The following is a 72,089-nucleotide window of genomic DNA, read 5'->3' on the forward strand; positions in this document are numbered from 1 at the left end:
TGTACTGCCCGTCAAGGTCAGGGGCCACCACTTCCAGCTTCGTAAAGGCCAAGTAACTCGATGACACGGAGCTTCCTGCTTGTCTGCGCGCTGCCCACTGCATCTCACGTCTGGCCTTCCATGAGCAAAAGTTTCACTACTGAAATCAGTGGGCGACCTTTCTCGTTTTTTGTATACCCGGAGGAAGAGACGGTTTGCTATCGAGTAGGTTTGCTACAGAGTTTAGTACTTCGGTCAGACGGGAGAGAATCTAGCCGTGGACGCCTGAATGAGGAGCCCTTCTGGTGCCTCTGCCTTTTCACTGTTCGCTGCTGGATGAGGTGTTTATTTTGGGAATGGGTTCAGTATCTTTGGAACTCACCGAAGAGGTGGACTCACAAAATACCCAGACGTGGTCAGGCAACTGATACTTTCTCCCTACTTCTATTCCAAAGGTGTTGGCACCCTAGAAAGCGAGTAGGAGAATCCAAAGTGTAGTGGCCAAGGTACCGGCTTCTCCCCATCGCAGCCATGTGCTGCCTCTTGCCCACATTTCAAGGAGTGGGAGCTGAATATAATCATCATCTGGAGAAGCTTAGTGGGAGAAAGAGAAGAACAGACACAAGGCAAAAGGCAAAGAAAAAGCTGGAGGCAGAAGGGGGCAGCTGTGAGTCTTGGCGCGGCCGGCTCTGGCCTCTTCTCCCCATCCTTGGCCTCACCTGCAAGGCTTCCTCCTGCCCTTGGCTCCAAACCTCCCTAGCAACACCGAGGAAGCTCCGATATCCCTGGCAACCAGGGCAGGTGCTCTGATCCAAACCGCTGCCCAAGGCTAATCTTGCATTCGAATTATTCTAGTGAGGAATGAGCAAACTCAGTCACTCCCCTACCCACCCACCCGGCCACTCTTCCCTTAAGGGAATTCGGTCCAGGGGCTCCCAGGGGAAAATCATGAAATTAAATTTTGATGTAATAAATTCCACTTTAGGAAGTAGTAATTTTACTAGCAGAAAATGCAATTCTATTGTATGTGTATATACTATTTCATAATAGTAAAAAAAAAACAGCCTGAGTATATCAAATAATTAGATATATTTATTATAATACTTTGTTATGAATTATTTATTTTGTTCAGATAGTAGTAGGAGGGATCTTTAAAAATTTTAAAAATATTGTGAAAGAAACAAATAAAAATGATCAAAGCCTACCCACTGTCTTTTAGTCCCCCACTTTTAGACCACTGTTATCCTAATTTAGTGGCAAATCACCTCAGCTCCACTTCTGAAGCAAAGTTTGAGAACTTCTCGTGTAATGGATAAACTGTTGGACTCTGAGAGAAACCACCCGCTGCTCAAGTTGAGATTCCGGTTGGTGTTCTGTTCCTGACCAATCTCGTGGCTTTGACAAAGACTCAGCCTGGTCCTCGTGGAAGCATAATGCTCGCCCTGCTGGTCCTTCCAACATGCTGGAACTCTGAGAGTCAAGCTAAGGTGTCAGTGGCCTGGGAGAGAGGGGAGAGGTTTAATTCTAAAGCAAATTGCCCAGCAAACATTATGTGATGACAGCAGAACGGAAAGCAGGAGGTAGGAAGGCAAACTGTGTGCTGCCCAAGAGACAGAGCCGTTGTCCCCCGGAGTGATTTTTCACTGAAGCACCTGAGGAAAGAGCCGGAATTTCAGGCTCGAAGGGGAAGAGGCAGAATTGGGAGGACCCTGTACCTGAGGTGAACAAAACTTGAGTGGCGAGAGAGGGAAGAGCTAGGGCAGAGGAGGAAGTTCCCTGTCCTCTGTCACTTTTAATTACTTCCCCTACCGAGACCCCAGGAGGCAAGAAGGGGGCCCAGCCAGCATGGGAAAGGCGAGTCCTGCAGCTGGGGAAGGGCAGAGGAGCACAAGAGCGAGACGCGGAGCCAGACGCCATTGAAGGGGAGAGAGAACAGAGCCCCATGTAGAAATATTGGGATCAGTTAATTCACTAGAAGGTTCTTCAGTGAAATGCCTGAAATTAAAATGACATAACACTGGGTTAAAGGTGAAGATGCTGTGGTGGGAAGAGCTTGGATGGGGTCCACGACAGACCTGGGTTTCAGCCCCAACTTCGGCGTTTAGTAACTGAGAGAGAGAGAAGGACTCATTGAGGGAGACAACTCAGCTTCCTCATCAGCAGGATGGTGAGAATAATAATATCTCACAGGTCTCTCATGAAGTTTGCCATGATGTACGCAAAGGGCCTGTCGAGATTCCTGCCACAGAGAGAGTGTTGAATAAACAGCAGTTGCTGTCATCTGGTTTGGAGTGAAATCAAGACCATGAAGGCAACTCTGTGGCTGAACATCCCTGTAGGGAGGAGATCGGGGTCACGCGATGTGGAACCATCTGGGTTTGTGAGGTAGGAGCCCGGGCAGTGGACGTTAAGATAGTCACTCAGTTGCTCTACCCAGGTGTTCGGGGGCCCACTGGTGATGTACAGAATGCAGCCCATGGGGTCTTTGCTGGCCACCAGCAGGGACCCCGCGGTAGCACCCAGCCCTCCCGCTACTTCGTGGACAAGTGAGAAGGGACATGTGAGACTGAAACCCCAGAGGCAAGCCAGGAAAACGTGGCTGGGAAGAAGCAGGTGCACTGGCCCAGACCTCACAAGAGTTGGTTGCAAAAAATTAAAAAAAAGATAAATGGAGAGGACAGCGAAAGAATAATCCAGGAGAAAGATCAGTGTCTGGATCTTTCTAGAGATGGGACAGAAAAGAAGTACGGAAATAGGCATGGGGGAGAGGTGAAGTCAGCAACTTGTCATCTATCACCTGTTAAAGGGTGGTGTCTGGGCTCAGGGAGTGAGGGCTGAAGAGGGTCTGTGGAAACCTCAGCTGTGCCCATCTCTCGAGGAGTCCAGGAGGCGGTCTGAGGAAGAGACCTCGGGGTGACAGCCAGGTGCTGCCTTCAACATGGGGTGGGAACAGCTGTGGTGAGATCCAAGGACACCAGGTCTGGGTCCTAGTTTCCCCCGGCCTTTAGCCCAGTGACCCCCCTATAAGTCATTTCACCCCACTAGGCCTCAGCCTCCTGGCTATGCAGTGAAGGAGTGGGGCCAGCATATCAATTTTAAACCTCTTAAAAATCCACATCTCCTATTTTGTTTTCTTCTTTTTTTTTTTTTTTTTTTGCAGTACGCGGGCCTCTCACTGTTGTGGCCTCTCCCGTTGCGGAGCACAGGCTCTGGACGCGCAGGCTCAGCGGCCATGGCTCACGGGCCCAGCTGCTCCACGGCATGTGGGATCTTCCCGGACCGGGGCACGAACCCGTGTCCCCTGCATCGGCAGGCGGACTCTCAACCACTGCGCCACCAGGGAAGCCCCCACATCTCCTTTTGAACAGTGCCAGAATCTCCTCTGCTCCTCTCCCCCAGCTAGACCATCACCCAGCCCCTTCCAAGGCTGACGTTTGCTTGTTCTATGATGGAGAAGGACAAGGTGTGTTCCCAAGACGAAAATAAAAGAAAGATGGAGTGAAAAGAGATGCATAGGGCCTCCGCGTGGGTTCTGATATGGCTGCTGCTCTGGGAGAAACTGTTGACCAAAGCTCAAGTCTGGGTGGGAATCGTTACGCTCAGGTCTCCCCTTGCAGCTCGGAGCTGAAGGAGGGCAGCTTGGGAACCTGGAGCTGGAAGCACCTCCTTACATGCAGCTTGCTCCACAGGGAGACTCTCTGGGGAGGCTCCAAGCCACGCTCCGGCTTCAAAAAAGTAAGACCTTAGGGCTTCCCTGGTGGCGCAGTGGTTGAGAGTCCGCCTGCCGATGCAGGGGACACGGGATCGTGCTCCAGTTCGGGGCACGCTGAGCCTGCGCCATGGCCGCTGAGCCTGCGCGTCCGGAGCCTGCGCTCCGCAACAGGAGAGGCCACAACAGTGAGAGGCCCGCATACCGCAAAAAAAAAAAAAAAAAAAAAAGTAAGACCTTAGAAGCTCTGCCTCCAGGGTTCCCTAAATATTCCCAATCAGGTTTGTTTCCAGACTCTTTAAATGGGAAACCCGGACAATCTGTGAGCAGCCCCTTTGCCCTTCAGCTGGTGGTGGTCCCTCCCTCAGCCCCGCCCTGTTTTAACTTCCTATGAACAACCCTGCTCAGCCTCCCCTTCATCCTACTATGCATAGGCAGCTCCGTAAGCTCTTGCCAAATGGGGGTTAAAGTGTAAAGAGGTCATGCTGCCTCACGGTTAAAAAACAAAACAAACTAAAACAGATTCTGGAGCTGCCCTGCCTCACTTCAAATATAAGCTTAATAGCTGTGTGTCCTTGGTAAGCTCCTTAACCTCTCTGTGCCTCATCTCCTCGCCTGTGAAATGTGGTTAATAGTGTACTCAACCTCACAGATATAAGTACATTAATAAATATAAAATTCTTAGAAGAGTGTCTGGCACAGAGTAAGCACTACACAATGTATTAGTGGTTATTATTTTCCAGTTTCTCACATTTATTTTTTTTACCAAAGTTAGTTCCTTTCTCAGTATATATATATATATTTTTTTTTTGCAAAAGGGAAAAGCCAAGAGCACACAATAAAGCAACTGTAGAGAGTCAGTAGTAACAAAACTGAGGAATTTCCATCCTCCCTCTTGCCTTTTACTCCTGCCCTAATTCGGAAAGGACTGTTGGTCATTATTTTCTATAAATCTGTCACCTGTAATTAACTAATTTTTTTTTCAAAAAGGAGCGTTAGTGAACTTCATAACAGAAGCAAGATTGGGGAGAAGACTGGGGGCGGGGGAAGGTGGATTCACCTCCTCCCCCAGGTCTCTGTCTCCCTCCAGCCTTACCTTCACTTCTAGAGAGAATTTCAAACCACAAATACTTTCCTTTGAATTTTCAAGTTCAGGTTTAAATTTGAAGCTAATTTTCAGATTTAATTTTTAAATTACTCAATTAAAATCTGAGGGGAAAGGAAAGCAGTGTTTGATTATTCTAAGCAGAAGGAGAAACCGTAGCAAAGGAAACCACGTTACAGAGTTTAAGAACCTTTATCTGTGTAGAATTGGAAGATCTGGAGCCCAAAGCTCAGGAGGAGAATGGAACAAACATGTCGATATTCATAGGCCTTTGTTTAACAATGGGGTCGTCTAGAGTCTAGATTGGAAAGGAGGTGAGGGAGTAAAGCAACATGTTATCTTCCGTTGTAATTGTGTTTTATACAATATCTGTTAATAAGAAAGTATTGGGAAATGCTTTCCCAATAAGATATCTTAAAACATAATCACAGGATTTAAAATGTAAGTCAATGAGCTAAAAATGTTTTCACCAAGTTTGTGTGTATTTTTTTTTTTTTTTTTAGTTTCGTAACATCAAGGGATTTTTTTTTCCCTATCAAATCGTAAATACTTCCTGGCTGGGTTCTTTCAACTTTACAATTGCACTTAACCTTATGCACCCAGACCCGAAAGTCCCTTAACCAGGGGAAAGTCACCTAACCACACCCCAGAAGAGGAAAAATAAAAGACATATTGTTGTGTGAGCCACTTTCTTTCAGGCAATGCGTCTGTTGCGATAAATTACTTCATTTATTCATCATGAGTTGGAGACAGTCATGGTGCCTTGTTTACAGGAAGTTCTTTTCACAGATGGGCTTTACTAGCTTAACTGAACTTACACCCCGAATTAGATCACTCAGAACCCCACCTATAATTATTTTCTTTCATTCTTACCTGACCAGATCAGGGGGTGTGGGGCGGGGACCCTCAGGAGACAACATGATCTCCTCGAGGATTTCTGCCAGTTAAAGAACAGCGCGAGAAATGGCGTACACACACCTTAGCAGTGCAGGAAATTTCTCGTGACTCCTACAGGCTCTTGCTTGCCTCCTGTAGACCTCTGACCTTGTGCTATCTATTTACCTGTCAGGCTCCTCACTAGATTGTGAGCCCCTGGAAACCTGGGGCCATGTGTTATTCAACTTTTACACCCTCAGTGCCAAGCATGCTGTTCAGGTGGACTAAATTATTATATTATGACTCTTGGCCAAAGAACTTAAGAGGTGCTCAATGGACATTATTGTTGAATTAATAAATGTTTTTGAATGCCACGGACTTTGATACTGAGAAGGCAGAAGTTAGACCAGGCACACCTTGATGCCATGGCAGAGATGGTTAATGTCCCAACGGGTGGCAGGGTGGGGCAGAGAGAGTATTTGTGAAGTCATAGGGTGATGAAGGCCTCCGCAGCAGGAGGGTTTACCGAGGTTTCCTCTTATCCCTGTTTGTGGAATTCCCCCTCTGACTTTGCGTGAACCCAGGCAGTTGTCTGGCATCATCTATGTCTGTTGCACAACCGGTATGTGTTTTCTTGCAAGCTTTTGATTTCCCTTAGCAAACAGGTTTTTGGCTTCCAGAACTTGGAAAAAGAAGTCTCATGGAAGGGCTATGTGCTTGTCTGTAGTGATAACCATCACCAAATGCCAGCATGGGGAGCCCCACTATGGAGATTAGGAAATGGGAGCCCTGAGATAGTTGTCCCGTCCCAGGTCAGACAGGATACCAGCCTCTGGGAGAGAATCGACTCTGCCCGCATCTGCCGTACCAGCTGTTGGCTTGGCCTACTGGACCTCGTTGTTTCTTGGAGAATGCTTTGCTATTGAACTAAAAATGTGGGATCTCCAGTGTCAGAAGGAACAGTTCACTCTAAATCCTTTTATTCCATCACTTGGCCCACAGGGAGACCGCTGGGTGGGATGCCACAGTTCTTTCTTGGAGCGTAAGTGTCTTCTTCAACAAAGGATGAATTTAAGGGTGACCACGAGAGAACAATACTTCCTTTGTTGTGGAAAACCTCCTCTAATTTTTCTCCTGGTTGTCGTTGCTGCTAAGGCTGTTTTGTTCGTGCAAGTGTTTATAGCATGCCTTTGCACTTTGTCAGGGGAAACTGGCCTTTCATCCTGCCATTTTGCAACATTGCTTCTGATTGTATCTCATTGATCCTAATAATAGACATCAAGGCAACCACCTGTACTTAAGGTCATTGCCTCATGGGTTTCACACTAATGCTAGCCTTCCTGGTGTCCTAGTCACAGATCTGAATAGGCACACCCCTTCCTAACTACTTGCAAATATGTCATTTAAGAAAACCAAAACAACTTGCTTCTCCGTGAAAAGCTGTGACTGACACTCCACGAAGTATAATGTTGACAGACCTGTTGTTCATCTTCCCTAACCATGAGTTTGGTGGATGTCCCCTACCTGAATCACCAGACAATCTGAAGGAAAGTATTTTTTGTTATTGTTTAGCTTATGTGTGAAACGTGCAGTGAGTGTATACTCACATCATGCCGAGTGGATTCAGTCACATAGACTGTAATTCGGGCCACCCAGCCCTACAGGTAATTGACACATATCTCTTTCAGGTCAGGTACCTATTTATATAGCTGATACGTGATTTGTAAAACTATGTTCTTGAATAACAGAAACTAAGATGGGGAAAGCCCCAAGCAACACAGCACCAGGAACACTCTGGGATGCTTGGCTGTGGGCACTACATTTCCCTCGCCCTTTATTCATTTCATGATTCAAGTTGCTTAATCTCTTTCGGTTTATGTTGGTTCATCTGTAAAATGGGGATTATAATAATACGTTACCTACCTCCAGACAGTCTGCTCGATGATGATCTTTTCAGGTTCCTTAAGTTCTCATTCTGAATCATAGTGTTGTATCACCAGTACAGAATTTCCCTGCAGGTTTGTTTTCGAACTGATTTGAATGAATGGATCTTTCATGGGCGCTGAGATTAAGTGCAGTTGGATGCAGCCAGCCTCTGTCTTTGTTATCCCCAGCTCGGTAACAGATCAGCTTTGGACGGTTACGTATCACACAAACAAGGAGTCACCAGATGAACACTCATGTCAAGATGGTCAGGTTTAGAATCCCGCCTAGTGATCTACGTTAGATGGGTTTAACCAATTCAGAGTGATCTTAGCAACATTGTCGTGTGGGTTAGGGGAAGTCACAGACATCCTCTCTGTGCTGAGTTCCAACTTTTAGGGAGTGAAGATCTTCAGTCCATACTGTCCCCCCTCCTTGTGTCAGTTTGGGATTAAATAGCTAACTGTAATTCGCTGTCAACCCAGATGGGTAAGTGGGTTGAAGAGGTTTTTTTTAGAGATGAAAATTTTGAAAACAATAACAACCATAAGAAATGATTGTTGGGGATATATTTTAATGATTACCTACAAATGGTTATTACACCATACTTGTCGTTAACAAACTGAATTACCCAACAGTCTTCCTGGCTAGATGTGCTGTATTTCCTGCATGTACTCTGTTTTTTTTTTTATGTCCTCTGTTTTTATCACAGCTTGGCATCATTTTTAAAACATCTGGGTCCTGATAAAGGGAATTGAATGCAAAAGAATTCTACATTAGGTAAAACAACAACTTTCTCCCCTCTTAATATTCTCTTCCCCTCCCTTGATAATTCCCAGACTGTGGGAGGAGAGACTTAACCCCAGACCCCTACACTCCATGCATCCTAACCCTAACCCCACCCCTGGCACACACACTCCTTTTGCTTGTCTATATCCTATCTGTCTGCTGAAGTTAAGTTTATGTCTTACTTCCTCTAGCTTTGAGTTTTTCCAAACTTTTTATCATGACCCAGTATACACACGCATACGCACACTTTGTATATCATGTTTAACAAATACTTTTATTATCTAGTATGTCCCAGGCACTGTTCTAAGTACCTTAAAGATACCAACCAACTAAATCCTCATAACCCTATGTGGTAGAAACTATTATTCTCACTTTACAGATGAGGAAACTGAGCAGTCAAAAGTTTAAGTAAGTTCCTCAAAGTCATTGCTAGTAAGTGGCAGAACTCATTATGAACTCAGTCATGGGTTGTACTCTGGTCTGGTCTATGCCGTTATTTCTTTACACCAGTGTTAGTGAGGATCTACTAAATTCCTTCAATGTCATGAAAAACACGAACATATCACTCTATCCCTCCCATCACTGTAGTCTGATAGCACAGAATAAGTTGTCTATATCACTGACTTGCCCTTGTCCATGCTCTTATTATCTTTGTGGCTATTTGACAAGGTGACTGTGGTAAAGACTGTGTAATCTAGACTTTGAGTAATATGTCAATGTCAGTTGTTAAGAGACTATCTTTTCCAGGCTTCAAGGCCAGAACACACGCTGTGGATGAGGGTGATGGTTATCTTAAGGGGAATGCTTATGTCCACTATCAGTCACTCTGAGGAGGGCTTAAAATCGAGGCCGAGGATGAAACCTCAGAGAGAAAGGTCTTAATTTGGGATGGAGGTGTGGATACTTCCTCTTTCTGAGCTAGGTATTGTATTTGATGTATTTGATCTTGACTCTGAGACATGAAGAAGTTTGGAGTGGGTCCTGGGGAGGAGACGGACTCTCCCTGGCTCTGTGGTGGCCATTGGAAGTAAAATAGGGAATCAGACGCTGAGAGACCAGGGCGTGAATCTGGGTTGTAGGCTGGCTAAGTAGGCTGAGTGGTATAAGGAGCAGCAGCGTCCTGGAGGCCTCTCTCCTGAGGTCATAGTGGGAGAATATTTGTATAATGGACACCCCAGCAGATTCTTTAAGATAGTGCTTGGTGGGTGTTCCAGGTTGGCAGAAAGAAGGCTGTGCTCTACCCAACCATTCAGGGACCTGGTTCCTTCCTGGAGATGATTCCATTGCCATTCCTCAAGGCAGTGGTTCTCAAAGTGTGGGATTCCACAGAGTCAAAGCTATTTACCTAACCATGCCAAGGCACTGTGTGCTTTCATCACTCTCACTCTCCCTTGAGTATAGAGTGGAGTTTTCCAGAGGCTGCCTGACAGGTGATATCACAGCAGACTGAATGCACAAGTGGATATGATAATCTTGCTGTCACTTATTAAGCCCTGCTTTAAAGAGAGTTGCCAAAAATGTGAAACAATGCCCCTCTCCTCACTAAGATAATTTTTGGGAAATAGAGTTGCCACTAATATTAACATGTAAAAGATTTGGAACATTAATTAAATATGTTATTAATACCAACGTAATAGTTTTATTGTTTTTAGTGAATTAACAAATATATATACTTTTAAATTCTCAGTTTTAATGTCTAATAAAGTAAATATCACTAGATATAACCCATACGAACAAACACATATGACATCATTAATAATTTTTAAGAATGCAAAGAAAGGGATCTTGAGGCTAAGAAGTTTCCAAACTGCTGGGTTGCAGCACTGATGTCTGCATGGTTAAATCTAGTTCACTTCCATGACTGGATTGAATCGCAGGAAGAGGGACAGGAGGGTTCTTTTGGACTCGTGTCTCTATGGGCAGCTTCTTGAGCTCCCCAACATCATAGTAGCTGGGTTCCCAAAAAAGGAAGCATCCCCAAAGGGAGCATATAATTTTACTTTTATATTAAGAGACTGGAATGTTCTGAATGATATGGATTATAAATCATATACTACACAATGTCATATATTACGTTTCCCTCATGAAAAATTGAACATACAATTGAATAAAGAAAAATTTTCCTGATATATCAATTCATTCATATGAAATACTACTAAAATAATAACAGTTAAGTTATTTAATCAGTCAGTTTTCTTACAAAGGGTAAAATGATGTGAAATTGGGTTCACCAAGAAAAGTCATGAATTCTGTCTCCCAGATTAGACAGTAGCAGGGACTTTGTCTCATACTTTTTGCGGTGAGACTCCATGAAAATTTGAAAACATTTTTAAGATAAGTTCACCTTCCAGATGATTGGCTTAAGAATATGTGGTGTGTGTGTGTGTGTGTGTGTGTGTGTGTGTGTGTGTGTATACATAATGGAATATTACTCATCAATAAAAAAGAATGAAATATTGCCATTTTCAGCAACATGGATGGACCTAGAAATTATCATACTAAGTGAAGTAAGTCAGACAGAGAAAGACAAAATATCATGATACCACTTATAGGTGAAATCAAAAAATAATGCAAATGAATCTTTATACAAAACAGAAACAGACTCACAATCATAGAAAACAAACATGGTTACTGGCAGCGAAAGGGCGGGGATTAGGAATATGGCGTTAACAGATACAAAGGACTATGCATAAAATAGATGAACAACAAGGACTTACTGTACAGCACAGGGAACTATGTTCAATATCTTGTAATAACCTATAATGGAAAAGAATCTGAAAAAAATATATATAACTGAGTGTCTTTGCTGTACACCTGAAACTAACACAATATTGTAAATCAACTATATTTCAGTTAAAAAAAAAAAAGGTAAGTTCACCTTCTGAAATAGAAACTGGCAAAGATCAATATGTAGGGGATGGGATCAGGCAAGTGGTTTGGTGTTTGTTGCTGATGATTAGAGTGTATCTCCTGAATCCCATCATGGAGACTAGAACATGTATCAAATACAATTCAAGTGAGCAGTCTATTTGTAAAATAAGATTAGAATATATGTGATTATAAAAATGCAAGTTGCAATTACATAATAGTATGATGACAAATATGATGGCAGCAGTGATGGTTTGTAAGATTGATTCTAAGGGAAACGAAGGATTAAAAAAATTGCTGTGGCAGTGTGTATATATCAGTTATTTATTCCTTCTTATTGCTGAGGGGTATTCTCCTGTACGGCTGCAACACAATTTTTTTATGCATTTACAAGTCAAAGGACCTTGAATTGTTTATGGTTTTTTGGTGATTATGAAAAAACTGCAATAAACCTTTGTTTTCATACGAACATGTGTTTTAATTTTTGAGGAGTAAATACGTAGGAGTGGGAACTGGCAAACTATTTTCCAAAGTGGTTGCACCGCTTTGCCTTCCTGCCAGAGGCGCATGGGAGTTCCAATTGCTCTTCATCTTCAATCCTAACCAGCATTTGGTTTTCTCAGTTTTACAAGCTTAAGCCATTCTAATTGGTGTGTAATGGTATCTCATTGTGGTTTTAGTTGGTATTTCCCTAATGATAAAGGATTTTGAACATTTTATGTGCTTATTCCCCATCCACATATTTTCTTTGATAAACTGTTCAAATCTTGTGCCCACTTTTAAAATTGGGTTGTTTGTTTTCTTATTATTGAGTTTTGGGAATTCTTTATAAATTCTAGATGCAAGTTCCTTATCAGATGTGTGTTGCAAATATTTTCATCCAGTCTGTGGCTTGTGTTTTAATTTTTGTTTTGTTTTGTTTTTGGCCACACGGCGTGTGGGATCTTAGTTCCCCGACCGGGGATCGAACCCGTGCCCCCTGCAGTGGAAGCACAGAGTGTTTTAATTTTTTAAGTAGTGTCTTTTAAACGTTGGTGAAGTCCGGTTTATTAATTTCCTTTTATAAATCATGCTTTTTGTGCTCCATGTAAGAAATTATTGTGGGTCCCAAGGTCACAGAAGTTTCTCCTATTTTTTCTTTCTAGAAGTTTGATAGTTTTGGATTTTAATTTAGGTCTATGATCTCTCATGAATTTCATTTTTGTTTATGGTACTAGGTGGGGGTTGGGGTTCTTTTTTGGCATATGGATGTTCTATCACCATTCGTTGAAAAGGCGAAACTTCTCCATTCGATTGCCTTGGCGCCTTTGTTGAAAATGAACTGATCCACTGTTTAGATCTATTTAAGGACTCTATCCTGTTCAGTTAATCTATATGCCTATCCTTTGGTGAGTAGCACACTGTCTTGATTACTGTAACTTATAGTAAATCTTGAAATCAGGTTGTGTGTGTCCTCTAGCTTGTTTTCAAGATTATTTTGGCTGTTCCAGATCTTTTTCTGCTGTTTATTGGTTAAGTTACAGCCTCTGATCCTCAAGTTTCTCACCTTTAAAAATGTAGATAATAATCACACCTACACCATAGAGTTATTGGAAAGGTTTCGTTTTGTAAATCATACAGTAAGGTGCCTGGCACATGTTAATCTGTCAATAACTGTTAGCTATTATTACTATTTTCATTCTCTAATTTGCAAGACAACTTTTCTATTATCTCACCTGAAACCTGAACTTTACTGTATCCTGAAACATATATACACCTGCTGCCATTTAAAAAAATTTTCGGTGGAGGTTCACTTACTATAAAATAATTTTTCAGAATAACACTTTGTCTAGTTGAGGAATTAAAACATAAATTTAAAAAGGAGTATCCTGGCATGGAAATATTTCTTACATAACTCAGTCTACTAAGTTTTTGTGGGGAACAATACTGGAAAACAATGAAGGTGAATAAAAGATGCAGCTGACATTCTGAGTGGAGGAAGCAAGAGCATAGAGATCAGGGGGAAGATTCAGGAGTCAGAATTCAGGAAACTCGCTTCTTGACTTGCAACTTCCTAGCTGTGCAATCTTGAACTCACTCTTGTAGTCTGTTTTCTCATCTACGTAGTGTCTCACAGTATTTGTGGTGAAGATAAGTGAGCTGATTATGCTGGGAAAGTGCTTTTTAACGTGTAAAATGTGGAACCCGTGGTTCCTCACACTATGTACCAAGATACCCTGGGATGTTGCAATGAAGTCGTAAGGGCGCTGTGGCTTATTTTAAATTTTCTTAGGAAACACAGTAACAGCTGTTGAGTGCTGCATGAGTTATTATCGTTTGGCCCTAACTATTTAACAAATAAAAATATGAGGTGTACATTTTGGTGTAGGATCCTGTGAGAAAAATTATTGAGTCATTAAGCATACTGTGAATGAGAAAGTTTGGGAATCTCACGGATACATATCCATTTGGGGAAAGCTTTGGAGGTGCTGGGCACTGGTGTCTGGCATAAATGGGAGTTATTTATTTTTGGTGGTTTTGTCACTTCATAACCTTTAATGTGCATTTTTGGTGCAAGGAGTTTTAAAACCCATTTCAGGAAACAATACCAGAAGTATCAGAACAAACTTGTAGCATCATCAGGGTATGTAAATAGCCTGGCCAACAGCCTCCATCATCCCTTTACCCTCCCCAGCAAACACAGAGTGATCTTACGTGCTAAGTGCTCTACATATATTAATTTACTTAGTCTCTGCCACTCTCTCAAGAGGCATTTTTAACACCTTGTTACAGATGAATAAAAAGGTTGCAGATGGTAAAGGACTGAACCAAGGCTACTTAGCTAAGCGACAGATGTTTGGCCCCGGTCTCTTGTGCCCTCACACGGTCTGCTAAGAAAGCCGAGGATTATAGGAGAGGGGATTCTAAATGACTGATGAAATCCTATATAGTTCCAAATTGATACTATTTTAAAAGTCTCACTTTGATCTTTTTTTAATTGTTTGAGGAAAAAAATGCTTGGTAAGGTTGGATGTAGCTTATCTCTCTATCATTTGTAATGATAATTAATAATAATCTATCGTTTTGAATTCTTAACAGCGTGATCGTGTGTTCCTACAGCCTAAACTTGATTCTACCAAAATCTGTATGTTGTAGACCCAAGAAACTATAAAAACCCAGTTTTTTAAGGGCAAAATATTAAACTGATTTTTAAAAATATAGTAAAAAAAAAAAAAAAGAAAGAAAAGAAAAGAAAGAGGGATAAGATGCCCAAATAAAAAATTCAATCTCCTTTTTTCAAGGAAAAGTAATGCTTTCATGATGCAGTAAGTTGCCATCATTACCAGAAGACATATGGTTTCATAAACACAATGGGTGAACTAAGGAGGCTTGCTGAAACGTTTTGGCCATGCAGGTTTCCCATGCTGCAGTGACTGGTTGATAATAAGAGGCAGAACCTGCCAAAACTCCAATCCTGCTACATTTTGTGATATCCGCCAAGGAACTTGGTCTGCCTGTGCTGGCCTGTGCCTCCCACCTCATCACCTGGGTACCCTCTCTGGATTCCCTGCCCTCCAGCTGTACTCAACCCACTGCAGTTATTCCCACCAGCATCCTCTGCTTAGGTCTCTATGCTTTCACTCTTCTTTTTGTTCAGAGCTTACACTCTCCAGTAGAACTTTCTGTAACGATGTCCATTATGGTAAACACCAGCTACGTGTAGATACTGAGCACGTCAAATGTGACTAGGGTGACTGAGAGGCTAAAATTTGTATTTTATTGGGTTTTCATTAACTTAAATGTCCACAAGTGGCTAGTGGCTGCAGTCTGGGACAGCACAGCTCAGATGGTCTTCTCCTTATAAATCGTCCTCCTCCACTTCTAGATCCTTATTGTCTCCTACTCGTTCTTGAAGATTTAAGAGCCAATCTCCTGGAAAGCCTTCCCTGTCCTTGCTGTACCTTCTCCCTCTAAAGCCACATGCAGATTTCTGTGGTCCCATCTTTGCACCCATAGCAACGCCTTCCCTTGGTCCCAGCAGCACTGTGATAAAGATTTTATCCACTAGGCTGGGAGCTCTGTGATGTTCTGGGACTGTGTCTTTTCATCTCCAAGTATCCAACATGTTGCCTTGTAGCTGATCAATGCCTCCCTGTGGATGGAATAGGATTGGAGTCGATGAGTCTCTCAGGCATAAGATTCTATGACTACGTAGGAGAGAGATTGTGGAATGTTGCACTGGAACCATCAATGAATAAAACAAGTTAATTCACTTGATCTAAGGGGACCTTCTGATCCACCCAGAGAACTGAGTGTCATTAGATGTCGCCCTTTAAAATGATCATGTTGGAGTATACAAATTCTCTTCATATTGTTGAGGAACTTAGCACAGCACTCTGCATTGGTCTGTCCACTTCCTGGCTCATTGTTGCCAGCTGTGGTCTCATTTTTATAGACCTAAAAGCAAATTTTCCAGGAAGTGGCAAACCAATATCTCAGGTTGGGAGAAATTGAAGAAACTACCTTAGAAAGTTTACCTGGGTATCCCAAGCTGCTCAACTCCTCTCCTCTCTGGAGGTGAAAATGTAACAATCTGAACATCTTCTGAAAGGCAAGGTCAAAAACTCACACAAAGGGGGCTTCCCTGGTGGCGCAGTGGTTGAGAGTCCGCCTGCCGATGCAGGGGACACGGGTTCGTGCCCCGGTCCGGGAAGATCCCACATGCCGCAGAGCGGCTGGGCCCATGAGCCATGGCCGCTGAGCCTGCGCGTCGGGAGCCTGTGCTCCACAACGGGAGAGGCCACAACAGTGAGAGGCCCGCATATCGGGGGGGAAGAAAAAAAAAAAACTCACACAAAGGAGTGGTTTGTGTGCAGTTTTTTACTATCACCCAAGGCTATCCAGACCTTTTTTTTTTAAACTTGGATATAACAACATAAGCCATTTACTTTCTCCTCTTTTTGTTTTCCTGATAATCTGTAGAAATACTCTGTCCCTTTTATCCAAAAGACTTACGCATAATCATTTAACACGAATATAGATTTATAAATCGATTGTGAAGATAGTACCAAAACTCACTAAAAATATTTTAAAAGTGTTTTTTCCAAAACAAATGATAATGATGATAATAAATAATAATAATAAAATCCTTAACACCTTCTTTATCAGCTTGCGTACCTCACTATTGTTCATCTCACTTTATGCAGTTGCAGTTGGCAGGACGGGGGAGGGAGTTTTCATGCCTTAGAAGCTTAGCATAGTTTGTTAATATGTGAGACACAAATTCAAAGAGCGTGCCACAATACTTAGCATTTGGTAAGATGTTCTTACACTTACAGGATATGTTTGGACTCCTGACAATTAAAATCGTGTATATTTAGTTCATGATTAGTAAGACTTAAGTTGCCTTTCCCCCCACAAAATATCATATCCAGACATTTGAAAGTCTTCAGATGGTTTTGTTTAGCATCAAAGTGTTTTCACTTAAAAATGTTAACATTCAAATCAGTCTCACAGCGAGTGGATGACAAAAGCCATGGCAGCAATCTTGTTCAAGGAACGAACATTTCCAGTTACCCACGTGGAGCAAGATGTACTTGAATGAAGCGGGCAGTTCATTCCAGGCTTCCAAGTGGAGTTGCTGGGACATAAAGCCGCCATTGTCACTGGCACTTTGAGTCATTCAGATCACCCAGGAGAAAAACTGGCCTAGCAGTTCATCTCCTGTGACTCAGCCTGGTGGTAGGTTTTAGTCAGGGGAGTGATTCTTTGATTGGAAATTTCAGCAATGAAAAAATCAGCTTCTAATTGTATCAGCTGGACAATTAACCAATTTCAATGATTTTTTTTTTTTTTTTTTTTTTTTTTGCGGTACGCGGGCCTCTCACCGCTGTGGCCTCTCCCGTTGCGGAGCACAGGCTCCGGACACGCAGGCTCAGCGGCCATGGCTCACGGGCCCAGCCGCTCTGCGGCATGTGGGATCTTCCCGGACCGGGGCACAAACCCGCGTCCCCTGCATCGGCAGGCGGACTCTCAACCACTGCGCCACCAGGGAAGCCCCTCAATGATTTTTTTTTTACTATCATTTTTTTCTAACTCACCCAAGTCTGACCTACTCCTTTAATTTTTAAAAAGTTTACCACAAATTGTGCATTGAGTGGAATGCCAATTCATTTATTTATTCATTTATTCACAGATTCATAGATTGATTCATCCATTCAGCAAATATTTCCTGAGCATTTACTGTTGGCCAGGCACATTTTTATGCACTGGACTAAACCAGTGATTAGAATTAAGTCCTTGCCTTTATGGAGTTTACCTTCCTGGGGGGACAGATAGACAGTAAACAAATAAACACATATAACATGTCTAGTGTTCCTATGTGCTAAAATGAAAAATACGGTGTGGTAGAGGATAGGAAGTGATTGGGGTAGAGATTGCTTTTTTTATTTAGGATGGTCAAGGACGGTCCCTCTGATTAGGTAATGTTTGAACAGAGACCCGAGGAGAAGAGGGTACAAGTCAAATGGATTATCTGAGGAAAGATTTTTCTAAGCAGAGAGAACAGCAAATGCAAGAGGCCTGTAGCAAAGGGTGGGTTAGAGTATCTGAGGAATAGAAAGGAGGCCAATGAGATTAGAGCAGGACTGAGGGGAGGGGGGCAAGATAGGAAGCAGAGAAACAGGAGGCTGTTGAAATGGTCCTGCTGAGACAGCCAAGAGAGCAGGATACTGGTAGGAGATAGACTTTGCAGAGGGAACCAGGGCCAGATCACTCCCTCTGGGTAGAATGGAAAGCCCCCGAAGTTTTTGGACAGAGGGTTGCTCTGACATGTTTAAACTGTTCCCTCTCACTACCATGAGAGAAGAGGATGCTGGGGCAAGGGTGGATGCAAAGAAAGCAGTTGGGAAGCTGTTGCAATGACCTAGACCCAATGGTGGCTTGGATCAGAGTTTAGTGGTAAGAGGTGAGAAGTGGTAGAATTCTGGGTATATTTTGAAGGTGAGGTCTTCAAGATTTGCTGAAGTATTAGGTATGAGATGTGCTAGAAAGAGTGACGGCAAGGACCACTTGAAGGCTTTGGCGTGAGCACCTGGAACGATAGTGACAGAGTTGCCATTGGCTGGGACGAAGGAGACTAAAGCAGGTAAAGGCTTTGCTTTATTGGGGGGAGGAGTGGGGAATCAAATGGTCATGTGAACGTTTTAAGTTTCAGACTTCTGTTAGATGACTGGATGGAGATGTCTAGTTGGAAGGTAGACATAAGAATGTGGACAGTACGTGCATGATCCATGTTGGAAATATAAAAATTGGGAGCCGTAAGTTATAGACGGTATATAAAGCCATGGGACTAGAAGATAAGACGGAAACAGTGACTGTAGATAGAAGACAAGGGAGCAGAGGACTGAACTCTGGGAAAGATGACAAAGGAGTTTGAGAAGGGCTGGCCAGTGAGGTGGGTGGAGACCAGAAGAGAGCGTGCCCTGAAAGCCAAGTGAAGAAGGTGAAGAAGGAAGGGATCAACCATGGCAAACGCTGCTGAGAGAACAAGTCAGAAGGTGGCTGAAGGTTAAACATTAGGTTTGGCAATGTGGAGGCTACAGCTGATTGTGGTGCATACTACTGCATTCGGTTTTTATGAAGGGTGCTGATGATAGAGCAATAAGAATGGGTTGCAGAGTGTGCAAGGGGAGGAAATGGAATTAGTGAACACAGAAGGTTGTTTTCGAGAGTTTCCTTGTCAAGGAGAGCAAAGAAATGGGGCAATAGGCGGGTACTGTATGTGCCACTGTATGGATACGTGTGTGTGTGTGTGTGTGTGTGTGGCGATCAAGATATGTCACAATCAAGGGAAGTTTTCATCCTGTCAGTTTCGATGCTTACAACAATGGGCAGCGGTCTTTTACAGAGAGATCACATTTGAGATTGAGAACATTGTTACTTGTGTTCTGTGAAAGAGGAAGGTGATGGGAGAAAAGTGTCTTCATGAATTACATAATTACTACTTTCTCTTTGCTCTAATTTTTGTTGAACAATTACAATAAACCATTACTTCCTTCTGCCTTTTATAATATAGCAGCAGCATCATTGTAAAAAATGGTTACTGTGTACAGGAAATATGTTCGTTTATTTTACTGAATTCCTACAATAATTGTATGGGGTATCTATTTTTTTTAATTAAAAACATTTTTTTTGATGTGGACCATTTTTAAAGTCTTTTACAATATTGCTTCTGTTTTATGTTTTTTTGGTTTCTTGGTCACGAGGCACGTGGGATCCCCAACCAGGGATCAAACCTGCACCCCCTGCATTGGAAGGCGAAATCTTATCCACTGGACCACCAGGGAAGTCCCATGGGGTATCTCTTCTTATTTTTCTATTTTATGGAAGAGGAAACTGAGGCTTGACGAGATTATTGGTTGTGCCCAATATCACACAACTGGGGTTTGTGCTCAGATGGTTTTGACCACAGAATTTGAACTCTTGACCACCACGTTTACTTCCTCCTTTATTTGTAACTGCGCTGAGATGGGACTTGGACCTTTGTGTATCATTTATACATTATGCGTCCGTGTTAGTATGTGCATTAAGTAGCTTCCTGTTTGTAAATCCACCTTGTATCCTTGCTGGCTTGCTCGTGGGGTGGATCACGTGTTTCTTGACTTATCTTAAGAGAAAGGTGGAACAGGTGGAGGGCAGTGACATAGGCTTCAGAAGCTCTCAGTAACCCCCAATGAACCTGGATTCTTCAACATCTTGATTACAGAAATAAATGCATATAGTGGGGAACGTCTTTTGTGTTTTTCAGAATAAATCAAAGAGACAAGATACACTAGTCTTGTCTATGCGCCAGTGATGTAAGAGATTGGAGGCAAATAGTGTAGGTTTATAAGGAGATAAGCAAAAATAAATCAAAACATGATGCAATAGTGTTAAAAATGTCCTGCTGATAGGAAACAATCTTTTCAATCTATTCAGTAGGTAAAATGTGTCTAGCTTCAGAAAGAAGTTCTGAAGGCACAATAAAGTAATGAAATTGGTTAAGTTGAACTCAGGTGTTCCTCTGAGCTCACCAAATACAGATAAGAGGCTTCACAACAGAGACAGAGAGAACCCCACTTCCCTTCAGCCACAGCTCTCAGCCCTGCAAAGGAGCTGATCCTAGAACATTCTCTCTTCAGTTAGTTTGATGACTCCTTCTTAAAGGTGTGGTCAGTACCAAAAACATGTCCATGTACATTTCATCTATAAAAAGGGAAAGAGTAGAAGAGCTGAAAATGGAGGATATGGTATTTGTCTTGGGTTCTTTCTACTCACTATGGTTTATGAGATTATACAAGGTTAAATAAAAGTTTTAGTCTAAAGACACTTCCAAATTAGAGCACCTAAGCAGTTTGAGTCTCTTGATTGAAAGTTATCAGAGCAGGGCACAGTGACTTAAAGTCTGATTGATGAGAAAATACGTTACCACTCGCAGATGCTTTGGGGTAGATGGGATTGCTGAGCAGTTTCTCAAATATTTATAAATTAATCACTGGATTACATGCACTGTCCTTGTCTCAGAGACTCATCGGGTCTTGCTTTGAATATGATGCTTTTTATTCTTTGTGAATTTGAGGCTGGACAGCTGATACTGTCTAGATTTTTAGAACAGTAAATGTCCCATGTTGTTAAAATTACTGAAAAGGGTATAGTTCTCTGATTTCTTGTGATATTTGATACTCTTAGTTATGAGTTTTAGTAGAATCTGAGTTAGCTGAGAAGACTGCATGCTTCGAGATTCTAAAGGTACTGTATCTGACTTCTTCAAAATCCTCAGCATTCTGGTGTGGTCTCTTCCTCCCCTCATTAGGAAGGAAGCCAGCACAAGATATCCGCAAGTTCTAGTTCCTGTTCGCTAGCCCCCTCCCCCAATCCCACCCCAAAGCACATGTACCCTTACTTGGAGCGTGACTACTGCTACTACAGCATCCTTTTCTCTTATAATTGAGGATGATCTGCATCAACAATTTTTTTTATCTGGGAGAGGCAGTGAAGGAGTCATTTGAGTATTTCTTAAGCACCTATATAATGATGGACATAAAACCAAGCTCCTCAGTTCTGTGAACTTCTATGACTAAGTGACCTAGCTACACATGCCTGGGGCAGTGTTATGCTGGAAACGTTGAAATTATATACAAGCTAGATTCATTTTTATCTTCCATATTGTTCTTTAAAAGGACATGCAAAGGGGCTTCCCTGGTGGCCCAGTGGTTGAGAGTCCGCCTGCTGATGCAGGGGACACGGGTTCGTGCCCCGGTCCGGGAAGATCCCACATGCCGCAGAGCGGCTGGGCCCGTGAGCCAGGGCCGCTGAGCCTGCGCGTCCGGAGCCCGTGCTCCGCAACGGGAGAGGCCACAACAGTGAGAGGCCCGCGTACCGCAAAAAAAAAAAAAAAAAAAAAAAAAAAAAACGCAAAAATAAAGTGTAAGGAAATGGCAAATGGGGCTTTTGCCACAAGGGAGACACCTGTAAGTTTACATGGCCCATAGTGGAAGAGCAGGTACCAGGAGGTTGGACCCTAGAGAACATGATTCTGCCTTAAGCTGAGGAATATCTGAGCCCAGCTCTCAGTCTGACCATGTGTTTGCAACTATTTTTCGGGAGCAAGTAATGTTTGAGATGAGTTTTCCATGACCAGAGATGTTGTGTTCTGGTAAGGAGAATTGGGGGCTTGTATTAGGAGTCAGTGAGCTGTGCAAGTGAAGGACACAAAGACAGGTAAGCATTGCTACCTGTGGGGATCACAGAAGATGTGGACGCAGAGGGCAGGATGGAGGGCAGATCAAGCAGTTGTGTTGAAGGTAATAGAAAGCTGTGAAGGGGATGCTGATTGGAAGAGCTATTTTGTGTTACTAGAAGCCAACTTACATAGAATTCATTGTTATCTGCTACTCAAATAGTAGGTTAGTTTTCCTAATTTTCTATGACCTTTCTCAACGGGTCTGCACTTGGATCCTAGAATTTGGAACTGCAACCCAGAGAGTGTCCTTAGTCTCCGTTGGGTAATGTCAGGGCGATGGTGAGATGGCCATGTCTGCACTAAGTTGTGTGTATGTGGAGACATAGAGCCAAAAGAGCCAGCTGTGGTGGGAAGAGAAAGAATGAGAGGGAGGGCGCGTGTGTGTGTGTGTGTGTGTGAGAGAGAGAGAGAGAGAGAGAGAGAGAGAGAGAGCGAGCGAGAGAGAGAGAGAGAGGAAGAGGGAATAGAGACAGAGGGTAGAGAAATCTGGGGCAGCCTGAGAAGGAACCACATTCCTCTGCATGGGGAAAAAGAGGCAGCAGATAATGAAGCCTTTCACCTACAGTGCCTCATAACACTGGCGGATTTAGAATGGATCCTTCTTGCATTAAAATGAACAGCTGACTCGGACAGCCTACAACTTTGTGGATGCAGGCCTATCTGTGAAGGTACCATGTGCCGATGCATCACGATTTGCAGAAGATTTTAAACTCATCTTCAAATTCTTTGATTCTCCTCCCATTGAGTAGGGAGGCCTGTGTTCTTCCTGCTTCAATCAGGACATGCTTGGCACTACTTCCACCTACAGAACGCGGTGAAAGTGATGCTGTGTGTTTTCTGAAGCCACAGAAGGATAAAAGACCGTGCACCTTCTGCCTGTTTCTTTTGGAATGCCCACCCTGAGGACAGCTGCCAGGAAAGAAGCCTGACTATCTGAGACTACCATGCTGGAGAGACCACATGTAGGTTTTCTAGTCAACAGCTCCAGCTGAGCTCTCAGCCGACAGCCAACACAAACTCCAGCCACAAGAATGAGCTGCCTTGCATGTCCGGTCTTCAGATGACAGCAGCCCCAGTCAGTATCTGTCTACATCTGCATGAGAAACTCCAAGCAAGAGCTTCTCAGCTCACCCTCCTCAAATTTCTGACCCACAAAACCATAAGCAAGAAAAAGGACAGGGGATGGCTATCAACCATGCAACCAAAACTCTCTGCCACAGACTGCTTGACTCAAGAAAACTTCTCTTTCTTGCTACCACTAAAAATGGTCCAGTAGGTAGATGGGCTGGACACCTCTCAACCTGTTTGGGTATAACATTGGCTAAGAAGGTCAAGGATATATTTTTTATAGTTTAATCTCTGTCTGGATTAGCTAACACTTCTCATTTCTGTGCCACAAATTGAACTCTGAATTCTCACTTGTCTTTTCACAAGTATATGTAGCATGAGTCACCCTGTGTGGAGGGCAGGGTGGGAGAACTGGGGAGAGCGCATGTGGGCCAGTGCAAAGTCATCACCGCTACTGGGAAAACTCAGACGAATGCCTCATGACCAGTTCTGGGAAGAGTCAAAAGAGTGGGGCAGGAGAAAGGGGGAAAAGGAATAATGTCAAGGGAGAGGCAGTGCTTGCTCGATTGCATGCCAACCACCTTGGTCTTCGGAGGAAGTGGGAATTCCAAAGCCTCTCAGACTTAAACACGTGACTTCTTTAAGACAATCGCTATCAGATGGCAGCTTCCAGCATGCTATTTCGTGAACTTTTTCTGAATCATGGAATCAATTATGTTGCCCTCTAATGTGCCATCTGAGAAATCAATGTTAAATTGACTGTTATCTAGATTTAGTGAACATGAAACAATTTATATTTGAGAGCTACAATCCAAAGAGTATGCTCTCTGTTCATTCTTCTAGATCGAGGCTCACATGTGCACAAGCGTCCAGGGGCCAGGCCACCGTGGCACAGGAAGGAAGCCTTCTAACTGAGATCACAGTGCACAGATGACCCTTCCCAGGAGTCATGGCTGCTTGAGGCCATCCAATGGCTATGAAAAAAGTGATTTAGTTTGCCAAATATAGCCGCATTTTAAAAGAAACTCCAAAGCTGGATTTTTATGTAAAATCTGATTTTTGAACGTTGGCGATGGATTAAAAATTTTCATAAAACACCCTGTGTGCCAAATTCAGCCTATGGCAGCCAGTTGAATCCTTTCTCGATTCTTTAAGTTTTATTCCTGCATCAAGCTAGCTCACCGGAAAGTAACATCCAAGGCTATGTTTGCTTGACTCCTTATAGAAATATTCATTGAGCTTTATTTTAATATGATGCCCTTGACTTCTATCAAACATCAATGTCTGTTTTGCTATGCAGCATTTCTTATAAAGATATACACAGCAAATTTCTACTAGAAATCCTTAGGAAAAAGAAGTCTGTCTTTCCAGATATATTTGTGTGCTTCCTTTCATCAGATAATTAGAACTGTGGAACTCATTATGTTTCCTCATTTTGGCTTGACTTCTAAGGAGCTCAGAGTTAAATATAGTGTGCATACACATATACTCCATGTTTCTGGTACTATGAACTTTCACTTTTATCTAATATTCCAAAGAGTTTCTAAGTTTCCTTTTATATATCTGTAACTTACCTGTTTCTCACACATCTTCTTATTATTAAGAGATCAAAATCTTTTATATATATCATATACACATATATTATATGACATATAACATATTTGTGAGCCTAATACTTTTTTACAACTTCATCCCACCCTTCTACTTTGCTTTTTAAAAAGTAAATACAATAAAATGTTAAAGAGTAATGCTTTGCCCAATTATATTTGGCTGTCCGGCTATCTGACTACCTTAGAGATATAACTTAGGACATATAAAGTGTGCTTTGTCTTAAAATAGGTTTCCCGCATCTCAAATGTTTAAAATTTGCAGATAGTTAAATATATATATAACTAATTTATAGTTTCATCAGCCAGTAACTACTACCATGAATAAATGTTACTTTCTCCCATATTTTTTCTATGTATAAATATTTACTATAGATAACATATACTATGTTTACTACATGGTTTATACTATGTAATGCTATATCATATTTACTACATAATATGTATTTAATATATGTATATATTATATAAATTATATATGAGATAATATTTCAAACACAACTTTGGAATTGGATTTTTCTTCTTAACGCTACATTCTTAGCGTTCTCCCATGACCCTAAACACTTTTGAAGAAATGCTTTTAAACATGTTTGTCATATTCGGTTATATGAGTAAACTTTAATTCATTTTACCCTTCTATTGTTAGACATTGGGTTATTTCCCATTTTCAATATTTAAACAGTGCTACCATGAATGTAAATATTTGTGTGCGGCTTATAATTTTCTTTAGGGTAAATTCCTAGAAGTAAGCTTAGCGAGGACAAAGGGCCACATTTTAAAAAAATACTGACAAAATGACTTTCCATAATGGTAGCATTAATTGGATCAGTATCCAAACGTCCCTGTCTCTTGACACACTGTCAAAGATGAGATTACCACATAAAAAATATTTTGATCATTTAATGGATAAAATGTAGGCTCTTATTACTTTATATTGCATCTCTTTGACTATAAACGAGGCCAGGGTTTTTTGTTCTTGTTTTTGCTTGTTTTGAGCCCGGCATTTGTATTTCTTCTTTTGCAAGCAGTATATTCACATCCTTTGCCCGTTCTTATATTTCAGTGTTAGTTTTTTTCTTGGGCCAAAAAAAAAAAAAAAGACGTGGGCTAGATTTTATTTCCGTGACTGTTCTACTTCTTTGGACCAGTATCTGAAACATCTCAAACTTCATACCAAATGTTTCCAGACTAAACTCTACTAGCCCTTTCCATCCAATGATATACAGATCTGTAGTTTACTGAAAGGGAAATTCGGCTGCTTTGTAACAACTCTCACTGTTGTTTGCCAAAGTGCAGTTCCACAAATTGGTAGACACCAAGATGCAGCCCATGCTTTTTTCCCACCCCTCTGAGACAATGAGGACTTTTATCTCCTTGTCCCAGGAGAGCTGAATGCTGCTACATGCAAGAAATCCCATTTGCCATCAATTCCGTTTTCCATGTGGGACTTTCCTGACGGGGCTTTCTTGATTCTTACTCATTCTTTTCTTTCCTGGCCACCCACCTCTCCCTTCTTCTAATAATTTAGAGCTCTCTTTCCAGAAATATCAACCAGGCGGGTACAACTTTTCAGTGCTTCCTACTCCAGTGACGTCAAACACCCACAAAAATTTTCTGCTAATCCTGAGTAAAACAAGCAACAGTCTGTCAGCAATGCTCTCGAGGCCAGATCGTGCAAGTTGACATGCAGAGCTACCAGCAGCAAACCCATCACTAGGGTGTGTGCATTCTCGAGAGGCAATGAGACAGCTTTGGCTCAAACCTCCTGTGTGTCATTATTTAAAGAAATCAAAGATATTTGTTTTGGTTTGGGGGCTGGAATTTGTGCCTCAAAATAGCTTCAGTTTTCTCAGAATTTAGCATTGCCAAAGAAGCAATTTGTAAGCTGTAGTAGTGAAACAGGGCACAGTTTCCTTCCAACTTCATTATGTGCATATTAGGTTGTGTTATTGTGTTTACATAAGGCATTTCTTTTGAAACACTGTATATTTGGTAGAAATAGGAAAAGCAAACACATTTAGGTCCCATCACTGTCTCTGTTTAGCTTTGGGAGAGACACGAAGGGGCACAGAGTTCGTCTTTGCTGGGCTAGCCTTCATGCTAGGAGAGTGGGTAAGGGCTCCAATAGGCAAATCCTCATGGGCTTTCTGGCCACAGGGAGGTCCTGTGAAGGATTCTACTTTATTGATTTGGGGCCCTGAAAGCAGCCAGAAAGAGTACAAACAAGTAAGATGAACAAAACCCACCCCTCTCCCTCTGATTCCACGAATATTGCCGTGTACGGCCCACAATAGCCGCACCTACACCTCCCTTCCACCTCCCAGAAACCCTTATCCCAGCCACTGACTTGATCCAGGGTGTGCCTTTTGGAGAATCCAAAACAGAGGAAGGAAGAAACCATTCTGGTTAGAGAAAGGCATGGAATAACCCCAGGCTGTAGGCTACCCACAGCATGGGTGAACCGTCACTGAGGGTGGGCCTGGGAGTGGAAAGTGAGGGTGGAGAACTGCGTAGCGTGTTCAGGAGGTCTTCTCTGAGCCACTCATGTTGTGATTTGGATTTTCTGTTGGGCATCAGTTGGTCTAGACCCTTGGTTGAAAGTGACCAAATCAAAACCCAAAAACGAACACAAAACACTGAAATGAGCTTAAGCAATAAAAATAATTTACTAGCTAATGTAACTGAACGGTCCAAGGGTAGGCTAGTTTCTGACATGGCTGGAATCAGAGACTTAAAAGTGATCAATTTCCAGATCCATCTCTTTGCAAGTCATTTCTCCTGGGTGAGGATGGCCAGTGGATGTTTAAGACCCTCAGCCTACCAGCTTCACAACCTCAGCAGGAAGAGAGCATCTTTCACCAAAAGTGAAAGATGGGGAGGACAGGGGAGAATGGAAGATGGGCCAGCTCAGATCAGCTGTCCATCTTTTAACCAAATGGAGGAGATCTACAACCTACATTCCATGTCCATTCCTAAGCTGGGGAGTAGGGCCCTCCAGGAATGAGAAGTTTCTATTGTCAGGAAGAGAGGATTCTGTTGCTAGAAGAATGAAAGACATCACAGTCCACTTCATCATGGTGTGGTAGCAAAGGCACTAGGCTTACAGCCAGACCTGTCCCACTCTGTGTCCATCATGCCGTCACCCTGGGTAAGCCGCGTCTAAGCCTCAGACCCCTCAGTTGTTCAATGGGGCCAAGAATTTGCACTTGATCATTTCAGTGAGACCACTGTGTGAAAGATACAGAAACAGTAAGAACGGAAGGGATTATTGCTATTGTCTCTTTCTGGCCCCTGGAGCTGGCTATTGCAGGTCACCTGTTTACTTGCATCTTTATTAGTTTGTAAGGTTCTAAAAGGGAAGGTCATGGCATAAGGTTCAAACTAAGAGCTGCCGTCAACCTACCCAGGTGTTCAGACAGTGCATCTGCCTCCCACCTGCTTCACCCAAGTGATTCAAAGAAGAGCGTGTTGGTTTCAGCTTCCTAATCATGATCAGCATGACATGGAGAGGCACCTCTCTGTGATGCAGCTTCACTCTGAAGTGTTGGGTTTCTATTTGCAGACTCTTCTGGAAACTGTCTTTGACTCCTGAGAACCAAAGCATTTGAAATATTCATCATTTTTATCCCTAAAAATGGAACAGGAGGCCTGGCACCTCTCCTGAAGCCCCAGCCACACCTGCTGTTTATTCTGCACTCATGCAACGATGACTCTCCTCTAGAGTTCATGGCATTTCCTTTGACACATCAAAGTGAAACTCCTAGAAGACAGAAACAACATGTCTATTGTTAGATGAAGAGTACTCCATTTCAAGGTGAAAACTAAAACACCAGGTTGAATGTTTTTGGAAGTCCTAATACCTTGAGTGTTTAGATTTGGGGGTTAGGGGCAACTGAATGGTTATTGGTGAAAGTGCAAGCTGTCATTCTTGTAAAGCCCATCCCCTTGGAAAAGAACAATGTTATAGAAATATTTCAAAGAGGAAAAAAAAGACCGACTGAATTCACAAGAGTTTTTCCCATATCCAAGTTGGTCACTAGACTCCCTATACCCTGGATTTTACACTGAAGTGTATCCTTTTTCTCCCTCACTCCCTTAGTTCTGCCGCATTCAGCTCCTACCTGAATAGCCCCTCCTAACTCATTTCTAATGCCTTCCCTTTTCTTTCTTTCTTTCTTTTTCTTTTTTTTTTAAACATAGGGAACAGGTTTGTTTATTTTTTGATCTGCTGCTCTCCCCAAAGAGCCAGAAATTGTGTTTTTAAAAAATTTTTATTGAAATATAGTTGATTTACAATGTTGTGTTGGTTTCAGATGTACAACAAAGTGATTCAATTATACATATATATATTCTTTTACATTCTCTTCTAAGTTATTACAATATATTAAGTATAGTTCCCTGTGTTATACAGAAGGTCCTTGTTGGTTATCTATTTTATATATAGTAGTGTGTATACTTTGATCCCAAACTTCTAATTTATCCCTCCCCTCCTTTTGGTAACCATAAGTTTGTTTTCTATGCCTGTGAGTCTATTTCTGTTTTGTAAATAAGTTCATTTGTATCATTTTTTTAGATTCCACATGCAAGTGATATCACATGATATTTGTCTTTTTCTAGCTTACTTCACTTAGTATGATAATCTCTAGGTCCATCCATGTTGCTGCAAATGGCATTATTTCATTCTTTTTATGGCTGAGTAATATTCCACTGTATATATGTGCCACATCTTCTTTATCCATTCATCTGTCAATGGACATTTAGGCAGGTTCCATGTCTTGGCTGTTGTAAATAGTGCTCTAATGAACATTAGGGTTGCCTTCTCTTTTCTAATCTGTCTTCTCTCCAAATGTCCTTCCTCTTAGTCTTATCCATCTAAGTACACATCTGAGGTCATTTAGTGTGATGTACTCTAGGCTAGCTCATTAACTATCTGTGGCTTAGTTCTCTTAGTAGTTAGTTCAAAGGGTTATGTGAGGCTTAAGTGAATTAATATATGTAACGTGCTTAAAGTAGCATCTGGCACATAGGAATTCTTTTTTTAAATTTATTTATTTATTTTTGTCTGCGTTGGGTCTTCATTGCTGCATGCAGGCTTTCTCTAGTTGCGGCGAGCGGGGGCTTCTGATTGCAGTGGCTCCTCTTTGTTTCAGAGCACGAGCTCTAGGCACGCAGCCTTCAGTAGTTGTGGCACGCAGACTCAGTAGTTGTGGCTCGCGGGCTCTAGAGTGCAGGCTCAGTAATTGTGGCGCATGGGCTTAGTTGCTTCGCGGCATGTGGGATCTTCCCGGACCAGGGCTCAAACCCGTGTCCCCCACGTTGGCAGGAGGATTCTTAACCACTGCACCACCAGGGAAGTCCCCACATAGGAATTCTAATTAAGTGTTGGCTGCATAAGTGTTGGCTATTATTACCAGATCCTTGTGGGCTCCAGCTTAAAGCCCTTCCCGGTCTTCCGGTGAGGGAAGCTGTAGCTCCTGTTCCTGGCCCGCATCCCCTAGTGGTGGCGTGGCTCCACCTCTCCTCTCACAGCTCTCCCTCATGTGCTCTGTCCTCTGTGCTCCCACCACACTGGTAGGCACTAGGCATGTTTCACCCAGGTGATTTCTTTTCCCTTCCCTCCATGACCACTCGGGGAACTCCTTATTGTTTTTCAAGACTGTGCACCAGTGAAACCTCGTCTAGATTTTCCTGGGGAAGACTTAAAGATGGCTTTTTTGTGCTTTCTTCTATTGTAGCCATTAGGCTACCACGCTTAAAGATAACAAAAATAACTACTGCTTGCTGGATATCTAGAATGTGCCAGAGACTTTATATACATCGTTTCATTTAATCCTCACGACAAAAACATTATTCCTATTATAGATAAGGAAACTGAGGTTCACAGAGCTGAAAGTTACTTGTCCAAGGAAGCAGTGGTACCAGGATTGACAGTCTGGTCTGATTCTGAAATCCGTTGTCCTTTGACTATACGCCATGCTCCTTTGCAGCATGGTTGATCGTTTTCTTGTCCTCTTGCCTTCCCCGGACCTTTGAGCTGCCTCAGTGCCATGAACAGCATCCTTAAGAGCTCCCTCACTGCTCATGGAGGAATCCGAGCCCAGTAAAAGGTCTGTGTACTAGGCACCCTTGACTCAGAGAGTCCTCCATATCCTCTTCCAGCCCAAGATGGAAACAATCACTTTCATTTGTTTTCTTACCTTTCTGATCACTAAATGGATTTTTCTTCTATGTCAGAGACTCTTCTCCCTGACTTCTGGCAATGATTCTCTAGAAGTAATAGTTTTCCAGTTCTTGTGTGGGTAGAGGAGTCGCGTGTTGAAGTACCGTGTACATGCAGCCTGAAGTGGCTCCCTGGGCGCCACTCTGCAGCTCTGGCCAGCATCCCTGCCTCCTGCTTCCTGGCGAGAAGGGAATTGGCAGCAGACTTCTTGAGGGCAGCCATTGTACCTTGGACGCACAGTATGTAGCCCAATATTTGGCACAGAGTAGACACTCAAAAGATAATGGTTGAATAAATGAATGATTGTTAGATGCAGTGATAACCAATCAACAGTATGCATTAGGTGGAAATTGAAGTCAAGGTATAGGTTGCTCAGAAAGGCCAAAGGATGACTGACCCTCCATTTTGCTTCTAATGAGAGACTCCTGCGAGGCACACGGTGGGGAGGGGAGGATGCAGAGGTTCTGGATAATCGTTGTTTGAAGAATGGATTGAGACGCCTACTAGGGCCATCATCGACCTACATGCTAATCAAGACAGTGGTGATTCCTCTATCCAGCCAGACTTGAGCTGAAGGACCTTCCCTCCTGATAAACCTTTCTCTCCATTATTCTTTATTCTTCAGCCCTTGGGAATTTAATAGCTCTTCTGATTTGTCTCAATTCTAACATTAACAGAAAATATCTTTCTTCAAAAAAATGAGACAATGAATGCAGAATACTTTAAAACAGAACCTGGCACGTGTAGAGTGCTCGATGTGTTTGCTTTGTTTTTTCACTCCTTTCTTTACTAAAATTATGTTGTTAATATCGTTATGTGTGATCCTTGAAACTACTTGTTGCAAAAATAGATTCTTCATGACGGCGAGTCAGTCTTCTAAGAGATTCTTCATGACGGCTAGTCAGTCTTCTAAGAAATAAAGTAGAACAAAAAGAAGGAGGAGTCAGGTGCCAGTTTTAAAGAACTACGTATAAACTATAATAAAATCAAACCTGTGCGAAAACCAAAGCTTTCACCAAGGAACATAATGTATTTCTGTCCCTATAACCATGTGTGGGAACCTTGGCATTCTCCAACTTTACTGAGGAAAACAGATTTTACTGGGACCGATTTCTCTGAGCTCCTCAGACATGTGCTCTTGTCTGCAAGAGGCGGGTGCTATTGCGGACGAAGATGTGCATTTGATCCCCCGTGCCTACGTCCCATGTCTCTGTGGTCCTGCAGACTGTTCTCAACCCTGTCCAGTTCCACCTAGAGCTCCTTCCAAGGGCAACATCCTTCGGGCCTAATTGTTCCCTCACAAAAGAAAGCCCACCTCCCCAATCTCGAAGCATTTCCCTTTCAGCCTGTGAGAGAATTAGTTCTCGTTGTTGTACCAGCCAGCCACTCTCTTGGATTAGCATTCCCAGGCCTTTCCAGGCTCAAGGAAACTTGGCAAGATTGTTTGGCAGCTCCCTAAGCTTACTAGAAATACCAGAAGCCCACAGTACATATCATGCTAATTAAGTTTTCAGCTCTGTCTCTAAACCCTCAGAGTGTTTGGAAGATTGAGTAACTTGGGAAATGTCCTGGTGGGGATTGACCAGAGAAGACACTAATCCCCAAAAGCTACTCAAAAATCAAGGCTGTGGGGTGCACACGTGCCCTTGGCCAGGGTGCCCCATCCCTTCAAAGAGTGGTCTTTTTCATTGTGTTTCCTCACTGGCAGTGAAAACCCTCTGGGAGCACCACATCATTTTCCAGTATCACTTCCTGAGGCGCCTCTATTGATTTCCCTCCTTCGCCTTTGGAAGTGTTTGCTTTTCGCTGAGCCGTCCCACTCAGAAGGTGTGACGATACTGTGGTGTGCTGCCGCACCTCAGGGGTGGGGCAAGACGGGTGCCCGTGCCAGGTGGCTTCCCCCGCACCCAAGGGGTGGTGATGTCACCTATTCTTACCACATCCTGGAGAATTTTATTAATCTCGCACTGCAGTCATCCCTAAAGGAAAACAGATGGGTCTGGTGCTTTAAGCCCCTCCTTTGACAACCTTCGAAATATTGGTCACTGCTGTGGGACTTATACTATATAGTAAGGATCAGGCTACTAATTTTCAAAATTTTATTCCTTTTTCTTTTTAATCCATGCCGGTGCGTCATGCGGGATCTTAGTTCCCCAACCAGGATCGAACATGCGTCCCCTGCAGTGGAAGGGCGGAGTCCTAACCACGGGACCACCAGGGAAGTCCCCTAATTTTCAAAATGTTATAGTGATTACTGCAATATCTTCTAAGAAAGAAAATGCCAAGTGAGGAGACTGAAGTGAAATGGGAGATGCTGGGCTTTCCCCTTTATTATAGAAATTCATATATTTCGAGAGGGTACAAGTGAGGCAATAAACTTGGTTCATGTTCTCTAAAACTTTGTGCTGGATGCAGACTATTATGTATAGGATGGATAAACAAGGTCCTACTGTATAGCACAGAGAACTATATTCAAGACCCTGTACAAACCATGATGGAATCACTTTGCTGTACAGCAGAAATTAAACACAACATTGTAATCAACTATACTTCAATAAAATTAAAAAAAAATCAGATCAGAGCAACTTTAAAAAAGTACAGTTTGCGTAAGACCTAAAAGGAGTATTTATACTATATTACTGTTCATTATAAAGTACCCATATGAGACTTAAAGAAAAAACCTTTGTGATGAAGAACATCTTTCAGTTATTAATATTTTTTCTAATTTATCAGTTTTGAGGTCAGTACCGATTCCTGGCTTCCAGCCATGGCTGGAGTGGTGGGGACCAGTTCCCTCCTTTGAGCTCTGGAGTTTTGGTGCCCACATGGATGGCATCACTGTTGATTCAGTGTAGTCAGGCCTTGATGAGAAGCTCTGGGCCAGAGAGGTGGGAGGACAGTGACCCAGCCTAGTCCGTAAAGGAGTACCAGAGCAGCAGCCGGTCCTGCCCGTCGGGGAACCCACAGCCTCTGATTGGGCTTAGCGTGGAGGTAATTAGTTTCCAAGGGAAAGAAAAATAAGCAGTTCCTTTCTTGGAGTGTTTCTGGTCTTATCGAAGAGTCAAAAGGAACATGAGAAAGCATCAAGGGTTAACTTGTAAATTATGTGGCATGGATTACGCATTCAGTGGGAAAGCAGAAAAGGTGGCCGTCAGGATGGACTGGAATAGCTGGAGGAGTGAGAGCTGGCAATCGGCTTAGAACAATGGGTACAGTTTGGGAAGGTCCCGTATGAGGATTTTTATAAGGTTCAATTTGTATAAATGACTCTCCGACAAGCATTGCTTTGGCTGTCGGGAGATGTAGAAGAAACAAACCAGGATCCCCTGTCTTCACACACTCCAGCTCTTTCCTGAGCTGCTTGTGCAAAGTAATTTACAGAACACACAACTCAATTTAGGTGTAAAGTGAATGGAGTGTATTAATAAGAAAACATTCAAAATATCAGTGGGGGAGGGACTGGTGAAAACTAAGATGATGAAATTACCTCAGTCAAGGTAATTTAATTAACTACCGAGGATTAATTTTTTTTCCAGTTAAAGAATCCTTTATAACAAGAATTGGCAAAGGGCAGTCCTAGGACCAAAGCAGGCCCATTGCTTGTGTTTGTACAGCCTCAGAATAGTTTTTATATTTTTACGTGGTTTTTTTTTTTTTTTTTTTTTTTTTTATTTTATATTTTTACGTGGTTTTAAAACTATATAAGTATCTGCAAAATATCCCTCCCTGTTTTGCCTCCTGGGCCAAAAAGCCCAAAGTATTTACTATCTGGTCCACAGAGAAAGTTCGGCAACGCCTGCTCTATGATAAGGGTTTACTTGAGGTATTCTTTAGGGTTTATTGTGTTTTTTTCTTCCCTAACATCTTATATGGTCTTTGCAGCTTTATGAAGTGGTCAAAGCAGACACCATTATCTTTATTTTATGTAGAGATTTTTAAAGTTGAGCGAAGTTGAGAAGGATGTCCTGTCATAGTCCCCTTAGTTTTGAGAATGTACATCGAATCATCACAGCCATTGCTTGCGAGTAAAATATTGCAGTGCTTTGAAGACAATGGGGATACCTGGTATAATAATCCTGTCTTAGAGGAGGGGGTGGACTTATATACCTAGGAAGCAAAGGGTCTTCTGTGAGAGGAAGAATCAGAACCACAACCCCTGTTTCTAGTGTTTCTGGGAGACCTGGTGTGGTGGGTCCATGTTGGAGTTGAAGCTCCAGCATTTGGTTTGACTGAACATGGACGTTCATTTTGACCCAGTGGTATGGGTTAAATTGCATTCCCCCAAAAGGTGTTAAAGTCCCAACTCCCAGTACCTGTGAATGCGACCTTATTGGAAATAGTGTCTTTATAAAAGCAAGTCCAAATGAGGTTATTACAGGGCCCTAATCCAATAGGATTGGTGTCCTTATAAAAGGGGAAATTGGGACACAGAGATAGACATGTAGAGGAAGACATGTGAAGACCCAGGGAGAATGCCATCTGAAAGCCAAGGATCACATAAGCCACCAGAAGCTAGGAGAGAGTCCTGGAACAGAGCCTCCCTCCCAGCCCTCAGAAGGAACCAAGCCAGCCAACATCTTGATCTGAAGCATCCAGCCTCCAGAACTGTGAGACAATAAACGTCTGTTGCTTAAGCCAGCGGTCCCCGTCCTTTTTGGCGCCAGGGACGGGTTTCGTGGACGAAAATTTTTCCACGGACGGGGTGGGGGGTGGTTCAGGCGGTAACGCCAGCTGTGGGGAGCGATGGGGAGCGATGGGAAGCGGCAGATGAAGCTCCGCTCGCTCGCCCGCCACACCTCCTGCTGTGCAGCCGGTTCAGTAACAGGCTGTGGCCCTGTACCGGTCTGTGGCCTGGGGGTTAAGGACCCCTGGCTTAAGCCACCCAGCTTGTAATGCTTTGTCGCAGCAGCCCTAGGAATCTCATTTACCCACAGCTTCCCTAGCACAGTGGGTACTCTTTGGAGATAGTATGTGACAGTAAACTGAGGAGCTTAGCAGCGAAGACCTGAGTGAGTCCTGCCCCCTGGGCTGGGCAGTCCTGACTCAGTGGGCAAGAACGACCAGTCTTAGCATGTAGGACTGAGAGCAAAATACACAGAGCGTCTCTGTGGCACTGAGTGGCGACCTCGGTTGTGACTTTGTCAGACTCCAGGTCTCTGCACCATTTTGGACCTGCAGATGCCCCTGGACTTCTTGCTAATTTTCTGGATACTACTCAAGAAGGACTTACCAGATGGCTGGTTAGCAGAGCAGGTTAAATTTTAAAAGAAGTAATAAAAAAGAGACGTTACCCTCGTCGTATTTCTAGTTTGGGAAATAGCTTATCCAGGTCAATTTACAAGAGAGGAGTTGGCCACACACAGGCTCTGAGACTGTGCAAGTGACAGGGCCGCTGAGGAGTAGTAACAAACAAGTAAACAAAGACATAGGTATCTGGCCTCCAGCCCAGTCCAAATTCATTCCACCACACCGTGGATTAGTTATGGACTTTTAGTTGACTTATATATAGACACAAGGATAATCTTTGTCAAAAGACTTAATTTTAATGAGTTTTGCTAAGAGCTGCAATATTATTAACAGAGATGTATTCACTAGGGAAAGGTTTAAGCCTTTCAAAGCCTGTTCACAATTCATAACGTTTATTTACCAATTGAGTTCATTTTACGAGAGCATATTAAATTTCTCCTGAGCGCTGTTGGTGTTGACAAGCAATAACTAAGGCCATTTAATATTTCTCAACGTTTTACCCTCAAACTTGAGTTTCTCAGCATCAGATGGAGAGGTACTTTTCGGTGGAGCTACTGCAAATATGGGCATGTGCATCTCCCTCCACGCCTCCACTCTGTCTGCTCAGGATGTGACTTCCAGGCAAGGAGCGTGGCCACCTCCATATCTGCAATGAATTTGAAGATACCAAAATGCCATTTCAATTAGCCATGATGTGTTCCCTAAGATATACTCATATTTATGAATAAATTTTCATTTGAGCCTCTCTTGAATGTCACTCTGGGTTGGCAATTCAACCAAGAATCGATTTTCAAATTTCTTCTTCATATTTGGACATATTCTGGGAAGCCCGCCTGCTTGAAGACCAATCGTAGCGAGACATACTAGCAGCATCTTTGAAAGCACAAAGCCAAAGCCAGAGCGAGTGTGACTCAGAACGTGTTGCTGGCCACATAGGACCATCTATAGCTAGGAGAACGAGCAACCCGGGGCCAACACCAGCTCTAACTCCATCAGGCCTGCTGTCATCACAACATAAAGGTGGTGAGAACCTACCTGCTTCCTTTGGGCCAAAGTGGAGCAGTGGCCTGTCTGCTTTTAGGTAGTGGCTTAGCCGCTGAGTATGTCACTGATAAATGTTTCCTTCTCTAGTTTTCCTCCCCCTCTCCTCCTGCCTTTTGCTGTATGACTGACTGAAGTGAAACCCAGGGGAGAGGAAGGAGACACAATGAGAGTCCTGACTAAAGGTGACACATAGCAGAAGAGATGAAAGTCTCATGGCATCACTACTGTGTGATGCAGAGATCAAGGCCCATATCCTATGTGGGCTGGGAAGCAAACAGCTTAAATGAATGCAACTGGCAATTCCCAGCTCGCAGTGGGGAGGCAGGGCTGCCTAGGGAACAGACCTCCAGAAGATAGACATGGTCTCACTTCGGGTTTCAACCTTGCTCAGAAATCTCTTGAATGTGTCTCTTCACAGCTTGGACTTCCTTCTATGTCTTGTCTGTAAACGGAAGGCCTTGTGCTCCGAGTTTTTCAGAGGGTCTTGTGTGTAAGTGTACGTGAGAATGTGAGTGAATGTGAATGTGTGTGAGAGGGCGTGTGTGTTGGGAAGGGGGAGGAGGAGGGTGGTAATGAACAGAGCGGTGGGTTCAAGCTCATTTATCTAAAAATCATAGTCAACATGTATGGACTCCAGACCTGGCAGTGGCAAACGATGTGGCAGCTTGAGTCTGAGGGCCGTCTGGAGGCTGAATTTCCTCTTTCTTAGGGACCCCAGTCTTTTCATTAAGGGTTTCAAGTGATTCGATGAGGCCCATCCACATTAATATGGATTATTTCATTTCATAATCTCACAAAGTAAGTAGTGTTGTCACCATTTTATAGATGAGGAAACTGAGGTTTAGAGAATGTATCAATATTAGGTGTCCCTGGAGAAACAGAACTAGTAGGGTGTGTGTGTGTGTGTGTGTGTGTGTGTGTGTGTGTGTCCAACTCTACCTTTCCCTATCTATCTATCTATCTATCTATCTAATCTATGTATCTATGTATCTATCCAGACATTTATTTTAAGGAATTGGCTCATGCAATTGTGGGGACTGGCCGGTCCAAAATCTGCAGGGCAGACCGGCCAGTCCCCCAGTCCCCAGAAAGAAATAGAGAATTTCTTTCTCTATTTTCTTCAATATTAAGTTGACTGCTCCCTCCCACCCCATACTATGGGTCTACACTAATTTCCATAGCTTTGCTAAAGCATTATTTAGGAAGGGAAGCACTAGATGAGACCACCTTGACATTACAGGACATTTGGGGAAGACATCCCCTAACCTGTTCTCTTGACCAACAGACATGATGGCGCCCACATGGAAGCATTTCTGGCAATTCTTGTCCTCTCTGTGTCTGGCAGTACCAAGACTGATAGATACATGGAGACAGAGATGCGAATGCCAGTGACAGCTCACTGACATGAAACCCTCACAGACATTCTCTGGCTTTTCTGTATTTGGAGAGTAGTTTGTGCAGGCCTGGAGAGCAGTGATTTAGCTAGAAAGGTTGAGCTCTCAGATGAAAAAGTCCTTCAATAATAAAAAGTTTAATTTATTTTCCCTTTATAATGCAGAGCTACTGGGATGGCATTTCCAACAATACTACATAAAGAGATCATGAATTTCAGGCAAATGCTGTTTCTCTGCTCCCACCTGTTGCTCTGAAGAGCTTTTAGAACTTTCTACCCAACCAGAGCGGATCTTTTAGTGATTAATATCTGGGAGGCATTGGCTATCAACTGTGAGCTTTCTGAGAGCAGTCACTGCAGGGTCTGATCTTTATCTCAGAATCCCCGAGCGGCACTTGGCGTCTGTGTGGGGAGCACTCATGGGCCAGCTGAGCTCATCTTCTCATCTTGCTCCGTCTAGAAAACATTTGCAGCTCATATGTGATCCTCATGGTCTCTTGCTGACAGCTCTTCAATGCCTTCTTCTGGCTCTAAGCATCAAATCCAGAGCTCATGCTCTGTCCTTCCAGGCCTTTCATGCTGGCTGACGGTCAGCCAGTTGTACTGGTTCCACCACCCAGGTTGTTGAGCGTCAACCTCCCTTCTGACCTGCCAGGTTTGTGCCTTTGCAAATGGCTACATGTCTAGAACATCACTCCTCCTTATGTAACTCAGTCCCTGCCCAGCCTCATCGCCGGCTCACTGTCCCTGGAGTCATGCTCTGACTTTCTCTGTTTTCCTTGAATGTGCTGGTTCCAGGGCATCTCTGTCCTGACTCATTCTGTGTCTTCTGCTGAGGAATCTTTTCAGTATCCTGTTACCTAATCATTAATTCTTTCTCACTCTTCCTATCTCAGTTGGAACGTCAAGTCTGCAGACACCTTCCCTGAACCCCCATCCCCAGAAAACGTATACTCTCAGAGCACACTATAGTTTCCTTAAGCATTCATCAAATGATTATCCGGGTAATTTTTTAGGATAGACTCCATGAGGCCAGCAAACTCCTCTTGTTCTCCCAGCACCAATGTTTGCCACACAGAAGATTCTTAATAAATATTTGATGGAGTGAAAGAATAAATAAAAGTTTAGGCCAGAGGGAGTTGAGGAAGATGGCGGAAGAGTAAGACGCGGAGATCACCTTCCTCCCCACAGATACACCGGAAATATATCTACAAGTGGAACAGCTCCTATAGAACACCTACTGAATGCTGGCAGAAGACCTCAGACCTCCCAAAAGGCAAGAAACTCCCCACGTACCTGGGTAGGGCAAAATAAAAAAGAATAAACAGAGACAAAAGAATAGGGACGGTACCTGCACCAGTAGGAGGGAGCTGTGAAGGAGGAAAAGTTTCCACACACTAGGAAGGCCCTTCGCAGGCGGTGACAGCGGGTGGCGGAGGGGGAAAGCTTCGGAGCCACGGAGGAGAGCGTAGCCTCAGGGTTGCGGAGGGCAAGGCGGAGAGATTCCCGCACAGAGGATCGGTGCCGACCGGCACTCACCAGCCCGAGAGGCTAGTCTGCTCACCCGCTGGGGCGGGCGGGGCCGGGAGCTGAGGCTTGGGCTTCCATCAGAGCGCAGGGAGATGATTGGGGTTGGAGGCGTGATCACAGCCTGCAGGGGTTAGTGCACCACGGCTAGCCGGGAGGGAGTCCGGGGAAAAGTCTGGAGCTGCCGAAGAGGCAAGACACTTTTTCTTCCCTCTTTGTTTCCTGGTGCGAGGAGAGGGGATTAAGAGCGCTGCTTAAAGGAGCTCCAGAGACGGGCGCGAGCCGCGGCTAACAGTGTGGACCCCAGAGATGGGCATGAGACGCTAAGGCTGCTGCTGCCGCCACCAAGAAGCCTGTGCGCAAGCACAGGTCACTCTCCACACTGTCCCTGCCGGGAGCCTGCAAAGCCCACCCCTGCCAGGGTCCCGGGATCCAGGGACAACTTCCCCGGGAAAACGCATGGCGCGTCTCAGGCTGGTGCAACTTCATGCCGGCCTCTGCCGCCGCACGCTCGCCCCGCACTCCGTACCCCTCCCTCCTCCCGACCTGAGTGAGCCAGAGCCCCCGAAGCAGCTGCTCCTTTAACCCCGTCCTGTCTGAGCAAAGAATAGACGCCCTCAGGCGACCTACACACTTTCTTTCTTTCTTTCTTTCTTTCTTTCTTTCTTTCTTTCTTTCTTTCTTTCTTTCTTTCTTTCTTTCTTTCTTTCTTTCTTTCTCTTTCTTTCTTTCTTTCTTTCTTTCTTTCTTTCTTCCTTCCTTCCTTCCTTCCTTCTTCTTTCTTTCTTTCTTTCCTTCTTTCCTTCTTTCACTTTTTCTCCCTTTTACTCTGAGCTGTGTGGATGAAAGGCTCTTGGTGCTCCAGCCAGGTGTCAGGGCTGTGCCTCTGAGGTGGGAGAGTCAACTTCAGGATACTGGTCCAAAAGAGACCTCCCAGCTCCATGTAATATCAAATGGCAAAAATATCCCAGAGACCTCCATCTCAACACCAACACCCAGCTTCACTCAATGACCAGCAAGCTACAGTGCTGGACACCCTACGCCAAACAACTAGCAAGACAGGAACACAACCCCACCCATTAGCAGAGAGGCTGCCTAAAATCATAAGTCCACAGACACCCCAAAACACACCACCAGACGTGGACCTGCCCACCAGAAAGACAAGATCCAGCCTCATCCACCAGAACACAGGCACTAGTCCCTCCACCAGGAAGCCTATACAACCCACTGAACCAACTTTAGCCACTGGGGACAGACACCAAAAACAACGGGAACCACGAAACTGCAGCCTGCAAAGAGGAGACCCCAAACACAGTAAGATAAGCAAAATGAGAAGACGGAAAAACACACAGCAGATGAAGGAGCAAGGTAAAAACCCACCAGACCTAACAAATGAAGAGGAAATAGGCAGTCTACCTGAAAAAGAATTCAGAATAATGATAGTAAAGATGATTCAAAATCTTGGAAATAGAATAGACAAAATGCAAGAAACATTTAACAAGGACCTAGAAGAACTAAAGATGAAACAAGCAACAATGAACAACACAATAAATGAAATTAAAAAGACTCTAAAAGGGAACAATAGCCGAATAACTGAGGCAGAGGAATGGATAAGTGACCTGGGAGATAAAATAGTGGAAAATAACTACTGCAGAGCAGAATAAAGAAAAAGAATGAAAAGAACTGAGGACAGTCTCAGAGACCTCTGGGACAACATTAAACGCACCAACATTCGAATTATAGAGGTCCCAGAAGAAGAAGAGAAAAAGAAAGGGACTGAGAAAATATTTGAAGGGATTATAGTTGAAAACTTCCCTAATATGGGAAAGGAAATAGTTAATCAAGTCCAGGAAGCACAGAGAGTCCCATACAGGATAAATCCAAGGAGAAACACACCAAGATACATATTAATCAAACTATCAAAAATTAAATACAAAGAAAACATATTAAAAGCAGCAAGGGAAAAACAACAAATAACACACAAGGGAATCCCCATAAGGTTAACAGCTGATGTTTCAGCAGAAACTCTGCAAGCCAGAAGGGAGTGGCAGGACATATTTAAAGTGATGAAGGAGAAAAACCTACAACCAAGATTACTCTACCCAGCAAGGATCTCATTCAGATTTGATGGAGAAATTAAAATCTTTACAGACAAGCAAAAGCTGAGAGAGTTCAGCACCACCAAACCAGCTGTACAACAAATGCTAAAGGAACTTCTCTAGGCAAGAAACACAAGAGAAGGAAAAGGCCTACAATAACGAACCCAAAACAACTAAGAAAATGGGAATAGGAACATACATATTAATAATTACCTTAAATGTAAATGGATTAAATGCTCCAACCAAAAGATATAGACAGGCTGAATGGATACAGAAAGAAGACCCATATATATGCTGTCTACAAGAAACCCACTTCAGACTTAGGAACACATACAGACTGAAAGTGAGGGGATGGAAAAAGATATTCCATGCAAATGGAAATCAAAAGAAAGCTGGAGTAGCAATTCTCATATCAGACAAAATAGACTTTAAAACAAAGACTATTAGAAGAGACAAAGAAGGACACTACATAATGATCAAGGGATCAATCCAAGAAGAAGATATAACAATTGTAAATATTTATGCACCCAACATAGGAACATCTCAATACATAAGGCAAGTGCTAACAGCCATAAAAGGGGAAATCGACAGTAACACAATCATGGTACGGGACTTTAACACCCCACTTTCACCAATGGACAGATGATCCAAAATGAAAATAAATAAGGAAACACAAGCTTTAAGTGATACATTAAGCCAGATGGACTTAATTGATATTTATAGGACATTCCATCCAAAAACAGCAGAATACACTTTTTCTCAAGTCCTCATGGAACATTCTCCAGGATAGATCATATCTTGGGTCACAAATCAAGCCTTGGTAAATTTAAGAAAACTGAAATCGTATCAAGTATCTTTTCTGACCACAACGCTATGAGACTAGATATCAATTACAGGAAAAGATCTGTAAAAAACACAAACACATGGAGGCTAAACAATACACTACTTAATAACAAAGTGATCACTGAAGACATCAAAGAAGAAATCAAAAAATACCTAGAAACAAATGAGAGTGGAGACATGACGACCCAAAACCTATGGGATGCAGCAAAAGCAGTTCTAAGAGGGAAGTTTATAACAATACAATCCTACCTTAAGAAACAGGAAACATCTCAAATAAACAACCTAACCTTGCACGTAGAGGAATTAGAGAAAGAAGAACAAAAGAACCCCAAAGTTAGCAGAAGGAAAGATCATAAAGATCGGATCAGTAATAAATGAAAAAGAAATGAAGGAAACAATAGCAAAGATCAATAAAACTAAAAGCTGGTTCTTTGAGAAGATAAACAAAATTGAAAAACCATTAGCCAGACTCATCAAGAAAAAAAGGGAGAAGACTCAAATCAATAGAAATGAAAAAGGAGAAGTAACAACTGACACTGCAGAAATACAAAGGATCACGAGAGATTACTACAAGCAACTCTATGCCAATAAAATGGACAACCTGGAAGAAATGGACAAATTCTTAGAAATGCACAACCTGCTGAGACTGAACCAGGAAGAAATAGAAAATATGAACAGACCAATCACAAGCACTGAAATTGAAACTGTGATTAAAAATCTCCCAACAAACAAAAGCCCAGGACCAGATGGCTTCACAGGCAAATTCTATCAAACATTTAGAGAAGAGCTAACACCCATCCTTTCCAAAAAATTGCAGAGGGAAGAACACTCCCAAACTCATTCTATGAGGCCACCATCACCCTGATACCAAAACCAGACAAAGATGTCACAAAGAAGGAAAACTACAGGCCAATATCACTGATGAACATAGATGCAAAAATCCTCAGCAAAATACTACCAAACAGAATCCAACAGCACATGAAAAGGATCATACACCATGATCAAGTGGGGTTTATTCCAGGAATGCAAGGATTCTTCAACATATGCAAATCAGTCAACGTGATACACCATATTAACAGATTGAAGGAGAAAAACCATATGATCATCTCAATAGATGCAGAGAAATGCAAATGAGAACTACAATGAGATATCATCTTACACTAGTCAGAATGGCCATCATCAAAAAATCTAGAAACAATAAATGCTGGAGACGGTGTGGAGAAAAGGGAACACTCTTGCACTGCTGGTGGGAATGTAAATTGATACAGCCATGGAGAATGGTATGGAGGTTCCTTATAAAACTACAAATAGAACTACCATACGACCCAGCAATCCCACTACTGGGCATATACCCTGAGAAAACCATAATTCAAAAAGAGTTATGTAACAAAATGTTCATTGCAGCTCTATTTACAATAGCCAGGACATGGAAGCAACCTATGTGTCCATCAACAGATGAATGGATAAAGAAGATGTGGCACATATATACAATGGAATATTACTCAGCCATAAAAAGAAAAGAAATTGGGTTATTTGTAGTGAAGTGGATGGACCTAGAGTCTGTTATACAGAGTGAAGTAAGTCAGAAGGAGAAAAACAAATACCATACGCTAATACATATATATGGAATCTATGAGAAAAAAAAATGTCATGAAGAACCTAGGGGTAATACAGGAATAAAGACGCAGTCCTACTAAAGAATGGACTTGAGGATATGGGGGGGGGAGGGTAAGCTGTGACAAAGTGAGAGAGTGGCATGGACATATATACACTACCGAACTTAAAATAGATAGCTAGTGGGAAGCAGCCACATAGCACAGGGAGATCAGCTCAGTGGTTTGTGACCACCTAGAGTGGTGGGATAGGGAGGGTGGGAGGGAGGGAGACACAAGAGGGAAGAGTTATGGGAACATATGTATATGTATAACTGATTTGCTTAGTTTTTAAAGCAGAAACTAACACACCATTGTAAAGCAATTATACTTCAACAAAGATGTTAAAAAAAACTGTAACAAAAAAAGTAAGTTTAGGTCAAAGCAATGTGAATCATCAGAATTTTTTCTAGAGCTATTCAGATTCTATAAATAAACCTTGTTGAATAAGAAGAGCTCTGATTTAAGTGCTTCCTGCATACTAATTTCATCCATGTTTGAAATATAGCCTCTGAGTTTTCTTAGCTGTATTGCAGCTGGACAGATCTATTTGAACTACTTAGGGTCCCTGCTTTATTTTTTCTCTCTCTTTTCTCTCTCTTTCTCTTTTATTTTTATTTTATTTTATTTTATTTTTTTTGTCATACACGGTCCTCTCACTGTTGTGGCCTCTCCCATTGCGGAGCACAGGCTCTGGATGCGCAGGTCAGCGGCCATGGCTCACGGGCCCAGCCGCTCTGCAGCATGTGGGATCTTCCTGGACCGGGGCACGAACCCGTGTCCCCTGCATTGGCAGGTGGACTCTCAACCCCTGCGCCACCAGGGAAGCCCTCTCTCTCTTTTTTAAAGCATTCTCTTTGCCACTGCTTCCTAATTACATCTCTAATCCCTGGAGTCATGGTCAAGTAACGTTAAATTTCAACCACAAATAAGGATTCTGTGAAAACCAACCTGGAAACAGAAATAAGAGGCAGAGCTTATGGAATTTCTCTTAGGTTCTGTAGCCTGACTTATTTTAGACCCTGGGATTTGAGCATGTGCTCATTTGTCTGTTTTGTTTGTCTAGATCAATTATGTTTTTCTGTATTTATTTGCAGTAAAAAATATTTTCCCACATGAGGGAATCATTTTGAGTAATATTATAACAAACTGAAGTTGGCCACACACATCCTGAATGATATTGTCAGTATTTCTTCTTTTCTAAAAAATTTTGTTTTAACTCATTTTATGACCCATAAGATAGCCATTTCCGTGAATGAACCCTATGCTACATGTCCCTACCAACCACCAGTCATTTTATTCAACGTTAATATGCAAGAGAAATCTCTGCATTAAACCTTAAAACATCATTCTGAACACCCAACTAAAACTCCCCAAACCAAACCAAACAACACATAGTAATTTTTTTTTTTTCTGAATGGAAAACACGTTTTTCTTTGGGTACTATCAATGTTCATTTTTAAATGATGCATTCATTTTCCAAGGTTCTCCTCAAGCTGAAATACTCTTCCCAATGCCAATAACCTTGGAATGATTAGAGAAAATCAAATCTCCTAGGCAGATTTTAATGTAGCCATATGAAGGAAAAAGAATGATGGTGAGCAAGAGAGAAGAACTTTCTGGATAGAGTGACCCAAAAAGGAGGATATAAAAAAATATGAAAGGTCATAAAATCTCCCAAATGGTATAGTTTAGGCTCTGGTGAAAGCCAATTTTGGCTACTAGAGTATAGTTAGATTAGAGTATAGAGTATACTCTATTATTATTAGAGTATAGTTGATTTAAAATGTTGTGTTAAGTTTCTGCTGTACAGCAAAGTGAATCAGTTATACATGTACATATATCCACTCTTTTTTAGATCCTTTCCCATATAGGCCATTACAGAGTATTGAGGAGAGTTCCCTGTGCTATACGGTAGGTCCTTATTAGTTATCTATTTTATATATAGTAGTGTGTATATATCAGACCCAATCTCCCAATTTATCCCCCCTTCCCCTTTCCCCTTTGGTAACCATAAGTTTGTTTTCTACATCTGTGACTCTATTTCTGTAAATAAGGTCATTTGTACCATTTTTTTTTTAGATTCCACATATAAGCGATATCATATAATATTTGTCTTTCTCTGTCTGATTTACCTCACTCAGTATGACCATCTCTAGGTCCATCCATGTTGCTGCAAATGGCATTATTTCATTCTTTTTTATGCCTGAGTAATAGTCCATTGTATATATGTACCACATCTTCTTTATCCATTCCTCTCTGATAGACATTTAGGTTGCTTCCATGTCCTGGCTATTGTAAATAGTGAGCAGCAGTTAATTCTTGATGCAATGCTCCACTTAATAGAGTCTGAAAACCTAGTGGACATTTTTTATGCCCCTGAGATTTCTTCATCCAGGAATCTGCATCCAGAAAGGCTTTAGGTGAGAAGCATCTGTGAAGTGGTTCTTTTTCATTCTCATTATTGAGGAGCAGGAGGGAAGAAGATGGCCTCTGTTGTCTGGTCTGCATAGCCTCAGTTAGGAAGGAAGGAATCTCCTCAGGGCCTCAGCCCAATGCAGCCTCCCACTGTGCCCCCTCCCAAAATGGGCTGAGAGCCGATTATGGAACTTCTACCTTGTTGACTGAAGAAGCAGGCTGAGGACAAAAGGCTTCAGCTCTGATTTAAAAATTCTACAAAAACAGAATTTGGGGCTCGTCTAAGTTCAGTTGTAAAACTGTGCTTGAGGTTGGCTCTATTTAATTTCCTTAAAAAATTAAGTAGTGACAGCAAGCTTACTGGTGTTCTCATGTCACCAGATTACTGATGTGAATAACTGTACTGGCGCCTTCTTTGGTGTAGGGAACAAGGGATTTCATTTTAAAGCTATCACAGTCACAGTAGAAACTTGGCTTTTGTTGTTTCCATGTTGACTTTGAAGAGATAATGTATTGGGTTGGTCAAAAAGTTCATTTCGTTTTAAGTAAAAATAAAAAATACATTTTTCATTTTCACAAAGAACTTTATTGAACAATGTATTCACTAAATGAACGAATATTTTGGCCAACCCAAATAGATGGTGAATGAGAAAGGAGAAATATCTCCAAGTCAAGATTAATGGTCCCAGTCAAGATGGCATAGTAGGGGGATGTGGAATTCGCATCTCTGCACAACTAGGGCAGCTACCCAGCACTGGTGGGGAACCAAGGACACCTAAGGGGACAGGAGGAGCTTGCAGGACCTTGGTTCCCAAGCCAGAGGTCAGGCCCGAGCTCTTGTGGTGGGAGTTCCGAGTCCAAACCACTGGACTGACAGAGAACCTCAGACTCCAGGGAATATTAATCAGAATGAGGCTTCCTGGAGTTCCTCATCTCAGCACCAAGACCCGACTCTATCCAACTGCCTGCAAACTCCAGTGCTGGACGTCTCAGGCCAAACAAGCAGTAAGACAGTAATACAGCACCGCCCATCAAAAAAAAATAAAAATAAAGAAATGACAAAAAATGTTACAGACAAAGGAACAAGGTAAAAACCTACAAGACCAAATAAATGCAGATGAAATAGGCAATCTACATGAAAAAGATTTCAGAGTAATGATAGTAGAGATGATCCAAAATCTTGGAAATAGAATGGAGAAAATACAAGAAACATTTAACAAGGATCTAGAAGAACTAAAGAGCAAATAAACAGTGATGAACAACACAATTACTGAAATTAAAAATACTCTAAAGGAATCAATTGCAGAATAAAAGAGACAGAAGTAATTGACAGGGAGCAGAATAAAGAAAAAAGAATGAAAAGAATTGAGGACAGTCTGAGAGACCTCTGGGACAACATTAAATGCACCAACATATGAATTATAGGGGTCCCAGAAGAAGAAGAGAAAAAGAGAGGGTGTGAGAAAATATTTGAAGCAATTATAGTCAGAAACTTCCCTAACATGGGAAAAGAAATAGTCAATCAAGTCCAGGAAGCACAGAGAGTACCATACAGGATAAACCCAAAGAGAAACATGCTGAGATACATATTAATAAAACTATCAAAAATTAAATACAAAGAAAACATATTAAAAGCAGCAAGGGAAAAGCAACAAATAACATACAAGGGAATCCCCATAAGGTGAACAGCTGATGTTTCAGCAGAAACTCTGCAAGCCAGAAGGGAGTGGCAGGACATATTTAAAGTGATGAAAGGGAAAAACCTACAACCAAGATTACTCTACCCATCAAGGATCTTATTCAGATTCAATGGAGAAATTAAAACCATTACAGATAAGCAAAAGTTAAGAGAATTCAGCACCACCAAACCAGCTTTACGAAAAATGCTAAAGGAACTTCCCTAGGCAAGAAACACAGAGAAGGAAAAGACCTACAAAAACAAACCAAAAACAATTAAGAAAATGGTAAGAGGAACACACATATTGATAATTACCTTAAATATAAATGGATTAAATGCTCTAACCAAAAGACATAGACTGGCTGAATGGATACAAAAACAAGACCCATATAGACGCTGTCTACAAGACACCCACTTCAGACTTAGGGACACATACAGACAGAAAGTGAAGGGATGGAAAAAGATATTCCATGCAAATGGAAATCAAAAGAAAGCTGGAGTAGCAATTCTCATATCAGACAAAATAGACTTTAAAATAGACTTTAAGATAGACACTACATAATGATCAAGTGATCAATCCAAGAAGAAGATATAACAATTGTAATATTTATGAATCCAACATAGGGGCACCTCAATAAATAAGGCAAATACTAACAGCTATAAAAGGGGAAATCGACAGTAACACAATCATGGTAGGGGACTTTAACACCCCACTTTCAACATTGGACAGATCATCTGAAAGAGAATAAATAAGGAAACAAAAGCTTTAAATGACGCGTGAAACATGATGGACTTAATTGATATTTATAGGACATTCTATCCAAAAACAACAGAATACACTTTCTTCTCAAGTGCTCATGGAACATTCTTCAGGATAGACCATTTCTTGGGTCACAAATCAAGCCTTGGTAAATTTAAGAAAAGTAAAATCATATCAGGTATCTTTTCTATGAGACTAGATATCAATTACAGGAAAAAAACTGTAAAAAAATACAAAAACATGGAAGCTAAACAATACACTACTAAATAACCAAGAGATCACTGAAGAGATCAAAGAGGAAATCAGAAAATACCTAGAAACAAATGACAATGAAAACACAATGACCAAAAACCTATGGGATGCAGCAAAAGCAGTTCCAAGAGGGAAGTTTATAACAATAGAATCCTACCTCAAGAAAGAAAAATTTCAAATAAGCAACCTAACCTTACACCTAAAGCAATTAGAGAAAGAAGAACAAAAAACCCCAAAGTTAGCAGAAGGAAAGAAAACCTAAAGATCAGACCAGAAATAAATGAAAAAGAAATGAAGGAAATGGTAGCAAAGATCAATAAAACTAAAAGCTGGTTCTTTGAGAAGATAAACAAAATTGATAAACCGTTAGCCACACTCATCAAGAAAAAAAGGGATAAGACTCAAATAAACAGAATTAGAAATGAGAAAGGAGAAGTAACAACTGACACTGCAGAAATACAAAGGATCACGAGAGATTACTACAAGCAACTCTATGCCAATAAAATGGACAACCTGGAAGAAATGGACAAATTCTTAGAAATGCACAACCTGCTGAGACTGAACCAGGAAGAAATAGAAAATATGAACAGACCAATCACAAGCACTGAAATTGAAACTGTGATTAAAAATCTCCCAACAAACAAAAGCCCAGGACCAGATGGCTTCACAGGTGAATTCTATCAAACATTTAGTGAAGAGGTAACACCCATCCTTTTCAAACTCTTCCAAAAAATTGCAGAGGAAGGAACACTCCCAAACTCATTCTATGAGGCCACCATCACCCTGATATCAAAATCAGACAGAAACACTACAAAAAAAGAAAATTACAGGCCAATATCACTGATGAATATAGATGTAAAAATCCTCAACAAAACACTAGCAAACAGAATCCAACAACCAACACATTAAAAGGATCATACATCATGGTCAAGTGGGAATTATCCCAGGGATGCAGGATTCTTGAATATACACAAATTAATCAATGTGATACACCATATTAACAAATTGAAGGAGAAAAGCCATATGATCATCTCAATAGATGCAGAGAAAGCTTTCGACAAAATTCAACACCGATTTATGATAAAAACCCTCCAGAAAGTAGGCATAGAGGGAACTTACCTCAACATAATAAAGGCCATATATGACAAACCCACAGCAAAAATCATTCTCAATGGTGAAAAACTGAAAGCATTTCCTCTAAGATCAGGAACAAGACAAGGTTGCCCACTCTCACCACTATTATTCAACATAGTTTTGGAAGTTTTAGCCACAGCAGTCAGAGAAGAAAAAGAAATAAAAGGAATACAAATCGGAAAAGAAGAAGTAAAACTGTCACTGTTTGCAGATGAATTGATACTATACATACAGAATCCTAAAAATGCTACCAGAAAACTACTAGGGCTAATCAATGAATTTGGTAGAGTAGCAGGATAGAAAATTAATGCACAGAAATCTCTTGCAGTCCTACACACTAATGATGAAAAATCTGACAGAGAAATTAAGGAAACACTCCCATTTACCATTGCAACAAAAAGAATAAAATACCTAGGAATAAACCTACCTAGGGAGACAAATGACCTGTATGCAGAAAACTACAAGACAGCGATGAAAGAAATTAAAGATGATACAAACAGCTGGAGAGATATACCATGCTCTTGGATTGGAAGACTCAACGTTGTGAAAATGACTGTACCACCCCAAGCAATCTACAGATTCAGTACAATCCCTATCAAACTACCAATGGAATTTTTCACAGAACTTGAACAAAAAATTGCATAATATGTATGGAAACACAAAAGACCCCGAAGCAGTCTTGAGAAAGAAAAATGGAGCTGGAGGAATCATGCTCCCTGACTTCAGACTATACTACAAAGCTACAGTAAACAAGACAGTATGGTACTTGCACAAAAACAGAAATATAGATCAGTGGAACAGGATAGAAAGCCCAGAGATAAACCCATGCACATATGGTCACCTTATTTTTGGTAACAGAGGCAAAAGTATACAGTGGAGAAAAGATAGCCTCTTCAATAAGTGGTGCTGGGAAAACTGGACAGCTACAAGTAAAAGAATGAAATTAGAACACTCCCTAACACCATACACAAAAGTAAGCTCAAAATGGATTAAAGACCTAAATGTAAGGCCAGATACTATCAAACTCTTAAAGGAAAACATAGGCAGAATACTCTATGACATAAATCACAGCAAGATCCTTTTTGACCCACCTCCTAGAGAAATGGAAATAAAAACAAAAATAAACAAATGGGACCTAATGAAACTTCAAAGCTTTTGCACCACAAAGGAAACCATAAACAAGATGAAAAGACAACCCTCAGAATGGGAGAAAGTATTTGCAAATGAAGCAACAGACAGAGGATTAATCTCCAAAATATACAAACAGCTTGTGCAGCTCAATATCAAAAAAACCAAACAACCCAATCCAAAAATGGCAGGAGACCTAAACAGACATTTCTGCAAAGAAGATATACAGATTGCCAACAAACACATGAAAGGATGCTCAACATCACTAATCATTAGAGGAATGCAAATGAAAACCTCAATAATGTATCACCTCACACTGGTCAGAATGGCCATCTTCAAAAAATCTACAAACAGTAAATGCTGGAGAGGGTGTGGAGAAAAGGGAACCCTCTTGCACTGTTGGTGGGAATGTAAATTGATACAGCCACTATGGAGAACAGTATGGAGGTTCCTTAAAAAACTAAAAATAGAACTACCATACTACCCAGCAATCCCACTACTGGACATATACCCTGAGAAAACCATAATTCAAAAATAGTCAAGTACCACAATGTTCATTGCAGCACTATTTACAATAGCCAGGACATGGAAGCAACCTAAATGTCCATCAACAGATGAAAGGATAAACAAGATGTGGCACATATATACAATGGAATATTATTCAGCCATAAAGAGAAATGAAATTGAGTTGTTTGTAGTGAGGTGGATGGACCTAGACTCTGTTATACAGAGTGAAGTAAGTCAGAAAAAGAAAAACAAACACAGTATGCTAACACATATATATAGAATCTAAAAAAAAAAAAATGGTTCTGATGAACCTATGGGCAGGACAGGAATTAAGACACAGACATAGAGAATGGACTTGAGGACACACGGAGGGGGGAGGGTAAACTGGGATGAAATGAGAGAGTACATCGACATATATACACTATCAAATGTAAAATAGATAGCTAGTGGGAAGCAGCTGCATATCACAGGAAGATCAGCTCGGTGCTTTGCAACCCTCTAGAGCAGTGGGATAAGGAGGGTGGGAGGGAGACGCAAGAGGGAGGGGATATGGGGATATACGTATGCATATAGCTGATTCACTTTGTTTTACAGCAGAAACTAAAAAAAAAAAAAAAAGAAAAAAGAAACTAACAGAACATTGTAAAGCAATTATACTCCAATAAAGATGTTAAAAAAGATAAAAGGATTAATGCTCCTCAGATTGCTATTGTTATAAGAGCTGATAAAATAATGTAACTTAAATTTTCATAATGAGTCTATATTTGTTTTCAGTCAGTCCAGGACAGAGGGTTAAAAAAGGCCAACTGGTTGGCCAGGATTAAAAAGAGCTATCAGACATCAGGCACAGTGGCGTTTGGTGACCACTCTCCATATATCAAGGCACTTTGCACTGAAAACTTAAAATAAGAATGTTTGCCAGTGGAGTATACAGCAAAGTAATTTTTTATGTTTCCCTGCTATCAGAGTTTTAATCCAGCTGTCAACATCAGAATGCTTTTTGTTGTAAATAAAGAAAACTCAACTGAAAGTGACCTAAGCAACACAGAGCATGTATGTTTCACACAACAAGGCATTTGAAATTTTGGTGATTCCAGACTTATTTAATTTAGTGTTCAAATGATATCACCAAGGTTCCAGCATCTCTCCATCTCTCCTCTTTAACAAGTTGGCTTGTCTTGTAGCTGAATTTCCTCATGACCCCAAAATGGCTGCCGTCATTCCAACCCTCAAATGCAGTTAGCAAGATCCAGAGGCAGCAAAGTTTTGTTTCATTTTGTGTCCATCTTCCGTAATCAATAAAGAACACTTTCCCTGAGTTACCAGTATATTTTACACCTCACTGTTGCAGGGAAGGAGACACAGAGAGGGATAGCAGTTTAGTAGGCAATAAACAGCGTTAGTCACAAAACTGGGGTTTGACACGCTAAACACAGGTAGACGTTCCTAGGGGAGAGGGTAGTCACATGTGCTTGATTATTGACAATATTTTGACTTCAGCCTTTTCCCCACTTTCTCAAAGGGGTGAAGCAATTTCTTGTTTGAGAATGAAAAGAGGGTGACATGGTGTGTTGACAGAACATGGGTTTTAGGTGTTACCTTAGGTGATTCCCAAGTGGGGTCAGTGTTAGTATTTTTTCTGAAGTTTCCTCGTCTTAATAACTTTCCCCTTTTGTAAGAAGACCTCAGTGTTGTAGAGATCTGGGGAACACATCTACTGTGTCTTCTTCTTAAATTTACTGAATGATACAGGCCGGAATCAGAGATCTATTCTCTATGCCTTGACCTCTCTCTGGAGCAAAATGAAGAATACTCAAAAAGCTTATCAAGTCTCCTTGTAAATAGAGAAGACGGCAGGGAAATGAACTTTGGGGGATCATACAGATGAGGGAAAACGCAGACTTCTATAGGATCTGGGGATATAGAGGTTGCAGTCTCCTCAGGTGACTTATTTCAGGGTCCAGCTGTTCCCAGTATCCCTTCACACTGCAAATCTGCCAGATTCCCTGTTTTTTTCTTCAAAAGGGGATATCCATGGATTTCTATGTGTCATGTAATGATCCCAGTTCTTGAAAAATGACGAAGAAAGGCAAAAATAAAAATGACCGTGAGAAGATAAAAAAGGGGGGGAGATGGGGGGAGAGAAAAAACCTCAGAAGACTTAGATATTTCAGAATTAGAAAAGAGGAGTTTAGTAAGCAAAGGAAAATTGAGGAACAAAGTCTATTTCTCTATCTTTAAAAATATGTGTAATTCTGCAGTAGAAGTCAGATGGTTAAAGAGTGGAAATAGAGTGTAGGATGCTGTATTTTCTAGGTTTTGATTTGAAAGAAAACTCAGATACTCAGCACACAAGTGGTGATTACATTAAAGCCATTTGATTTTGTTCAGGTTTTTTTTTTTTTTTCTTTCCGTCCCTGGATTCCCTAGTTCCCCACACAGTTTTATTTTTAAAGCCTTTGTGCAAGACTAAATGACCAGAGAAGAGCTGTTTTTTAAAAAAGGGTTTGAAGTTTGTTTGCTTAACAAAGTGTTTGCAGTCATAATTACGTTGCATATTAAAGTTCAAAACCATCTCATGTTGGAAGTGACTGAAAATTGTTACCATCTGATGGCTTTGTGGGGAGAGCTTTCACAAACGACACTGCACGCACTAAGGGATAAAGACCCAGTTCCTGGGCATTGCCCTGGGGAGACTTCAAGGATCTGGGCAACACTCAGATTGCAGCCTTCTCATAGTGGCATCACGGGTCTTAAATCTGACTGTCACAGTGCTACGGCCTTGATCTGTCGGAGTCATCCAATTTGACGTGGTCTTTCTGCTATTCTCATCTCTTCAGAGTTCTCACTTCTTATCTCCAGACCACTCATCTATCTGTGGGACCAGAGAAGCCAGGGTGAGTTGTAGTTCCTGGGTCTGTACCCTGGGTTATAGTCCTGTAACTCTCACCATGGAAAATCCATCGCAAAACCAGGTTTTCTGGGGGAGAGAGAGTGCAAGAAAGAGAAGGAAAGAGAGAGACTGTTTAGGGTGTCCTGGGTGAGTCAGTTCCTCATCTGTTGTGTGGAAAGGCAAAACTGTCTTTAATTTAACCAGTGCTCACTTCCATCTTCCCTGGCATGTGAAGCCTCTTTGGGAACAGAAAGATAAGTTTTATAAGCACATTTCAAACATCTTGCCTCAGGCAAGAGCCTCACCGTTTCTGAGATGGAAATCTCTTTCCGGGTCTCCACACCTTAGTCTTTTATTTCTACTCAGAAGGAAATGAAACAATGGAAGCTTGTCTGTCCTAAGATAAGCACAAAGCAAGAATGAAGTCCTAATAAACCCTGTGGCGGGGCATAATTATGCATGAGCTAGTACAGATGACCACGAGGCTTGGCGCCATGACAGGTATTGTGTTTGCTGAGTGCAGTCTTATGTGTGGGTTTGGTCTAAATCTGGAAACCCAGGTTTGTATCAAATCTAAGAATGAGAATAGATTTTTTGTTTCTCTCTTTAAGTAACCGCCATCTTGCACTCATAACTTAACCTGGATCAACTTGAAGATGAATTTTGGTTATTATCTCATTTGTCTTCTTTAATATGGACGCCTGCTCCCTTTTACTTCTTTTATGATATCCTGCCTGATAGGAGATGCTTGTGAGTATACCCATTCTGCTTAATAAAATAAACAAACTAAAAAAGTGGGGTCAGAATTTGGCAGAAAGCCAGCATAATGACAAAAGAAGCAGCTAAGTCCCTGGCTTTGTGATTCAAAACAGAGAACTTTAAACAAAATAAGAACCGTAAAATATAGGCTTGACTTTATGAGTAGACATGTTTGTTTTGGGGGGGTGGGGTATAAGGCTATATGTGCAGATGGAGGAAGAAGCTAGACAGAATTATCTTTAAAACTTTTCTAAAAGCTAATTTTGGAAGATTTTTTTTTTGAAATCTACATCAAAACCAGGTGCTTTCAGCAATACTTAACAAATGAATGTTGTCCCTCTCTCTCCTTACCCTACAATAGCAATGATTGGAAAACAGCAACAAGTAGACATTAGTCATCGTGGCACTCTTTCTATGCATGGAGCCCCACAATATAGATAGCAGATGCATCACTTTAGTTAGAGAATAGAACTGATTTGGACCAATCATACTTCAGTATACACTAGTTTTGCAAAGTAACCCATTATTCATGAGCATCTAAAAATCACTGGGATCTAGTAACACAGAAATAACACAGCCACAGGGAGAACCCCCAAATCCAATATTAGTGCTAAGATAATGTCCCTTAATTCAGTGAAGTTTTAAAATGACAAATGGGATTGGCCAACTTCTAAAGCAAACTTATTTGCTTAATACATTTGAAGCTTTTGAGAGTTTATTGCATTTTAATGTCCTGCTGCTACATGACCCTTAACTTTAAAAATAAGTGTATTATATACAAACCAAAAAAAGGTCTCAAAGATTTCAAAAGGAGCGGTCTTCAGTGCTACTCTACAAAAAGATTAATACATTAAAATGCCAGGCTTTACAGAATGGATATAAGGATGAGTTGTTACCTTTGGGAATATGTGCCTGAGACCCATGAAAACTTCAGATGTGTACATACTCTGTTCTTATAATCATCCGCTATTCCTTTCTGATAAATTCTACCTCTTGCATCAGAAAGAGGCTATTAGGATTGAGATACCCAGATAAGCTCCCCGTTGAGTGGATCTTCCATCTGGAAATGCTGAAAGAGGAGTGAGTCACGTGGCAGGTGAGTCCAGGGAACCTACATAGACGCAACTCTTTAAACTCAAATCGAGAAGGAAAAGTCCAGTATCTATTTGCTAAACTCCAGCCACGAGTGACTACTACAGCACAATGAAATGATCAGTGGGATTAACCCGAGTGAAAAATGTGTTGTAACTAGTTGATCTAATGAGCTGAGTGTGGTACGGTTTAAGCAAAGAACAACACTGTAGTCTGCTCACACTTAACTTTCACATCTGTCTGGTCAATATCCTTTTTTCCTTCCTCTAAACAATATCTTTGGAAGATTCCTTTCCAGTTCAGGTCACTTTCAGGCTGGGCCAATGTCCAGCCTGAAAAGTACATAATAATTACTAATGACTAGTGTACATTCTGATGGTTCAAAGTCCATGCTATCCTAGTTGGTGACACACTAAATATCAGCTTCTGATATTGATGACCAGTCATGGTTTCAGCAGTTAAAAATATCAAAACTCCGATTTCATATCAATTCAACGTTTTTCCCCTTCCATGTCACACAGGCCCAACCCAGTCTCAGAAACTTGCAATGTAAGAAATAAATGGACATGGCCTCTTTACCATTTCTTCACCTTGTCTACTAGTCCCAGCTGTGTTCTACTTCTGGCTCTTCTAGGCTAGAGAAGAAGGAGAAAGAGACGAAGTGAAGTAAAAGCGAAAAAATATCTTACTTGGCCATTGCTGTTGTAACATGGCAATGAGGCTCTCTGTGCAGCAGGAGCCCAGTTACAGGTCCTTTCTCTCCTGGGTGCTGTCCTAGGTACTCAGGATGGCTCAGCCTCGTGGTGTGCTGCTTCCGGTAGGAGGGGGTGGACAGATGAAAACTACACTTCCCAGACTTCCTTGCAGGTAGAGTCCTAGGTGTGAATTCATTTCTGTCAATTGGATTCGCTCACCAGGAGATTTGGAAGGCGGACGTGAGGTGGAGGTCATCTTCCTGAGGCTTTAGGCTATGGTGTCTAATAAGCAGAATAGTGGCAACATGAGGCTTTCCTGCAGCGGTGTTCCTGTGCTCATTGCCACAGTCCTGTGTGGGGAGAAGTGATGGTGGATGCGGCTTTCACGTCTAGCTCAAGTGATGGCCCCAGAGATGCTAGCTCCTGTAGTGGGTCAGTTCTATGTATTGTTCTGTGAAGCATTCTAGGAGGCTTGTTCCTTTTGCTCTTCTGCAGATTTTGCAAGCACCTGTCTTGACAGGAGCTTTTGCAGGTTCTTGAGGAGACTGCTCCCCTCCTCCCTAGAGGACCTCCAGTGTTACCATTCCTAGAGCAAGGGGTGCTCCCCTGGTCCACGCTTCTATTCTCCAGGCTCTTCCAGTCTCCTTATGCCAAGAAATGCAGGCCAAGTTTTCCCAAGAATTCTGTAACCAACCAGGCTCTGTTCTGGATCTCTGTTTAGAGAGGGCATGGGGGAGGGATAAGGGATGTGTGACACAGGTAAAATGTCAATATCCTCTCCTGGCAAGACTCACACTAGGTTCTTTTAAAGGCCCTCTTGAATTGAGGGAAACACCATCGTCTCTTTCACCTATGACTCTCAGCTCTGGGACCTCAGCTGAAAGGGAGGTAATAGGAGAGGTCTCATTTAGCATCCAGTTCTACTTACTGTGGCTGATTTTCCAGATTGGAGGCCAGTACTCTCCTTGGAGGGTTGACTGGGGAGGAGGAGGCTGGTGGCCAGTCGGGCAGTCAGCAAGATGAGATTTTCTATGGCAGCATTGAAGTAAAACCACTACCTGGGACAAGGCTTTAACCATAACTCTGTTAAAACAGTGTTTCTTCTCCATGCTCATTCCCATTCCAAGCTTTGCATTTAAAAAATTATTTGCTGGGGCTTCCCTGGTGGCGCAGTGGTTGAGTGTCCACCTGCCGATGCAGAGGACACGGGTTCGTGCCCTGGTCTGGGAAGGTCCCCCATGGAGCGGCTAGGCCCGTGAGCCATGGCCGCTGAGCCTGTGCATCCGGAGCCTGTGCTCCGCAACGGGAGAGGCCACAACAGTGAGAGGCCCGCGTACCGCAAAAAAAAAAAATTATTTGCTGTATTTTATCATATTTCTATGTTTTTTTTTTTCCTGAAAAGGCTAATGGTAAAATTCCAGATTGAACCCAATAGGAAAGAGATCTTTGAAATTTACTAGTTGTTCAAAAAGTAATGTGGCTGCATTTAAAAAACATCTCAAAGCAAAACAAACAGAAAACAGAACCCAGGAATATTTGTCTTTTAAAAAGAATAGAATAACAACTAGTTCACATGTGTGAACCTCATTTTCCTAAAGCAGGTGTCCCCAATCCCTGGGCCGTGGACCGGTAGGGGTCCACAGCCTGTTAGAAACCAGGCTGCACAGCAGGAGGGGAGCAGCGGGCGAGCGAGCAAAGCTTCATCTGCCGCTCCCCATCGCTCCCCATTGCTCACACTGCCTGAACCATCTTCCCATTCCTGCCGCAACCCCCGCCCCAGTCCGTGGAAAAATTGTCTTCCACGAAACTGGTCCCTGGTGCCAAAAAGGCTGGAGACCACTGTCCTAAAGTTTAGAATCAATGGTTGGATTAGCCAACTAAATCCCCTTCCAATTCTGATACCGTATTGCTCTCTATGAGTCAACAGAACCAAAATGGCCAAACATCAGCTACATCAAGGAAGCCCTGCTCGAAGAGCTCAGATTGGCTAAAAACAATACCCAAATGAATTGAACACTTATGTCCACACAAAACCCTGCATACAAATGTTTATAGCAACTTTACTCATGATTGACAAAACTTGGAAGCAACCAAGATGGTCCTTTAGTAAGTGAATGGATAAATAAATTATGGCCCATCCAGACAATGGACTATTATTCAGCACTAAAAAGAAATGAGCTACTAAGCCAATGAAAAGACATAGGGGAAACTTAAATGCATGTCACTAAGTGAAAGAAGCCAACCTGAAAAGGCTACCTTCTGTATAATTCCAAATATGTGACATTCTGGAAAAGGCAAAACTATGAAGACAGTAAAAAGATCAGTGGTTGCCAGGGGTTAAGGATTAGCAGTTATGGGGAGGGTGAATAGGCAGAGCGCAGAGGACTTTTAGGGCAGTGAAACTATTCTGTATGATACTACAGTGGTGGCTACATGCCATTATACATTTGTCAAACTCATGGTTTCATCAAGAGTGAACCATAGGGCTTCCCTGGTGGCGCAGTGGTTGAGAGTCCGCCTGCCGATGCAGGGGACACGGGTTTGTGCCCCGGTCCGGGAGGATCCCACATGCCGCGGTGTGGCTGGGCCTGTGAGCCATGGCCGCTGAGCCTGTGTGTCCGGAGCCTGTGCAACGGGAGAGGCCACAACAGTGAGAGGCCGCGTACCGCAAAAAAAAAAAAAAAAAAAAAAAGAGTGAACCATAATGTACACTGTGGACTTTGGGCAATAATGATGTGTTGGTGTAGGTTCGTCAATTATAACATATGTACCCCTGTGTTGAGAGATGTTGTGCATGTGTAAGGACAGGGGATACATGAGAACTCTCTGTCCTTTCAACTCAATTTTTCTGTGAACCTAAAACTGCTCTAAGAAAACAAAGCTTATTAACTGGAGAAACAAACAAAACATAGCTAAACCACTATTAGCCCAAGTTTCTTGAGAAATAATTACATATTAGGCAATAATAATTTGAAGTTTAAGTTAAGGTTATTCATGCACCACAAAAGGCAACATGTCCTGGCCATCTTTTGCCAAATGTTTTCACAAAACTCAAGCGAAAGAAATTAAGGAAGCAAGATATTAACTGAATCCAAGCCCAACTTAACAACTCCCAACAATTTCTCCCAAACTGGCAGGTGAGAGAAGGACCACTGGCTGACATCCAGAGGTCTTCGATCAAGAAGTAGCCATCACCCTGTTGCATTTTCTGATAAATACAAGCTAAACTTTGAACATGGTTGTCTCCAGAGGAGCAATTAGTTGAGTGTTGGTTCTTGGTTTATAATGATTAGGATGAAAAAAATGATGGAACAGGGAATGAATTTCAAGAATCAGGTTGAAGTGTCCCATTTTCTGTTGGCCATATGCACTCTTTCAGGAGATGAATTCTCTTGGTGTGTGATTCAGTAGATTTGGTAGTATGAGAACTTTAGTCTCTGTCTCCAGTTCTGCCGAATGTTCTTAATGCAGATATAACGGAAAACAAATCGGTTTTTTTTTTCCTGCCCATTTTTATCCATTTAAATGAGAACTCTGAGCATGAAAAACAGTGTTTTGCGAGTAATTAGTTTAAGAGTAATCAATATTCGAAGTATTTATTAAGTGTACAGCATCATGAGGCCCTCTAGTGGCGAACCCACAAGAAAAGGACCTCAAAAGTCCCGCAGAAAATAGAAATTCTCCCTTTCTACAGGTGAAATAATGTTCTGTATGTACAGGTGAAGAAGTTCTAACTAACTTTAGCATGCTGCACAAAAATTGGTATAATATGCCTTCAGTATACTAACACTCATATGCTCAGTTTTGTTTTGTTTTGGCAGTTGACAAGAAGTTAATTTGCTTTAGTGAAAAATCCCTCATTCCAGCCTTTCTATAGAAATAGCCCTTTCTTGCTGTTTTAATGTGGTACACGCTCTAGCTTCACAAACCTGTTACTCTAGTATAACTTGCAGTGTCCTAACTAAAGTTACTCATTTGGTCTTACCTGCAGTTTTTGTGTCATGTTTGCTTCTTGAATCTGATTAATAGAATTTTTCTCTTATCCCCTTTTTAATACGTGGTGTCACTTGACCTAATTTATGTGTGGAATCACTACACATTGGTTTCCAGTACCCTACACGTAAGATACACACTTGTGTGCAGAAAGTATCTCCCTTCAGGCTTGTAATCCCCTTCACATGGAAGATCGGTGAGGGAAATCTTTATATTCTGTATAAAAACAAAATCAAATTTATATACTAAAATCACTTGTCTAAAATTTGAAGTTGTTTTCAGAGAAAAATAGAAATGCATTTCTGATAAGAAAATAGAAATTTTCCCTTTCTACAGGTGAAATGAGGTTCCTAGTAAAGTATGCTGTTTTTTGGATTTCTTTAATGAAAGCAGTGGGGTTTCATGTTCTTTGGCCCTTGCCTGAGTACCTTGAAGATCAAAACATGTCAAATTAATAATAATTATTGCATCAAAAGCTTTATAACCACTTACTGAGTAGATGTGGTCCACTACAATTGGGTTTATCAGAGTAGAGGAATACACCCCCGAGAGACCATGAGAAAGTTCTCCTGGGATTGATCTGTCACTGTTGATTCTTTTCCATCATTGAAACGGTTGCCTTGGAAGTGAACTGTGATTCCTGGGCACGTAGCAGCGCTATTCAAAAAACAAAGGAACAAATAGTAGACCCAACTGAAAAGAAATCAGAAAAATTGATCCTGTTTGGTAAATGACTTATAGGAATTGTTTTCTACATTCTCGAATTCCCAACAGCAGCCGTTAGAGTGGATGCATGTGTGTGTGTGTGTGTGTGTGTGTGTGTGTGTGTGTGTGTGTGTATCACATGTTGTTTATAAAAGATGCTTTATAAGACTGAATAAAAGTTTAATAAAATTAGCCAAGGTCTTAAAATTGTTTCTTCTAAGCTTTAGATAGTATCAGTAATTAAAAACTTTAGTTTGTTTTTTTTCTTTATTCTATTGAAAGTAACATTATTTAAATACATTTAAAGACATCTCTTTAATTATTTCTTCTGGATAACGTCACAAGCTTCACATTCTTATATTCTTCACTGATAAATCTATGTTTTCTCAAATAGATAAAGTCCCATGACGATAGATCCCTTTAAAGGAAAACATTCTTTATAGTAAAGCTGTTTATATGACCTGACAGACACTGGTCTATGATAACAGTGCTTTTGGGAAAGTAACTGAAGCATTTTCTCCATAATAAACTCAACAAATATTTTTATTAGTCTCCCTCTATGCGCCTGCTAGACTGTATAATAAAATTAACTAATCGTTGGCAGTTGGCACTGGGGAGAAAAATTGAAAAACTTATTGCAACATAGATCTTAACAGACCTTATGTCCTGCCATTAAGTAGTAAGAATTTTTCAACTTTCTTTCCCCTTCCCTACATCAGGGATTCTAATCCTCCCTACAAGGAAATACTACTACTAATAAATCCATAAACCCACCAAAAAAAAAAACAGTGCACACATATACCAAAAAATTTTTTAAAAAGGGGGTGGTGGTTTGGGGCTGGCATTAGGAAAAATAAAATGGGAGAGCTGTCTGAAAGTAAAACCTCCCTTTCCCATCTTTCCTGTCAACTCTATTTCCCTAATTTTTATTTACTCCCGGCACTGGTTCCTTTCTCTCCAGGTCCCTAAGACTGTGAACATTATTTCCAGTAATATATCCATTATCCTAAAATCACCCTCTCATGAAATGATTTGTCAGGTTCACTGGGGCTTTTTAACCTAATTTTACCTGCCTTCCATTGAGTTTGTTCTTTTTTCCCTGATTCTCATCCCTGCTGATTCTGTGGCTAATGTATTCAGTGGTCTTCACCTCTTCCTTTCACTTTCTAAAGGCAATTTGGATCCACTCAATCCTCTGAGTATTGAATCCAGAAATAAGAGGGTTTTGCATACACTAGATTCAGATGATCTTAGGTTTACAGGATTCTCAGAGAAGCCTAGTTACTTTCAAGTGATCCAAGGGACAAAGTCATTCTGAGCCTAGTTCAGAGTAGATTTGTTTCACTGGGTTAATCTTGGTTCAGACGCTGCCTTTCCAGCATCTTCCTCCAATTGGCCAGGGGCCAAGGCTGGGCTGGAGCTCCTGGGATCCTTCAAGGGAGGAATCGATTAATCTGGCTGGAGATTAATCCAAACTGGAGAAGGTAGAGTTCTTCAAATTTTGCAACCACAGCCTGGGGGGATTGCAGGGGTGGAGTGGGGAATGGGCATTTTTTTTTTCTTCCTCCTAAAAGGGAAATTAAAACATATGCAAAATATTTTGCATTGTCTTTGCCAAATGAAAGCAAGTTTAAAGGAAAACACACACACATACACACACATATAGCACAATTTGGTTGGCCCTAAACTTCTCAAATCAGGGCACTAATTGTAAAGGTGTAACTTATACACACAAACAAATTTTCTAGTTATACTGATTTTATAGTGTCTGTAGCTCTAGTTACAATGGAATTACAATGAATCACTTTTTAAGGTGTCTAAAATGATTATAGGTTTTGCTTGGTAAGGAGAGCCAAGCAAAGAACAAAAGCATTGTAGAATAAAATCATGAAGCATCCTTGATATTAATGTCTCCTGCAGCATCAGACTGATACTTATTTTCAGAAAAGACTTAGAGAAATTAAAAGTGGAGGGGGAAATATTCAGCACATATTTGCTGAGTATCTGTTTTGTGTTATGAGTTTTTTTAATAAACACCATTAAAACGTTCTCATTTGCATTGTTTGCACTTTTGAACATGACAATGGACTTAAAAAATTATTTTATTGTTTTTTTTTTTTTTTTTTTTGCGGTATGTGGGCCTCTCACTGTTGTAGCCTCTCCCGTTGTGGAGCACAGGCTCCGGACGCGCAGGCTCAGCGGCCACGGCTCACGGGCCCAGCTGCTCCGCGGCATGTGGGACCCTCCCGGACCGGGCACAAACCCGTGTCCCCTGCATCGGCAGGCGGACTCTCAACCACTGCGCCACCAGGGAAGCCTTATTGATTTATTTTTTACTAAGGTAACAGTTTATAACATTATACAAGTTTCATGTGTACAACATTATAGTTCCAGTTCTATATATACTGCAGCGTGCTAACCACCGAAAACTGAGTTTCAATCCATCACCGTACAGTTGAACCCCTTTACCCATTTCACCCTCCTACTCTCCACCCCCATCCTTCCCCCTCTGGCAATGAGTACTCTGTTCTCTTTATCTATGTGTCTGTTTTTGTTTGGTTTGGTTTATTCATTTATTTTGTTTGTTTGTTTGTTTTATTCCACACATGAGTGAAATCATAGGGTATTTGTCCTTCTCCATCTGACTTAGTTTGCTTAGCATAATACCTTCAAGGTCCATCCATGTTGTTGCAAATGGAAATTTTTTCCCCATTTAGTAAGCATTTGTATTTATCAGTCTTTTCATTTATATTTTTATCTTTGGTGTCACACATTGAAAAGTTTTTCTCTCGTAAGACTGTATAGTCACATATTTTATTCTAGTATAATTATGATTTTATTTTTTGCATTTCTATCTTTAAATCATCTGGGATTCACTTTGGTGCCTTGTATGTTGCAGTAATTTAACTTTATATTTTCCCACATAGTTAGCTGGTAGTCTTAACCAGAAGTTAGGTAATCCATTTTTACTTTGATGGTTTGAGATGCTAGCTTATCATGTATTAATATTTATATCTTTCTAAGACTGTTTATGTAAAACTACTAATATCCCTATATAAAATGAAAATTTAGTATTCTTTGATTTCATCTTTCTTCCTGCTCAATTTGCTTACTATGCCCTATTACAGCTCATTTTTATTGTGCTCTAATAATCCTTTACAGTATTTATACTCTCTTTCAAAGCTTATTTTTGACATTTGCATTAAGTTTAATAAGTATGCATTGAGTTTGTTCTTTTTATTAATCTCTAGATCAGCTGGTGTATATTTTCAATTGAAAATATCAGAAGGGATAAATGATTTTTGGTCTCTGTTTATCCTCATATACCCAAGAATAGGTCTTTCTGTTTTTTTTTTTTTTTTTTTTTTTGCGGTACGCTGGCCTCTCACTTCTGTGATCTCTCCCGTTGCGGAGCACAGGCTCCAACGCGCAGGCCCAGTGGCCATGGCCCACGGGCCCAGCCGCTGCGCGGCATGTGGGATCCTCCCGCACCGGGGCACGAACCCGTGTCCCCTGCATCGGCAGGCGGACTCTCAACCACTGCGTGACCAGGGAAGCCCTTTCTGTTGTTTTTATACATTAGAAACAGTAGGGATAAGTATGGAATTTGGAGACTTGTTGTTGTAGGGGATGAAGACAATGATAGCTGCAAGATTTTCCCTTCCAAGGAAACTGATTTTGTTTGTTTATTTCCCTACATGAGGTTTGTGGGATTTTTCTTTCCCTTTGAAATTCAAAATGTTGACACAGTTAAGTCGTTTCATTAATTTTGCATCATTCTTTATAAACTCAAATTCTAAGGATCTAAATTCTAAGTCTCCCAATGGTGTAGGTCAAAGTTCTGTAGGTTTTTGTGTTAGCTTTTTGTCCATTTGCTTTCTTTTCTTCTGGAATTTAATACACATATTTCTTCTGGAATTTAATACACATATAACATTATAATATACAAAAATTGTCATGGGACTGTTTTTCACATCCTTTATCTTTTCTTTCATTATATTAATCTCTGAGTAATTGAGTTATGGGGTAACTTTTTTGAGATTATCTTCTAATTTTTTTATATTTTCCCCTCTGCTGTTTGCAATTTGTTGATACTTCGGGGCTCCAAGCAACTTAAAGCCAAGACTGTGTTTCAGATCTGTATATTTCCAGTTCCTTAATGCAGTGCTTGGCCCAGAGAAGATGATGAATAAAAGTTTATTGAATTATACTGCAACAAAATTGCTCAAATTAAGAAAAGTGTAAAATTACTAGGAAAAAATTTTCAGAGACAACAAGAATTATATCTTGGTATAAAATGACTGATATAGACCATATTAGCTCTGAAGTCTTTTTAGAAATTATAATATTATGTACAAAAATTTTAGACTAGAGCCTATAATGTTATTCAGTAGCTTTTGCGGGCCTCTCACTGTTGTGGCCTCTCCCGTCGCGGAGCACAGGCTCCGGACACGCAGGCTCAGCGGCCATGGCTCACGGGCCCAGCCGCTCCACGGCATGCGGGATCTTCCCGGACCGGGGCACAAACGCGCGTCCCCTGCATCGGCAGGCAGACTCTCATCCACTGAGCCACTAGGGAAGGGAAGGGAAGCCCCTCAGTAGCTTTAAAATCAGGCCCAGCACAGCCCTAGCCCCCAGGTACACCACTGTAGTGGTGGTAGAAAGATAGGTAACAAAGTATTGAAATAGCAGCTAGTATCTGCTGAGGCTTTCTAGGTAGAAGGACCATGCCAAGGGCTCACATACATAATCTCATTTCACCTTCTCTACAAATTTTTTGGGCCTTGCATTTGCTGATGATGGAACAAGGTATAGAGGATCATTTGCAAAAGTCGCCTCTAACTTTTAACAGTTAGGTCCCTCAACAGTAAGTAACTGAGTTGAGATTTGAGCCCAGGTCTGGTTAAGTCCAAAGTCTACGGGGAATTCCCAGTGGTTAAGACTCCGCACTTGCCACTGCAGGGGGCTTGGGTTCCAACCCTGGTTGGGAAACTAAGATTCCCACGTGCCAAGTGGCACAACAAAAAACCCCCCAAAAAAGCAAAAAACAAAGTCTGTGATTTAACCATTAAACTGGACTGGATGGGTTTCCCTTTTCCCAGTTGTCTTGCTGTTGATGTTCAATGACACTGTAATATTTCTTGGCTCCACAGACGTAATGGTTTTCCTTGTTGTTGTTGTTGTTTTTCCCACTTTCCAGAACTCTGATTTGGCTCCATAGAATCTAAATATTTAGGATTAGAGACCATGAAAATGGGAGATTTACCCTAGATCTAAAACTAGAAAGTCAAACTTATCACCTTTATCTTCATTATATTTGGTTTTATCCGCATCATACATGCCTATTTTTTGCAGTGGCTACAAAGAAGCAGAAGTGGGGCATGGCCCCTCCCCGCAAGAGAGTTACAGTCTGGTTACACAGGACAGTGTATATATAGAGAGACATCACCTCACGTTGCTCCTTTTTAAGCTATTCACCTGTGTAATAGCTTGGTGTGATGTTTCAAGTTGCTCTTCAAGATTCTTAGGAGGATAAGGAGATTCTGATGCTGGAATGGTTAATCCTAATCATCGTTTATTCCAAGCCCCTCAAGATCAAATCTTGGCCCATTGCAAGGGAATTTAGTTCCCTAGATTGCCCTCCCTAGGTCCTCCAAATCTAGTGTACGTGTGGGATGGTATGTACGTGGTGAGGAACAAGGGCTTTCAGTCTTGTGTTGGATCATAATGCCTTAGAGGGGAAGAGGATCATGTTGACTCTTTTTGACCTCTGTCTTATTTGTTGGTGACAAAGCTGGTTTAAGGAGTGGCAGTGATAGCAGAGATTATGAAAAGGATGAGTGGGAACAGTATGGTATATTAATTAAGAAACTGAGCTTCGGTTTCAGCATGTCCTGATTCCAAGTCCCTTCTCCATGAATTATTAGCTCTATGACCTTATATGAGTTCCTTAAAATCCTCTAAGCCTCATTGTTCTCACAGTTTACATTAAGTACTCAAATGATACCTGTTAGTTTTAATGTGAATTCATAGGGTGTAGTGGGCTTTTATGTTTTTCCACCTAGCGTTCTTTTTTCCTTCTTTTGGTTACAGAATGTTGATTTTCTTACCTCTCCCTTAGTGTAATTGCCAAAATTCTCAGTTCTTACCTAAGCAAGAGGTGGACGTATGGCTGGAGCTAAGCCAATCAGACTCTCTTTTGGGACTTTGAATCCTGAATAAATTGAAATTCTGAAGAGACTGTCCATTGGTTCCTGCTGCCCTATCTGTTCTCCAGACTGAACATGCCCAGGTTTTTCATCTGCTCTCATAGGGTTTTTCATTTCCAAACCTTTTATTATGTTGGTTGCCCTCCTCTAAACTCCTTCCAGTTATCTGGGAAGCAAATGCTATCCAATAATACCATGTCATCATGGAGATCATGGAGGTCATATCCTGTCCAGAAGGTAACCATGTAGCCCCATGGGCATGAAATTTTTTCTTCGTGCCTGAGGTAGCTGTGAATGTCCTGGTCTCCTGCCCAGGAATACCCTGAGCATGCAACAAGTGGGAAAGGGTTAGCAGGCAGGTACCCATGTGTTCAGGGGAAGAGTCGTTGCTTATTCAAGCAACACTAATGTGGCTCCTTTGAACTGCAGCCTTCTTCCTAAATCAAAACACCAAAACTGGGTGATAGCTAACAGTTACTGAGTGCTTACGATGAGGAAAGGACTGTGCCAAATGCTTAACATTTATGAACTCATTTAATCTTTACAATAACCCTTGACATTAGGTGATTATCTTCACTTTACAGATGAGGAAAGTGAGAGTTATCCTGGGCCCAGGTTACATGGTTAGGAAACGATAGAGGAGGAATTTGAACCCCTGGGTTTGACTCTGAAGCCCATGCCATTAACTAAACCTTTAAAAGTCTCAATGTTCAAGAGGAACAAGCTAAAAAATGTTGGACAAAAAATTAGGAGGGACATGTACATTTTTTTAAAGGCAGAGTTTTGTAATTCATGTAGCATGGATAAATGATTTCATGGAAAAAATATGAAAGATAATTCATGCATATTTCCTTTCCTGGAGATTAAATATGACTATTGAGTATTGATGGCGCTAAAAAATCCTGATGTGTAGAAACCTGTTAACCAGCATTCCCTACATTTATTTTAATAGAGAATGGCTCTACTTCACTAAGAGCACGAAAATATACAGAAGACTTAACTGCTTGCTAAGGCGCTACACTAAGGTATACGTAGAATACCTTTAATCACATAATAACCTTTCAAGTAATACCTTATTATTTGAATTTCATAGCAGAGGGAATCAACTCTCAGAGAGATGTACCTCTTCAAAGGCTGTGTATGGGTAAATTACTGATGAGAGGTTTTATAGCAATTCCGTATGATTCTAATGTCCTTGCTTTGCTTTCATGCTTAAAATATTTCTTTCCCCACCTAAGACCTCAAAGGAAGAAAATTCAGTTTTAATGGTTGTTATTACCTCGTCTTCTTTTTGGATGTCTTGGTCATGTGATGGCAGCATGATACAGAGGAAAGAACACCAGTTTGGTGTCTGGAAATTTTAGGCTAGATGGATTATCAAAACTGTCAAAGTGTTTCCTAAATATCTGTACTATTTTGCATTTCTGATTGCAAAGTATGAGAGCGCTTCTTCCACATTCTCACCTACTTTCTATTGTTAATCTTTAAAATTTGGGGTTTTCTAGTAGGTGTGCAGGTAATCTCATTGTAATTTTAATTTGCATTTCCCCAGTAACTAATGTTGTTTAGTATCTTTTCATGTGCTTTTTTGCCATAATATACCTTCTTTGATGAAGTATAGGTTCAAATTTTTTGCCCTTTAAAGAAAAAATCAGATTGATTGTCTTATTATTGGGTTGCTAGAGATCTTTATATATTTTGCATAGTAGACCTATTTCAGATATATGTTTGCAAATACTTTCTCTTAGCCTGTGACTTGCCTTTCCTTAAGAATGTCTTTTGAGGAGGAGATATAATTATTTTTTAATAATTCCAGTTTATCCATATTTTTTCTTTTATAGCTTATGCTTTTGGTGTCATATTTTAAAATCTTTGACTAACTGAAGGTGACAATGATTTTCTCCTGTGTCTTCTTCCAGAGGTCTTATAGGTTTAGAACTTACATATTGGTTTAGGATACATCTATAATTAATTTTTGTAGATGATGTGAATATTTACATGCATATAAATGTCCATTTTTTCCAGCATCATTGTGTTGGAAAGACTACTTTTTCTTGATTGAATTATGTCAGCATCTTGCTGAAAACCAACTGATGATGTGTATGTGGATCTATTTATGGAGTTTCTATTCAATTCCAGCAATCTATATATCTATTCTTACACTTATAGCTGCATGTTTTTTGTAGATGTTCCTTAACGAGTTGAGGAAGTTCACTTTTATTCTTAAATTACTGAAAGTTTCTATCAGAGATGGGTGTTAAGTTTATTAAATGTTTTCTTTGTTGTTGTTTTATCCACCGAGATGACCATATAACGACCTCTCCTTCCCTCCACCACAACTTTATTGAGGTATAATTGGTATACAAAAAACTGCACATAATTAATGTATATAATTTGATGAGTTTGGATATATGTATAAACTTCTCTTACCATCACTGTAATCAAGACAATAAACATATCCATCACTGCCAAAAGTTTTTTTGTGTTTCTTGTCTTATCTTGTTTAATGGTAAGCACTCTTAACATGAAATCTACCCTCTTAACAAATTTTTTAGGGCACAGTACCTTATTGTTAAGTATAGGTACTATGTTGTACAGCAGATCTTTGGAACTTAGTTATCTTGTATAACAGTAACTTTACACCCATTGAACAATTTCTCGAATCTCCCTCTAGTGTATCCTTCATGATAGTCTGTTAGTTTGCTAAATTTACACTAATTGAATCTCAAATATTGAATGAACCTTGAATTCTTGCAACAAGCAACACTTGGACATGGTACAGTATCTTGATACTCTGTGGGGTTTATTTTTCTTATAATGTCTTTGTATGGTATTGGATCAGGGCAATACTGACCTTATACGTGAGTTGGAAGGGATTCCATCCTCTTCTCTTTTCTGGAAGTTTATATAGAATTAGTAGTATTTCTTTCTAAATGTTTAGCAGAAGTAACTGTTGAAGGTGGGTGTGAAGTTTTCTTAATGAGAAGATTTTTTAGCTCTAAATTTTGGTATTCAGATGATTTTTTTGAGTCAGCTTTAATAGCTTGTGCCTTTCAAGAAATTTTAAAATTTATTCTATATTGTTGAATTTATTGGCCAAATTAAATTACCAATTATCTATTTGATGTCTGTAAGATCTGTAGTGATAGCTTCTC

Source organism: Delphinus delphis, chromosome 14 (genome assembly GCF_949987515.2).
Source record: "Delphinus delphis chromosome 14, mDelDel1.2, whole genome shotgun sequence".
Taxonomy (NCBI): Eukaryota; Metazoa; Chordata; class Mammalia; order Artiodactyla; family Delphinidae; genus Delphinus; species Delphinus delphis.